General features: G+C 40.1%; 1 long non-coding RNA gene across 1 annotated transcript; it reads left to right on the top strand.

Annotated features, from left to right (window-relative positions):
- Positions 1–18,487: 18,487 nt before the first annotated feature.
- LOC138724577 (uncharacterized) lies at positions 18,488–70,764 on the top strand. Its single transcript, XR_011338079.1, has 3 exons — positions 18,488–18,693; positions 68,528–68,614; positions 70,595–70,764. It is a non-coding gene; the product is annotated as an uncharacterized lncRNA (long non-coding RNA).
- Positions 70,765–72,089: the final 1,325 nt, after the last annotated feature.

Below are 72,089 nucleotides of genomic sequence, written 5' to 3'. Positions count from 1 at the left end.
TTCACAGCAATTTTCTAATGCTACAGTTTAAACGTATTTTTTGTTTTCTACTATTCTGACTCTCAGATAAACAAGTGGAATAGAAATTAGTCTAAAACAACCACACATCAGATTAAAGCTGACAATAATGGAAACTGAAGCATATTTCCAGCTATCACCCCTCATGGATTTACAGCTTACCAAACAGTTATGTTGAACAGTAAGTTATTGTTATGGCAATCCACAGCTCGCTCACACAGGTCTTTATGGATTTTCTTTTTAAAATCACTGGTCCTTTTCTGTGTTAACTCACTCAAAAACAGTAATATTCCACCTGCAAATATACTACTAAACCAAATAGTTCCTACTGATCCAAGGAAATAGTATAGGTTTAACTATAGCTTTCTGAATATGGATTTCTGAATACTTGCCCATATATTGAGCACATTCTCTGCTGCAACATAGCACTAGAATACGTAGAGCAAGAAACACATGGAACTATGAAGAGAGGGAATATGTAGTGTTGGTGTGATCTGCAGGCAGTCAATACAACTAATTTCTTTTGAAGTTGTACATATGTCTCTGTGTTGTACAGACTTTGTTATATTCAAATGCAATTCAACAAAAGTCTGCTGATGAGGAGGAGGATTTTCCAGCAGGCAAAGGACAGGATCTATCTTATTCAAATGAGCTATCATTTCTCTACTAGGTTTTTTTTTCTAGCAGGGAGTACTGCTAGAACTCTGCACTGGAAACAGTGGGGTAAAACTGGGTCTTTGTAAAACCCCATGCTGAGCGCACCTCATTTTGATTCCTGCAGCACCAAATAGTCCAAAGATTGACATTATGTTCTTTATGTCCTGAGTTTTATTGCCCAAGTCGCTGCCTGAGCAATGTCAGTGTTAATTTATGGGTAAACATTTTCCAATGTAATATCTGTCAGAAACAGCATCTGGAAACTCATGATCTGAACAGGCTGGACCGCTGGGCAGAGTCCAATGGCATGAGGTTTAACAAGGCCAAATGCCGGGTCCTGCACTTGGGGCACAACAACCCCATGCAGTGCTACAGACTGGGAGAAGTCTGTCTAGAAAGCTGCCTGGAGGAGAGGGACCTGGGGGTGTTGGTTGACAGCTGACTGAATATGAGCCAGCAGTGTGCCCAGGTGGCCAAGAAGGCCAATGGCATCTTGGCTTGTATCAGAAACGGCGTGACCAGCAGGTCCAGGGAGGTTATCCTCCCTCTGTACTCGGCACTGGTGAGACTGCTCCTCAAATACTGTGTTCAGTTCTGGGCCCCTCACCACAAGAAGGATGTTGAGGCTCTGGAGAGAGTCCAGAGAAGAGCAACAAAGCTGGTGAGAGGGCTGGAGAACAGGCCTTATGAGGAGCGGCTGAGAGAGCTGGGGTTGTTTAGCCTTGAGAGGAGGAGGCTGAGGGGTGACCTCATTGCTCTCTACAACTACCTGAAAGGACGTTGTAGAGAGGAGGGTGCTGGCCTCTTCTCCCAGGTGACAGGGGACAGGACAAGAGGGAATGGCCTCAAGCTCCGCCAGGGGAGGTTTAGGCTGGATGTTAGGAAAAAATTCTTCACAGAAAGGGTCATTGGTCACTGGAACAGGCTGCCCAGGGAGGTGGTTGAGTCACCTTCCCTGGAGGTGTTTAAGGCACGGGTGGACGAGGTGCTGAGGGATATGGTTTAGTGTTTGGTAGGAACGGTTGGACTCGGTGATCCGGTGGGTCTCTTCCAACCTGGTTATTCTGTGATTCTGTGATTCTGTGACTTTATGCAAACACACAGTGTGTCAGGGCCTAAGTTGGGCCAATACATTAATTATTTGAATTTAAGAATTATTTTTACCCCCCAAGCACCTAGATGCTGTAACAAGGGCTCTTATAGATATGTATAAAGAGAGACAACATATCTTTAGACTGTGAAGGAAACATTCTAGTGAAAGGAAATATCTGTTCCTATACAACTCACAAAGACCACAAAGAAAAATCAATATATGAAAAACCAAGAAAACATTATCAGATGTAAATGCTGTTCACTATCCCCTTACTCTTCTATGAAAGAAAAATAAGATCCTTCATGCTAAGTTCAACTCTAACAAGATAGGAAGTGTGTATAGGCAATAATCAGCATTTCTGTTCCCTGTAGTTTCTTATTGCTTAGGACCAAGTACTTTAGTTTTGGCTTCCACTGTTCAGGAACGATTTCTGTTTTAGCAGCCTAGAGGCCTCCAGCAATGTGTTTTGCAGAGTTGGAAACAAAACAGAGACACTAGAGAGGGTTAAGGATTTTGACTAGTTTGACTGAGAAAGACAATATAGACAGTATTGAAACAAGGGAAGGATCGTGTTATTTGAAAGGTGTTGCTTGCCTGGGAGTTTGGCTAATACAGCAACTGCAGACCTAGAGTGCAACTAAGGAAATATCTGATCTGTTGTATGATTGAATTTCTAGCACTACTTTCTCATTCACAGCAATTGGGCTGCTTAATTATGTATATGTATTTTCCTCGGGTTTGCAGTATCTCATTGTCTGACTTTCGTTTGCTTTACTTATTAAGAAGTGGCTTTGAAATGGAATGCCCTCTTTGCAAATGTAATTTTTCATGGATAAGGGCTAAACTACTTCTATTTACCCCCACAAGAGGAACTCTGCTTGCTGAGTTCTGTAATTCAGGATGAGGAAACTTTCCAAATACAAATTTGAGTTCTTGAGCAATGCTCATTGAACTTCCCAGCTATAACCCTTGCATCACATAAACGTGCAAGAAGGAAAAGTGGGCAAAATTAAACAGAGTAGAAGTGAAACATTTCACTAAATGCTTTTTTATTATTATTATCAGAGGTTTTTACTTATGTTTTTTTGATAGTGGATAAAAAGCATGCCCAAATAACAACAGGATGTAAAAAATTGTGAAGTCTAAATTCTTTGTTAATTGTTTTATATTTGTGTAGAGGTCAACTGTAGAGGTCTTTATTCAAATCAGCAGTAGTAGATTTCATGTTTATGTAAGCAGAAATAAGCATTTCTTAACACAAATAAATAAATTTTCCTCATAACATACACAGTATCATTGACTTGTTCCAAAACTCAGTGATGATAAGATTGTGACAGTTTCAGACAGGACTTCAGTGAACCTACATAATTCACAGTAGGGAGAGTTTTGACAAGTCCAAGAGTAAATTCCTTTGATTTAGAAAAACATGTTTTGTTCAGATTTTAAGAAGTAAAGAAAATTGAGTCTCTTTGATTATCAACCATGTAAAAATTGTTCCTCAGATTCTGAGTTTCTTATCAAGGGACTGAAATAAGTGAAGCCTTGTAAAGCAAAGCAAAGACATGGTTCATGTGTTCCAGCTTTCTAGGGTCAGGGTTCTGCTGTTAAATGGAATGATTCTTCTAAAACAAACCTTTTCTCACTGAGATCAGGTAAAAATTACTGTAAGACTTGCATGAGAAACTTTTTGCACCATGCCACAAACAGATTAAATATTTCAGATTGTAGCCAAACCCCAAGATTCATGGCAGAGGTCCAGACAGCCCACTAAATCTATCCTAAAATAAACAAACAAACAAACAAACAAATAAATGAATAACTAAAATGCACCTTGTCTGTTTGTACATTACAAAGGGCCTTTTGAAAACACTTTAACTAAGTATAATGACAATATTCTTAGTGACAGTTCATTAAAATCAATTTTGTCTGGTGACATAAAATACTATGAAACCATTAATGCAGGTATCATTGGCAAATTTACAGGGAAGTCAGATAAAATATAAATCCCACCTATACTGAGAAATAATCTTTCAGAACCCTTATTCCCAGATATTGTTACATTTGCAGCTTAAATTAATTTCTGTTGCTACAGAAACACATTTTTGTGCTGCACTGCATGAATCATAAAGCTTTGTGTCTTACACATGTATTAAGCTGTCGGTCTTGTTGACATTGACTTAACTCAAATATTGCCACAAGAGAAAATAGTACAAGTCCTGAGAGTTTCCTTATACATAATGCAATCTGCTTAATATATGCAGATTAAGGCCTGATTCATCCAGGGATTTACATGCAAGAAAAGACTCATTTGGAGCCAGAAGGACTACCTAAATTTTTAAAATAAAGCAAAGCACTTAACATCTGAAATTGAAACTTAAAGTAGAATCTGGAAATAGTTCTGTAACTGCAGTCCTTTAAACCTGTCTTCTATACCATTAAAATTTGCCTTAATTAGGAATTAATGTTGTCACACAAGGCTGAGTTGCTTTTTCCTTTTTTTTTCTGGTAGCTGGTACAGTTTTTGCTATGCATATTTTAAAATGCAAATCAAAATCCCATTTTAGGTAGAGGAAATAACAGCCTAGCACTTGTCTCCTAGAGGCAACAGCAGAGCCCAGGGGAAAGGGTTCAGCGAAGTCCCACTGGCCATGGAGAGGAATCTGAGCTGCAGAACACATGTTCGCTGTTTATACTCCTTTTCTACAAAGTTGTAGATTACTTAAACTGGGTAAATGATACCAATATTACTAAACTTGTCCTTCAGAGTCACTGGAATGCATAAGCTATCAAATCAAAAAGAATAACTCTTGAAAATAAATGGCACAACTGTAGAAAGAGATACCACAACAGTAGAATAGATTTAGAGCATTTAATTTATTGGGTTTAATCAGAAAAATAACAAAAATACCCCTTTCCCCTGCTGCCCTATAAATCTGATTGAAACACTGCTGTGAAGTCAGACTTATTTTAAGTTTTCCTTTTTTCATAGCCTCATTTGCAGTGTATCTACCCTGAGAAATCAGTGGAGAACCATAGGATGAATCTCCAGTGTTTACACACTGCAGTTTAACTCTTAGATACAGAAAAACCCACATGGACACTAGGGCCCCTATGTGAAAAACAAATGAAACTGCTCACAAAATCCATGCAGAATAGCTGATATATTCTTCTTATTCAATTCACATTTTTATTTACATTAATTATCCTTTAACCCAGTGTTTGTCCAGACACATCGACAGTTACCATGATGGTACAGTGGAAAGAATAATTCCCACTTGTTTGAATTGTTGATTTCTTAAAAATAAAGGATAAAATAATTATACTTTCCAACACATTATGAGAAAGTCTGGCAGAATTTAACATAGTATTTAATGCAGTGGTACCCTTGCTTCCATACTGAATGTATGCAGGTCTCAAAACTCCTCAAAACCCAGAAGTGTGCTGCTCTATTCTGGAGGAACATTTTCTGTGACTGGGAAGTCTCAGCATGTGATAAGTACCTTCAGCCTGGTCTTCCCTGAGCAAGTTCCCATGTTGTGTCATTTCCTTCCATTTCAAAACTGTTTCAGACCCACAAGTCTCATGTGAGGACATGATCTCAGTGGATAAGGCGATGATGTTATAATCATTTTTAGAGCCCCTCTAAAGGTGCAGCCATCATGCTACATTGATACTCATTTTTTGAGTATTTAAAGCTTTATTACCACTGATACAGCACCAGGGCAACTGCCAAACTGACTTAGTTACTGAGTCCTTTATGAGTAAAGCCATGTAAAGGCTTTCAGCATCTCTTCTACATCCTTGCAATTGCCTCTAAGGCTCTCCATTAATTTCAATACTTGCTGTATCCTGATCTACATTGGGGCATCAATACTAGAACTATCATTTTCTGCAGAAAGACAGGTGGTTGTTTCCAGGACATAAAAATCATATCTAGGAGCTTTGATCCACCTTCTGATACTATACACATCAGTTAAATCTCATGGAACTGATTTTTTTTTTTTGTTAAATACTGTGTAATTAAATAGATTGTTCAAATTTAACTAAAAAGATGATGAAGGAATCCCCAAGTGAATATTCTACTTCTGTGCAGCCCATGGATTCCTTTTAGGTATTTTTGAATATTTGTAGCTACACTGAGATTCAGTAATCTCAGATTTTATGTTTTATATAAATGCCATTTTATTCTTTAGAATTACTGATGGTTTTGAAAAAAAAAAAATCCAGAAAATGAAAATAGCAGTGACGCCAATCTGCCAACCCACTGATTAAATTTGTGTTTTGCTAAATCAAGATGTCCTTTTAATTTTGTAGTAATTTGTTATGGAAATTCAGAAACAATATTAAAGCAAATGGTAGAACATTTGGCCATCAGGCTTCCCCATATGGCTAAGCCTTGACTGTACCCTATTAGCCACTATCCAGAGCCTAGATCAGGGCTGGAGTAACTTGCCATGCTCAGCGTTTGGGATTTTGCAGCACAGGCTTCTTAATGTCATTCTGCGATTGAAGTTTCTCTGTTGTCCAAACCCTGCTGCAATTATCAGTATTCTAACAGGGAAAACTGCTGCTTAGGGTAGACAGAGCTCTACCTTGCCTAATGTGAAAAGGTTGTCAGGAAATAGAACTTTGTCTGAAGCTTATGAAAGAAACATCATTGTTTTCTAGAGATTACTTTGGGAATATATCTGACAGTTTTCTGAATAGGAGAAAGTTGAAGAAGGGGTTTAACCAGCTCAGGTTTAAAAAAACTGGAAACATAAATACAGCTGATGGTTCTGGTTAATTTGCACCTCTATTCTTGCAAAAGTTAAACATGCACAGACTTCTTTTCCCCAAAACCAAATACCCTGGAGCCAAGGGTTTTAAGGAACACCATTTAACTTCAACCCAACTATTCTATCTCTATCTGTGCGTAAATGAGAAATAGCTGTTGGGCTGTCTTTAAAAAGCAGTATATTCACTCATCTCAGATTCAGGACTCTGATCAGTCCTGGACATTGAAAGGGAGAAAAATTGGTCTCAGCTGAGGAGTACAGACTTTTTTTATTTATTTTTTTTCCACAGTTGCAATATTGCTATGTGTGCTCAGGGTACCAATTTCTTCTGGTTAAAGCACAAAATGCAGCCCACTCTGCTGTTAGTGCTACTGTAACAAGAAACACATAAAAGCTGCCATTCTCATCTTAAGTGAAAGTCCTCATTCTGTATTTCCTAAAACTTCTTCTGTTCAAGTAGAGACAGAACTGATAGAAAAATAAGTGGGAATGTTTGTTTTGTGAATGTACAACAAAACTAAACCAGGAAGGACAAGGACATCACATGAGAAGCATTCCTTGAGTTAAGGCTCTCAATGCACCTTTTGTGGGCTGGTGAAAGGAAAGCTTATTCAGCTGTTTCTTCAATTAAATACATGAAGTCTCCATGGCAACAGCCATTTTGTAAGATGCATGTATTTCGTGATGTTCCAGATACTGAGCAGCTAACCAAAGGGGAAGGGGAGGTGTTATAACCATAACATAGGACGTTTTAGAGCACTTTCTAGGGGAGAAAGCAGTACCTACTGCCACGAGTGACAATTTTCCTGACAGTAATGCTGACTTTAAAAGTTTCTTCTTTTTTTTGTTGAACACATTTCCTTCGCAGTCCTTGTTGTGCTGTGTTGCAAGATGAGATGTGATTTTTAAAAAGGAATTTTACATATAAAATTAAAATATAGTGTAATTTCATATTTTCCAAGTTGTGATGTTGCAAAGCTAGATTTACAGCAGGTTAAAGTCCTTTCTTAAGCACTGAAGTCACTGCACAGATATTAGGTTATAAGGGCTGAGAACCTGCAGTTAATCTGTTATCAGCAATCGGTAAATGCAATTGGAGAATATTGTTTCTGCAGCATGGCTTTTTGTCATAGCTCAGTAAGTGTTGTGCAAGAAAAAGAATGCAACAGCAACCCAGAAAAGATTTTAAAACTTATTTTGATAATTTTGTGTTGTCATCATATAAGGACTAAGTGCTACGCCTGCTCTGCATGGTGCCCATACATAACTGGCATAGCATGTTGCAGTAAGAGTAAGGAGTTGATCCAAGCCCCACCAATACAGAGAGAAGGGGGTTGACCTCAAGTTTGATGTTACATTTCTATCTATGATTTAAACCCCGTCCAATATTTTCTCATAAAATCACTGCATGGTTTGTGTTGGAAGGTACCTTTAAAGATTGTCTACTCCTTTGTGAGAGCCTGGCCCTGTAAATCTAGTGACAATAGAAATCTGCAGCAGCGTAGAGAGGGACACTAGGCATGGATTTTGGTGAGCATTTCTGAAGGCAGTTTTCTCTGACAGCCTTTTCTCCAACAGCCTTTTCCCCAGATGCTGTATAGCATCAGACTAATGTATGCTGCAATATGCAATTGATTTTCCAGATTCCTCCAAATGGCTTTGTTTCAGTTTTAAATATCTCTGAACAAGGCATGGGGAAGGACACCCCGCAATAGGGAATTATTAGTGCTGCTCTTCAAGGCCATTTTGAAATACTGATGCTCAGCTCAACACTTTCCTTCACCTGTTTCAGTTTGTACCCGTGTTAGAGAGAGATGGGTATAAACTGAAACAGATGAAGAAAAGTGTTTCTGAGATGACCCTGAAAGGGAGAGCTGATTTGACAGGAAGATCTTGATAAGCTTAGCTTTGCAGCCTGCCAAAACAGAGGCTAAGGGAGGACAGGCTTATTTCCTATAGAGATATGTGATGGGCTGGGACAGTGGTTTATTAAGCAGGAGGGTAATGCTGAGCAGAGAACCATGTTTTTAAAAGGTGAATGTAAGTGCATTTTGAATGAAAATTGGAATTAGAATTCAAGTTTACTATAAATGTGAGACTCTGGGGCTGCTTTCTAGCAAGAATATCAGATTAAAATTAAAATCTGATCAGCTTTAAGGTGCAGCTGGCTAAGCAGATGACAGGTGCCAGAAGGTAAAAGAGCAAAAAAAATTTGTTGTTAGAGAGATAATGTAAACTCTGTTCCCTGTTACCTTTTAGTGTCTGCAAAAGCAGCCCTGTTCCTTTGCTCCTGGTGATCAAGTTGCCTTTGCAAATTTACCCTTACAGCCAGAGGGAGGCTAATGCTGTTCTAGCAGTATTTTTTATGTGTGTGAAATTGCCTTAGAAGTGAATAGAATTGGTGCCTGCACTCTTGGAGTACAAAGCAGTGCTCAGCCACTACTGGATGCACGCCTCAACATGTCTACAAACAGAGACTTTCCTTTGAGCTGAATCTTTACTGCTTTTTCATTCTCACAGAACAAGCCATGAGATCCTATAAAATTTTCCCCCTGCTCATAGTATTAGTTTTTCTGATAGACAGCCCATGTAGCAGCCTCAATTTTTCAATTGGATTAGCTAATATATCAGTGTATTTCTCTGTGGTACATTGTGTTCTCCATCACTGCATTAGGTCCCTTTTCTTCTCCTGTATGACCAACAGGCCAGCTTCTGTCCTATTTTGACTACAATGTCAACAACAAAGTTGAACCAGGGAGAGATCTGTTCATTATCTGTAAGATAATTCAAGCATGACTTTCTTCAAAAATTCAATGTTTAAGATGTGTATTCCCTAGGGAAGCTCTGTTATTTTATTTTTTCTTGAGCTAATTTGAGGTTTGCATCTCTTTGTCTCAGCACGACAGTGTGGGAGCTAATGCTATCGCCTAGGTCCCATAAACTCCAGCAAGAACATACCTGAACACACCTGAAAATACCAAGTGCTGTGTGCAGTTTTCTCTTGGAGAAAAGATAATTCATGCTTAGCGAAACTAACTAGAGGGTTCAAAGAGAGGTTTAAGATGTCCTGTCTGCCAGGAGCTGCACTTGTATTAACTGGATTATTAATTTCTGTAAAGTGCTTAACAGCTAAATAGGTTTTTCTATATTTTCAGATTTAGTGTTCTCAAAGGTGCTTGTGTCACATTGCCAAGGGAACATAAAATATCAACAAAGCCTTATTGCTCTCCACAATTACCTGAAAGGAGGTTGTGGAGAGGAGGGAGCTGGGATCTTCTCCCGAGTGATAGGGGACAGAACAAGAGGGAATGGCCTCAAGCTCCGCCAGGGGAGGTTCAGGCTGGACATCAGGAAATTTTTTTCACAGAAAGAGTCATTGGGCACTGGCAGAGGCTACCCAGGCTGGTGCTTGAGTCACCTTCCCTAGAGGTGTTTAAGGCACAGGTGGATGAGGTGCTGAGGGGCATGGTTTAGTGATTAATGGGAATGGTTGGACTCGATGATCCAGTAGGTCTTTTCCAGCCTAGTGATTCTCTGATTAAGGGGAAAATGGGACCCCTGGGGTGTTAATCCAGCTCTTCAAGAGGCTGAAAATCTCAGCAGACAAGCAGAGCATGAGCCACTTCCAAACTTCTGGAAATTCTTTTTTTTTCCCATACCTCACTGCATGTTGAGGCTGGGAGTGAGGGGCAGTCTGATCTCAGGCACCTCAGGGTGAGGTCATGGATCTCATGCCTGTTCCTGGTTAGAGAAAGAACTCTCTTAAATTTCTTCACACCTGAGAAAGCAAGCAACCCTGAGCTGGATGGCAGGAAGTACTCAGTTTACATCTAGCCCTGAGAGCTTTTGGCTTACTGAAATTCTCATATGTGCTCATATTTTATAGAGACAGGGTTCTTTGACAATTTCTCTAATATTTTATGAATCCTTCTTTTCTTCAGAGACCCTGCACTTTCTGATATTCTTGAGGGAGTTTTCCTGAAATAATATTTTCTGGTTTGGGTAACACATTTAATCCTAAATTGTGACCAGTCTTTTTTACTAACTGGTTCCTTCACTGCTTGTAAAAATAAAATGTCCTTCAATGACTCCTCACAGTTTAGGACATTTGGACACAACACTAATTTCTGCTTTTTTGCACTTCTGGTCTGTGTTTACATCTTTCTTTCTAAGAATGTGTCTGTTCATTACTTAGGCAAATGTGCCAGTGCACAAGAGTGGACATTTCTTGAACTTCACTTGAGAAGAATCATCATCATCCTAATTCAGTACTATACAGTAAGATTAATTTAGTTAAGGTTTCATTAAGCATAGCAGGTCATAGAGCAAGCTACTGGTCAGAAGTGTCAGGCTAATTTAAACATCTAGGAGCCACTGTCATTTTCTCTAGAGAAAACTAAATTAGGCAACCCTCTTCCTGAATCAGTTGTGATGCTAGAATTCTTTAACTGTAACCATGGTAATCTTTGTGGACATACAGGATACTGTTCTTGGGAGAAATCTATTGTAGTGTTCTGTAAAAAGGATGAATGTGGACATACAGGATACTGTTCTTGGGAGAAATCTATTGTAGTGTTCTGTAAAAAGGATGAAATTTAATGTGTTTGTATCACATTAATTTCATGGTTACAGAGACTACATAAAAAGACACTTTTAAAGCATACAATTATGTAACTGTAATTGGTAATGTGACCAACTGCTCCAAGCCTGTCCCAGTGTACTATCAATCCATGTACTCTGGGAATAACAGTTAATAGTTTCATAAAAGGATGACAGATCTTAGTATATGTAGTTCCAAGAATGGGTGCACCCCCTTTTTCTAGGCTCATGGCACAATGCATTCCATGCCACATTTCATTGAAAAATGCACTATTAGCAAAAAAGTTTTGTTTGCTTTTTTTCCTAGTGTTACTGCCCTTCAGTCTGGTTTTTTATGACGACTGATTCAAAAGTGGAGTCTCATTAGCAAGTGTTAACAGATGGGCCCTGTTTCATTTTCTTGACTTCTCCTGAGTAATCCAAGTGAAGCCAAATGCATACTCCCTGTATACAGACACTGTGTCTTTATTGTTAGCTTGATCTTTACATGAGTTGCACCCCAATCTACTGTGCAAAAGTCTTTAAGGGAAACAACTGTTCTTACTTGATTAACATTTCAGTAGAGCTATATTCCATAGTCTGTGCTACAAGTGAGAGATAATAAATCAAAGTTGTGGGTTTAAAGATAACTCAGTTTAGACTAGTCAGGACTTTGCCAGATCTGGAATAGACCCTTCTTAAGGCACAGTTCATGGACATATTAAAAATAATAGTGTTTTTCAGTTTAAACACTCTAAGATTGGGTGACTGTAAGATTTTGCTCGTAAAAACCACAAATGAAACAGATGAGTGGTTGGCTGGTTACCATAAATTTGGATTGTACACAGAATTATCTGCATTATGTTTGCATTGATTTGGGGGTGGGAGTACATGTCCATTTTGCTAATCTAGCAACTGATGACATGAACGTTACTTTAGTGGTCGTCTCCAACTCAACATAATGACCATGGACTATATTTGGATTAGCCTTTACTATTTATGAACGGGTTACACAGCCCTCACCTTTTAAAGTTATTTATGTTTTCAAACAAATACTTTCAGTGATGCTTGTGCTACCTTTAGATATTAGACAGCTACAGCTTTAATTATAATATAAAAGCAGCGGCACTAGCTGGTGAATTCACATCTAGATAACTGCAACTTTTTAAGAAGAATTCCTACAATGTTCAGCATCATGAAGCACCCTTCAGACTGGGGCTGCTTGACCTACCTTTGCAATGCTTCCTCAGCTGGGTTTTCTTTATGGAATATGATTACTCACCAGTTTATTGTAAGACCTGAATAGCTAACCATGGAAGCTGTCTTATTTATAGAATTGTTCCTTCATCAGATTGTCAGAGGAGATGTTACAATGACAAATATCCCTATTTCATAACTATTAATATTTAGGTTAAAATAAGTAGCCTGCAAAACTACCTGTACATAAGGTGTTGGTGCAATCTGATGCCAAGGTCAGCAACGAGTTGTCTACAGGTTGTTGTCAGACTTAACATTTAGTGATTTAAAAAGATGTACACAGTGCGGTCAGCATTTTGGCAGGATTTCCAGCTATCCAGCAGCATCTATCTGATAATCTCAGAGAGTGTCTCTGAAAGCAGAAGAGCAATTTGTTGCTCCTGAAAGCCACTCACAGGAGTAGAATCACTTGTGCAGGAGATCAAAGCTCCCAATGTCAGGATAACATTTGTAAATGAAACACAATGAACTTTCCTTATTTTTACTTGATCAGGAATGATTTTTGAGCGAACACGTGATCCTAAATCTCTGTGCTTTTGTTCTGCTCGGACACTATGGGAAACAAGAAGGGAATATTATCAAACTTTGCTTCTGGAGGTCTTACCTGCCTGATGAGGAGCAGTCTGTCACCAAAGCCATTAAGGTTTGCTTAAGTGTATAACTGATATTCTAAAAAGGAAAAAAAAAATGAAAATGGAAAGAAAGTGCAGCAGCTTCAAAGGGTACATCATGGAAGGTAACAGAGAGTATGAATGGACATGGAACAGCTTAGAGTCAGATAAGTGCAAAGGCTCTCAATAAACAAGAGCTGAGGACAAGAAATGGAGGAGAATTAGTGAGAGAAAACAAAGTATTCTTAAAAAGAAAAAAGGTACAGTACCATGAGAAAAAGGAAACAATAAGCAAATTAATGCTTTTAGAAGAAGTTCTGGTGCTTTTGAAATATGTAGCATAGATCCCATATGACAGCAATACCTTCTGGAACTTCATTAATATCATCTTAGATTATGTACTTCTTCAGTAGTGTTATTAGAAATAACAGTTAAAGCAATAACATGTAGCCTCAGGGTCAGTGCAGGCTTCAGACATTTAAATATATATTTGCTTGTGGCATTTTTAATTACTGTCATAGCATTCACGCTCCTTTCAGCTAACCAAAGTCATGAGAATATTGTTTTTTCCCTTTTTGGCTATGCTTTGGTCGCCTTCTGTCAGATTCAACTTCTTATAGACTTGATCACTCCACCTCCTGCAAATTCTCTGGGCTAAAACTCCAGGCATTGAACACATCATGGAAAAGGCATGCCTCTGCCTATGTGTTACCTCTCTGCAGATATTTTTCAGTTTCCTTGATTTCAGGTTATCAGCTAGAACTCCAATTTGTCACTAGAAGTGCACTCAGTAAGCTGAATCCCAGTGATTAAGGCTAGATCTAGGCAAATCCTATAGGAGGATGGTAATCCAGCAATTTGAGACTACGAACCTCCAGGTCTCTCACACAATTAAGGAAAATAAAATAAAAGGTTATATATTGTTGCCGCATATTGAATCTATATAAGACAAACATCCCAAAGAGCTGCTAGTATCAAGCTCAGGTTCAGCTCTCAGTCTCACTCAAGCAACCTCTCAGAGAGCCGTGTGGTCAGGAGCACAAAAACTAGGAAAACAAAAGGAAACAGCTCAGGCTACTGCATTTGTCCTTAACATTCTGTGACTTCAAATCTATGTTTTGTCATTTTATTTTGTTATTGCAGGAATATTTCTTTTGTGCACCTAGGTCTTACAACACAGGGATCTTTTCAAATAGCTACAAAAGATGTCATGCATGTTTGTAGGTGAAACAACAGCTGAATGAGAAGTACAGAAAACACTAACCAGAGTTCTAAATAATAGGGAGATTATTTTTCATGTAGTAAGTGACAGTCACAGCCAAGAGACGGCTCTGTTAAAGGAAGAGCAGCAATGCTTTACAGCAAGTGCATTTCTGTAAAATCAACTCCAGCCACTCTTTTTTGTCAACAAGTCCTATTTCCTCTTCTCAGGGTGTCTGGGGACAGAAGCTGAAGGACGCATGAGCTAGAAGATACATGGTTTAAACCATGGTTGTCTTTCTTTTGCTCTGACACTGATTTTTATAAGTTTCTTGCCTGGGTCAATATGTGTCCTCAGTTTTATGGTTGGGCCTCAATGCTTTCTCTTCTGCGCTAAGGAACAGTTTGACCTGTTCGCTTCCCCTTTCAATAGATGTTTAAGTGAAAACTTCAAAACATAAGCTGTACAGCAATCTGAGATAAAATATCCCCTCCACGAAAAAGACATATTCTAATTATACCTGTTAAGGTTCAATCAGTTCCAGTCGCAGCAACATTAACTTTGGTATGCACTCTGTTCTCTGTAAAGCCACTGCCTTATTTAGATCTTGTTATCTGACTGCAGACCGACCAAATTTTGTTTTTAAAGTAGAAAGAAGGAAAATGGAATAAAGTGATTGTTCTAGTGATAATTTGCAACCCTTGCCTGATTAGCCAGTCATTTGGAGTTGTTGCTCTTGTTGCATATACGGGAGAACGTTGTAGGTAATGCAGCAGGGTTTTCACTCCTGTTGCTTTTTGTTCATTTGATGCAAGTTGAATGTTGGCCCCTTCAGAACTTCAGTCTACCTGTCTTAGTGGGAAGCAGTGACAGTGCAAAGATCTGTTTTTAATGTATTCTTCTTGTAACTCATTAAAATCGAGAAATGGCGACTCTATGAATTAAATCATTCTGATGCTGAATGCTCTCCAGTAGTTTATAAACCTATCCCCTAGAGATTGAATCTTAGCCAAAACAGAGCAAGCATTTTTTTTATGTTGATTTTGTAGATTTACAGGGAAAAAAACCCACAATAAATATATTCTTTCTTTATGTGTTACAGTATTTCAAGGAAGAAAATATCCATACTGTTTGTAACAATATACAGAAAATTATCTGATTGTCCATTGAGGTGGGATGATGTTTAGCAATTGCCCTTGTCTCCATGCTTCTAAGTAATTAAAATAATTTGTCTTTATTGATGGATGGTGTCAAGGCCTGAGAAAAATATCACTGTGCTACTCATGGGTTTTTTTCATAAGTAAATAACAGAAAGTGGGCTAATGACAGTGTTTCTTACAGTAATTACATCAATTAAAGTAATGAAACCCTGTGGGATCTTCATCTCTATATTTGTTCTTTTAGATTCTGAAGAAATTCATGGTATGTTTAGGGCTCTTTCCCAAATGGTTTACATAAAATTGAAACTTGGTAGGGTTTCAAAGCAGTTATGCAATAGTAATTAGGTATTTAATTACTCATTTCTGTTAGCTCCTGTTGCTAAATGCACTTTATAAGGGATGCATTCTTCGTAAATCATATACATGGTGGAATTACAACAGAACAGCAGATTTTAAAAAGAAAAATGGAAAGAGATCCCTTCACTGTTATATTTAATTTAAGATGGGGGTCTGGGGTGTTATGCAGTCCTAAAAGCAAGTTCAGCTCCAGAAGGCACGACAGCTGATCGGTTCTTACACACATCAAATCTTGATTTAGTGATAGCTAGGCACATCATTCTTTCAGACTCCCAAAGGGGCTGCATAGATGGACTATGCTACTTCTTTTAAAAAATAACTTCTGACTTCAGAAAGCCCACCCAAAACACATCACCCTTTCTTCTGCAGGATGAAATCCTAACCTTTAGCCAAGCTTTAATGTAGTTTTTTCACCTGAGGCCACTAACAACATGGCTCTCAAAAGTTAATATATTGATCTGAAACACAAACTAAATTTTTAACTGAGTATTAACTGGAATATGGAAAGCTATGTTTAGCAAATGAGGTTTATATTGAATAAAATGGCTGACATGGAAATAACATTAATTTCTGAGTTTTCTTTAAATATGCCTTAGGATCTCAGTCACATATATTACAGTACATTGATGATTTAACTTTTATACTCCGCTCTTAATGGCCTCATAATTCACTGTTGCTTTTAGTTACCATTCATGTCTCCAATAACGAAAAAATAGGCTCAAAGAAAAAAAAAATCAAACACCAGAAAATAGAGATGTTGCTCCTAGTTATGTTGTTTGAATTATACACTAAATTATTTCATCTTGGTTCTGTGGTGCTATTTTGAATTGGTTTTTCTCAACCATTGATTTTCCTTTACCTGTGCAAGCTGAAATTCCACTTTTAATATTTGAAGATATTAGGTCAGCTGCATAATTCATGAATTCATCAAAGCAAAGCACCATATTCTACAAAAAGCATCTGGTGTTGTATTGGCTGTCCACTGACTAGCAAGTGCCACCGGGCTGGTGAATCAGAACATTTCCGAAGGTGTTGCAGAAACCTAAGATTCAGAAAAGCAAATGTAAACGCAAGTGTGCTATGGGTAACAGTCCACCAGAAGGCATGTCAAAGGCCAGGTGGCATCCTGAGAAAAACATGCATGCGGCTAATGATTTCATTTCAGTTTATACAAAGTAGTAAACTCAAAAATGCTTTGTCAGGCATTCTTTTTTTTCTAATCTAAACTGCAGTTGATGTATCTTACATTGCTATAGAATCTGGAATGCATTGGAAAAATGCCAGATCTGCTGCAGTGTGATAGCCAAGACAATGTGTTCCCTGTACAGGCACAATTTGATTTAAACTTTACCAGTTTTTGAGTGATACACCTGTTTCCAGCTCGCCCTTTCACATTTTACAAGTAACAAGAGGCAAGGAGGACTCTCCTTTGCATTTGCTGTCACAACCAGTTTTCCCTTCAGCCTGCCTCCCCGCTCTCCTGTGCTGGAGCTGGCTAAAAAACAGCACGGAGTGTGGCTGGGGAAGGAAGACCACCCCACCCTCCCATGTGAGTCCCCATCTCCACACCATCTGAATCTGTCCTCCTATGCAACATTGACTGGGGTCATCTCTGGATCAGACACCCTGCAGAGACTAAACACAATTGTTTCAATGTCAGTAGTTAATCATGATGGATTAAGTAACTAGAAATCAAACTGCTGTCATCACTCTGTTTTCCTTCCCATCAGGATGAATTCTTTATTCATTTGCAAGAGTTCTGCCTAAGCACAGAAGAGCAGAATGCAGACATGTAGCTTGCATGACTACAGAGAGAAGAAAGTGAGCGTATCTACGTATATATACAAAGACATATGTTTTTAGGTATAGGTGTATATTTATACACACTGAAAATTTTTCACTATAAATAAATACTCTAGGGAAATCAAATGTTTGCACATAAATTTTAAATCATAAGCTTTTGCTGTCCAGAAACCCAAACATTATCTTTTCTTTCCATTTAGAGAAAAAAAAATGGAGAAAAATGTGGATTTATCGCCATCTGGAGGGTGTGCTCTTTCCTTGCTCGTAGTCGTCATTGTGGGCTCCACAGTACAGGATGTGCGTGGTATCCTGAGAAGGGTTTAGTCCTAGACACATGAAGACGTTTCTGGCATTGATGTTATCATTCAGGGTAATTTGAACCAATTAATTGTGTAGTTATGCTTTTTATCAATCTTTGGACCACAATAAACAAATCCAAATCCTGGGTTCTTGTTTGTTTAGTACTATGCTCTACAGAAGATGTATCTGTGCCTTCAAAAGAAACTCTTGTATGTCTTCTCTTGCTTAAGAGGGAGGCAGGAGGGGTGGCATTGGCAGTGGAAGTGGTCAGAATTCAACCTGACTTTTCAGCTTTTTTTCCTTTAAACTTGGCTTGCAGTTTTAGGACTCTTCTAGGACTCAGAGTTATAGAGATGGGATTGAAGTTCAATTTCAAAAACAAAAATTAATTCTAAAATGGGATCTGTTTCATTCACCCCAAGGAGACATAAAAGCATGAAATAAAATCCAGTCAAAGCTATTAAGTATCCTCAATCAGGCTGACTGCCCTTCCAACTTCTCCTTGCTGCCAGGGAACAGCCAAGGGAAGAAATGGTTCCTGCAGTAGAAATGATCCAAGTATGAGATGTAACATTCCTTGGAGTAGAGCAAGCACTGTTATCCCAGCATGGGCTGCACAAAATGGACTCATCTGCCTCTTAGATGCTTATAGGGCCTCATGAGGCCTGCCCTGCAAGTGTGCCAGGCTGCTGCAGTCAAAGAACTACTGCAGTCTAGAGAATGTCTGGAAGGGACACAGCCCTCATCACACTGAACTCCCCACCCAAATAAACCAGTTTTTTCCATTCATCTGACACATGACAAAGATCTGCCCTGAGGATGGTTTCACTGAGCACTAAAGATCACCAGTGAGGACCTGCAGACATCCTCTCCTTACCAAGTCTGAAATGGGTTTTTGAAGTCCAGGAGCCTGATTAATAGAGGCAATACCAGAAAAGCTTGTAAATTCACACACTGTGCACTCTGAGCTTTTCATAGTCAAGGAAAGAAATTACTGCTATTTCCCAGAGTAGGTATTAGGCTTTGTGGGCCTGCCAAAACTGCCACTAATGCAGCAAGACATGGGTTAGCAGAAGCATTCAGTCATGCAAGTCAGACAGGGACAACCGTGTGAGCAGTTGCTGTCTTGCCAGGGGCTCGATGTACCAGCAGCCAGGGACAGACAGTTCATACAGGAGCTGTAGAGGGGCATTTCATAAATAATGCTGCCTATCAGCTACCTGTAGAGGAAGAGAAAGAAAGAGAGAGATGAGGGGCAGCAGCTTTGACAGCCAGGCATCCCTCTGCTGCCCCAGTGGAATGGCACATAGAGGCAAGTCTGCAGGAAACAGGTTGCTGGCATGGGTCTGGGCCTTTGGGTCCCTCAGACCAGAGTGAACATCAGCCATCCTGGGGCATTGTGGCAACAGGGATCAGTCCAAGCACTGAAGTACGTGGGAATCCATTTGTCAGTCTCATAACCCTTGTACCTGAGGAAAGTTCTGCCTCAAAATCACCAAATGCATAGCACAGTTCTGCAGTGATTCTGGTCTCCTGTGCCCCTGCATGGCCACATGAAGAAATACAGGTCTGAAGAGTGTCTTTTATGCTCTTCCTCTATGATAATCACCAGGAAAAATCAATAAAACAAAGCAGGCTGTAACAGTGACAGCAAAATAATTTGCAGGCACAACTTAAAATTAATAGTAAAAATTTCTAAACAGACACATGTGCTCAGGTATATGAGCAAGTCCTCCTGTTAGAATGTTTGTACCATAATATGCTTTTGCTTGGGGAATATTTTTTTAATAATCTGACCTTTTAATAACCTAAATGTCTTCCTTAAGGAGTAGTAACATTTTTTTCTGATCATTCCTAAATATGTCTTTACAGTGCAAAAAAATAATACTTAAAAAATAACATTAGCTGAAGATAATGCTAGGTAAAACAATGCTACACATTGTTGCATTTTAACTCCCCAGAAATGAGAAGCCAGCAGCTGCAGCACAGTATCTGAAGCACTGTGTTTCTCCTAGACATTGCAAGGGGGCAGTCAGCCACACAAGGTGTAATTATTGTATTTACCTCTTTTCCTTTCCCCAGTACAAAACACAACTGATAATAGCCCTATCATTACAAAAACTGGGACTATGAAGAGCTCACTAGGAAAAAGACCTGCAAAAGCTGAGCTGCATGCTGCAGGCAACAAGGCAATGTCTATAACAATGGCACAAATGACCTTCCAATGTAGCTGAAAATGATGTCAATGAAAACAATCTACACTACTCTATACAGAAAATTTGCACTGGGGTGAAAAAGTGAGAGAAAAGTGAGAGGAAGATTACATCTTCTTTACATCACGCCTTCCTGTTCCTATTCTTCCATTTGTTTTATCTTCTCTCTTTTTTCCAACTCTTAACTGGTCACAATTCCACAGCGTAAGTTATCGCACCAAATTCAGACTCTTGTAGCACCTGCTTGCCAAGATAAGGCCATTAGTCCTGCCTTTAAGCTATGTCCTTGTTTGGCTTTTTCATCTCACAGGTTTCTGCCATTGACTGCTCTTCCAACAGTTCTCAGTTAACTAAGCAAGCATATTTTAAATCAGTAGTGTATTTATATTGGAGTCTTGAGACAATTATCTATGCAGTGGTATTCCACTGGGGGAGAATTGAACCTACTGTTGTCCATCTCACGTTGGTTGCCCTTGGCTTTCACTAGATAGCTCCTTGAAACTATTTGTCTTGCCACGGTGGCAGGTACACCTGCTCCAAGAGGGAGGAAGCCTGAGTTACGGTGCGGGGGATCTATGATGGGTTACAGACTCCACCCTGGGGCTGCCTCAGAGACCACTCCAGCCAGTAGGTGCCACCATGACTATATATGACCACAAGCCCAAAATCCAACTTGAGCATAAAAAAAGCCCTCTCAGGGGCTGTTTTGAGTTCTCCTGAAGCAGTGGAACTGAGATGTGAGGGCCTCCCCATGGCAGGGATACCTAGAATGGTCTTCTCCTCAGGGCTGTGTCCACACTTCACCAGGTGAGTGTATGCACACTACAGGACCCTCCCCTTGAACCCTAAGAGTTTCTGGTTACTCTTGTAGTAGCATCATCCCCACTCAGTTATTCTTACTAGCTTGCAGCTGAGTGCAGATCAGCTCCTGTGACGTAATCACTATGGAACTGTACAGATACCATGGTTTGAAATAAGCTGGTATCTGTTGTTGTTCCATCCTCAACAGCCAGTGAGTTTTCTATGTTCTGTGACAGCCACAAAGGAAGCAAAGGTTTTTTTTGGGGCACAGAGGTTGCTTTTTTTCTTCTTCTTTTCTAACCAGAGAAACCATGAGAAAGGAAAAAGCTTTTGCTCTCTTCGCACGGGTAGTGCCTGCCCACATGTCTTCAGATGATGCAAATAACTAATTTTCTATAAACAGGTCCAGATCTTAGATCAAGGTGTCCCACCAGTGAATACAGAGGATAGCACAAGATTCTTCCTTTTTCTTCTTGCCCACTCCCTTCTCTGTCTGGATACTACTAGGTCAATATCTGACCAAGAAGTTCAGTTTAACCTCTTGAGCTCAGTGGCTGCTCAGCAGACATCATACTATAAATAAGAACATTAATTCCCACTCTCCTAGAATGAAGCATGTACCGAGGATAAAATCTAGCTCAAATGTACTTGTGTTCAATCAAACCTGTTGTCTCACCCTTATTGTAATACTGAAATTTTCAAATATACAGACATATAGAAACAATTTAACTGGAAAAGGCCATAGCTGGAAATAAGTGCCCACGTAGGATGTACTCACAGATATCTTCCCAGTTACAGTGAGTATCTGGAATAAGTATGGCTTGAGTTTTCCTGCCCTTTCCTTTTGGTGTGAATGAAGGTAGCAAAAGCACCATCCAGCATAGGGGCAAATAACAGCATTGTGGGCAAAGCAGCTGCTGACATAATGGTCAATTTGTGGATGGTTTGAAAGTATATAGCTGAGATAAATTCATCAGGTCAATTAGGCAAAGTAATTAACACATCAGAGAACGATAAAAGAGTTTGTAAGGAACCAGAGGGTTTCACTGCACAGGGTTGTCACTTGTAGCTATTTGCCTTTGAGGAACCACAAGAGTCTCAACAAGGGTCTCCCACAGAGGAAAAAAAATCTTCCTTTTGTAATAGACCTCAGAATAATACAACCTGTCTGCCAGTAATTAAAGCCATTACATTAGCAACAGGTGGTGAAGCTAATTTTTTTCACATCATTTTCATGGGTCAGTGTGCATTCATAGCAAGAGCTTCATAAACCACAGAACAGAGAGAGCTGGGCTGATGGCTTTTATCCAGACAGCCACTGTGCTCCCTCCTGTAGTTATATGAGAAGCAGAGCAGAGGGGATGTGAGAACATGTGTTAGGAAGGAAGAGGTTGGATCCCAAACGACAAGAAGGCAGGGATTTAAAAGAAAATTAAGAGATTAAGGTTCTTCTTAGATTGAAAAAGGAATGGAAGAATAAAAAAGAAAAACAAAGCTTGAGTTGTTTAGTGTTGCCTTCATATCTCTTCTAGTTTCCTAGACTTTCTGTGTGGCCTGGACCACGCTTCTTGGTCACTCCAGTTAAGTAAATTGAAAAAGTGTTACATGTGGCTCAGTGATTCACTGACTACTGGGCAGACCACTGTTTAGAACTGATTTGTCTGAACCCTTTTCAAATCCTTCCTTTTATTAACATTTCAGCAGGTTTCTTTTCTTTGTATATTTGTGGTAGTATGTGTTAGTCAGGATGATTGTATGATGTTATTGCTCTCTACAACTACCTGAAAGGAGGTTGTAGAGAGGAGGGTGCTGGCCTCTTCTCCCAAGTGACAGAGGACAGGGCAAGAGGGAATGGCCTCAAGCTCCACCAGGGGAGGTTCAGGCTGGACATTAGGAAAAAATTTTTCACGGAAAGGGTCATTGGGCACTGGAACAGGCTGCCCAGGGAGGTGGTTGATTCACCTTCCCTGGAGGTGTTTAAGGCACGGGTGGAGGAAGTGCTGAGGGACATGGTTTAGTATTTGATAGGAATAGTTGGACTCAATGACCTGATGGGTCTTTTCCAACCTGGTGATTCTATGATTCTATGTTTCTATGAAAAATGGTTTCAAACACAATGATTACATATTGAGCAGGTGAGCTACCCCTGGTTTATGTCACAGCCCATTTTCTTGTTTTAAATAGGCCTTCTGCATCATGCCTTTTCATCTTCATTGGGTAGGCAGTAAAGAATACTACTTGCATCCATCATTCCGTTTGACCTTTCCAGAGTGTTATTTCACATGCATACTCCAAAAATTGCATTTACTTCTGCAAATATAATTTAAATCTTATTCTATTTTGGCAGCAGTTGCCATTGCATACAAAGCTGTTCCTTCTTTATCTCACTAAGTTTAGCATGGAGGCAGAGGTATGACATGTCAGCTGGAGATGCTGCCATCTGAGGTAAGCTCAGGGCACTCCCCGCAAGGCTGGATCCCACAGAGATATGAATTGCTGTGACAGTGGGAAATACACAGGTCTTGGTCCTCGGTTTAGCACTGAAGAACATGAATGCTTAAATTTGGACTGGGATTGGACTTAAAGTTAAAATTGAGTTTGATCTAAACACCCTTTATCAGGCTACAGCTCACTTTGAGTACTTAAAATGAAAATATTCTTTCTACAGGTTTTATATTACAAACCCTCTTGCTTACACTAGTGTGGGTGAATACTTTGCACTATGATGAACCAACCACAAGATGTCAATACAGTGTAGCATATTCTCAGTAAGGTTTTGCTACTACAGCATCATTTGACTATTGATACAATTAAAGCCAGACTTCTAGTGTGTTATTTGAAAAGCTAATTACAAAAATTAGGTCAGATCACATCTTTTCTAGCTGATATATTTAATCAATGAAGTCTCCTCAGGATGGAGGAGGATTAGTATAAATGACTGAAGTAAAAAAATATAAGAAGCTGCAAACTAGAGGCTACGAATACTGTAGAATTGTGTTTTAGAAGGAAAGGGTGACAAAATGGGGCATTGGATTGGTGGAGGTGAATTAACTTTTTGCCAAAATATTAGAAGTGACCATAAGCAAGTGGCTCAACATGGGAATTAATTAATTCTTCGCAGTGAGGAGTCAAAATTGCTAGATAAACTGGTGCCTGTGGTCATTTATAAGAGGCATAATGACTGGGGAGACAAGATGAAAATGGAAAGGTAATAGTAAAGAGTTTCACTTTGCCCCTTTTAGACACAGATCTTTATGTGTCATTAAATATAAAAACAAATGCCTCAAAAAAGTCAGAGCTAAAGCTAAGGTCTGAATTACAAAGGACGTGGAAGTAATTTGGGTTTGTACCCCAACAGGGGGTTTGGATCTAAGGAACAAGGGCCTGTTAGAAATAAGAATGAAAGGCTGTTAGGAAAATGACTCCTAGAATTGTGAATATTATCTCTTTGAAGTATGCATTAATGGGTTTTGGCTAAGAATTTTCGAAGTGGTTAAGGACTTAGCTCCCATTGAGTGTCAGTTCTTTTTGGACACTTCACTGCCATAGTCTGCTTCGAAAATTCCAGCTTAGAATATTAATTTGGATATATCTTTTCTACTGCAGTAGAAGGGAGCAGATCCATGACAGAGATGAACAGAGAAGCTACAAAATAAAATAGGTTTCTTTGTATAATAGTCTTTCTTTATAAATTATTGTACTTTACCTAATCTACTCAGTCAAGTACAAAAGTGTATAAAATAGGAAACTGAGCAGAGGATATTACATTACATGCTTTCCTTCAATAGTGTTAATAACTCTATATTGTGGTTTGTACAAAGTGGAGGGCACTGGCTAGTAGATAATACTATAAAAAAAATATCATTTGTGACATTTCTTGAAAGGACAAATGGAAAATGGAGTCTGTTTACACAAAGAGCTGGTTTTCTCAGGTTCCAAACCAGTTGCAGTGCCATGCCATCCTTTGAGAGATATTGTATTGGTCAACAAAGCAGTGTTGGAGGTCAAAAGAGCAACAGCAAGAGATGCATCTTGTTCCCTGGAGCTCCCTGGAGGCAGATTGCAACAATAGTCAGAAAAACTGCAAAGTCTGTGGGAATATAACCCTTGCCGTTCTAGTGTTTCTCTCTTTTGCATTTCGTTCCTCCCATACAGCTTAATGAGAGGAAAGACCCATGCACAATACTTGTGTGATGGTGAATGAAATACTATAGGACAGCTTTAAGATTTTCAGAATGAAAATATGTTGAAAAGGTGGTTTTACATAACAATGATGGCAACAGAAAGTGATGTGAAAGTCAGAAGAGAAACACCACTGGTAGTCTTGTGCCCTGTGTCAGATCTCACCAGCAGAGATTTGGCCTTCCAGTGGAGATGGGAGAATATCCTTTAGAGGTCTAGTGACACTGTGGTGTTTAAACGTTCTTTTTATTTTATCTCTCCTCAAAAGAAAATTAGCCTGAGCCTTTTCTTTCTTGGAATAAACTGGGCAAAACCTAAAACATTACTAGTGATGTGATGGTATTGAGTTTATTATACAGTGTTTGGGTATTCTTTTTTTTTTATTTTTATTGCTGTTATGCTGAAGACAAGAGAAATAGGTGTGCTGTAAGGAGGATTTACATAAATCCTAAGTGAGGTTGACTGGCAGTTCATTTTAGAAATGGGAGTATGAACACAGAAAAAACAAAAAAAACCCCACACCAGAGCTGGGATGTAAGAGAGTCCCAGTGAATATACAATTACCAACAAAAGTTGGTAATTTTCTAGATTTTCACCATCACTATCAGTGTAAACAGCAAAAGGATTTTTAGAATAAAAAACTCTCAGGCCCACGATGACCCATAATAATTGGTTACTACAACTGAAACTCTTCTTCCTGGATAAGAGCTCCATTCGAAGGCTTAGATCTGTGTAAATTCAACAAGATGGTCTGTACAAAACCCATAAATTCCTTTCCTGACAAATGCACAGGTTTCACTGTGTGCATCCTAGTCAGCCTGGCATCAACCATATCTGTTCTGTCTGCCTCTGACAAACAAACACCACTTCACAGCAGAGAAGGCACTGAGCCCATAGCACCGCTTGCTTGGGGTTTAACTATTTTTATCCAGCTTGGACTAAGGAAGCCGTTCTGTGAGATGACGAGGCTGAATATCCTTCTTTTACACTAAGACCACAACACTCCCAAGACACAGAAACTCTGTTCCTGAGCATTAATAAAGGGTTTATAACACAGCAGAAGTGAATGAGAATGGTTCTCAATAAAACACCTAAGCTAGAGGTGTATCTTAATTACTTGTTGTTTCTATCCTGGTCTGCTTGCTGCCAGCTTGACACATAGATAAAATTTGCTCATGTTTACCTACAAGCATCTCCTTCAGGATTGGTCAGTCTCCTACAGATCATCTGGGGCTGCTCAGTGTATTCTTAATGTTACTACATGAGCATTAGTAGTTTTATTACTACCCTGCCTTGGAACCATTTCTGGACCATGATTTTATTTTCTTGGCTGTGAACAGAAAGTGGGAATTGCTGCCATGCTGCATTTACAGTCTCAGAGATAACACGTGTCCATGCAGCTAGGGGATCACATAGAAATCATGAGCCGATATTTGATCAGTATGGATAGCAACAGCCCTAGTGCATTGGCTAGCTTAACCACATCAAAACTCTGGAAGGGAAAGCAGAATGTTAGGAGGGAAGGGTTGGAAGGAAGATGTTACTATGGCTTTGTCAATTTGTTGAGATACACCAGCCGTCTGGAAGCAAAGCACAGGATACTTGTGAGAATACCTAACAGATAAGTAATCAGAAAATACAGTGGGTCTACCATCCATGAGGCACGTTAGTATTTTGCTGGCTCAGGACCTAGGTCACTTGCATCATGAAAAATAGAACTTCTATTGAAACAATAGTTTACGAAGAAAAGAATTTCCCAGCCTGCGTGTCCTCTTCCACTACAGATCCTAGCTTTGTGCCTTTTAGTATTTAACAAGAGTCAGCAATGAGGAAATTAATTTTACCTCTGATATAACCAGCCACTCAAGACTTGCAGTCATGTTCGGCTTCCCATAGCTTGGAGAGTTTATCTCTCAAAACAAGGCACTCACTTTAAATTCAATAGACTGCTTTCTTCACAGGTTTTAATGTTTTGCAGTTCAGCCAAACACATTTTAGATGTGGGTGGCACTATTCACTGTGTGAATCATATAAGGAGGTTTAGAAACATATTGTCTTTTAATTAATAATGTTATCCAAATTGTAATTTTAAGATCTCGAAGGCTTTTTTTTCAGCTAAGCCACTTGTGTAACTTGTGTATTCCGAGTACCTACAGTAAGAATTGATTATTCTGATAACCTGTTATTAATGTCCTTGCTTTAAAATGACATTTTTCTTGTTTTTTTATTTCTTCTTCCTGTTAAAAATGTCTTTGCTTTAAGAAGCTCAAATCCTCAATGCCTTGCTGCTACTGCAGTCATTGCTAGCTGCACAGCAAAGAGTTGAAGCATTATTATTTGGCCAGTCTTACAGTTCCTGCCACTCACACAACATTGTAGTGTATAGGGATATAGACTTGCCAGTCTAGCAAGGGGTGATTGATATAAGCCAAGATGGTGCTGCAAAGGGTAGCAGAGCTGTAACGGGTGCTGCCTCTCTGCCTCTGTCTACACCGAGAAGTAGAGGATGCACAGGGATAACAAGCATTTTTACTGTTATCTGCCAACTATATATACAAAATAGCATGTACATGGTATTTCAAGGGTCTCTCATTATGAAATTCTCGCTACAGTTTCAAGCAGCTAATGAAAGATAGGGAGAATGTGTTTTTGCAGGTTCTTTTGAAACATAGCACTTCCTTTACAACATGATGATTGTACTGCAATAACATAACATCATGACCTGAACACGTACCACCTTGACCTCGTGATCATAAGAAACATGATCAAAAATTGTTGTTCCTGAAGGCATCATTCAGAACGCTGCCAGACTCAGTGTCATTGACCGTGAGTCACAACTCTGATAATGCAGCTTAAGATATTGAATCATATCCTCAACTTGTGATTCATTCTGGGATATAAATGCCACAAGTGGGCTTCTGGACTCTATTCCAATGTATATATGAGTTCAGATACCCTTCCAAAACAAGTGACTAAGAGCCATAAATCCAGTTCACCCCAACCACTAATAGTGCCCAGAAAGATTATGCTTTAGCTTTTCTGGCAAGGGCAAGGTAATAAACATTCTAGTACATCCTGCCCCTCACACCCTCAAATCTCCTCCCTGCTTCACCTTGAGGATGCCAAAATGAAATTTTCAGCATCTCTGGGGGGATTCAGTTTCCGGCAAAGAGACGTAAAGTGACCTTACATCTTTCATTAACCAGTGTGGTAAGACTCCGTTTCTTGAGGCAGAACCTGTGGATAATTGTGTTTGTGGCAAAGTGTATGGGAGAATGAAAGTGATCTGCCCCATATCTGCTCCGAAGAGAACATGTAGAAGATGACCTGAAGAAAAGAGAACTTCTCCAGAGCAGATCAGACAGAGCATGCTGTGTACATGGTCAAAGTAATGCCTTCATCTCTTGAGAGTAAAACACTATCTGCTGGAAAGCAACCTTTGCCTGTCTGGTACAATGTCTCTTTTGTAGTAATATTTCTAAGTTTTCTTTATCAGTTCACACCAGCACGCTCTGTCTCCCATTAGGAAAAGTAATTTATGGTTTGGAGTTGGTAGAACTAACGTTTTGAATGGGTGATTGCTTATTGGAGTTCAACAACTTTTGAGTCCATGTCCAACATGAGACAAATTAAAAATAATAGTTTATCGGGTCTGCCACTGTCACTGAAAACCATCTGCTGGACAAACTGTATCTGTAACTACTCTGTGCAGTTCCTGTGAGCTGTGTTGTTTTTAAACTTATTTATTTTTCAATAGACTCTTAAAGCACTGTACGCCCTTGGGACATAGATTCCCACAACGCTATTTCCTCTTTTTAGCCATTCAGATAATTACTGAATTACTCCATCTTGTCTACCGATGCAGAATACAATCATCCCCCCTAATTTCAGCCAGTCATTTTGACAGAAGGACAATTTATCAAACAGCAAACAATCAGAAGGTCCAAATGCCAAAAGTGGACACTTGTGTCAGGAATGACATTGCCTGTACATACCAATAAGTCACAATGAACAGTCGTAAGCGTGGGAGATATTATTTGAGTTCAGAAACTCACACTTCGTAATATATAATACTCCAAATACAATAGTTGCGGAGTAGTTTAAGTGCCTTCAGCACTGCTGCATTATAGCAAATGTGGGGTTTTTTTTAGAAATGACAGTTGATTTTGACCGTATTTTAATACTGACAGTGATATTTTAGAAGAAATCTGAGCAAAATTATGTGGGATCTTGATTGTGAAGTAAAGAAGAATTATTGCTAAAAGAAGAATTGTTTTTTTAATTCTATGACTTCTATTCATAATCTGTTCTGTGCATTTGTTTACATCATTGTGTCATGTTAATTGGTTGTTAATACCTTAATTAAACACAGTAGTTGATATAAATATCCAAACCCACTAAACGCAAATGTGATTAATGGCTAAACCTCGAAGTTGCAGTTACTCCTTCTCTTACAACTGATTCCAATGCATAATTTCATTGTCTTTACAATAGTTACTCTGGAGCTACACACATGGATGTGAATGGGGAGTAAAGCACAGCAAATATTAAGCACAACTTAAACAAAACTAAATAAACCTAACAGACATTTCCAAAATCCCATATGAAGATTAATGGGGAGAGCTGCTTGAGTCAAAATGAAACTTCATTTCAGCCCAAACAGCACATTTAGTGTTATCAAACTACATATGATTTCTGGTCATTCTAAACATGGAAGTAGAGATACAGTGAGAGTTTATAGTACATATTAACAAGGAGAAAACAAATTCATAGGTGGAAGCATCAAAGCAGCTTAGAAAGAAAAACTTGAATACATTTGCTTTTGAACTACTCCAGACAGAACAATCTGTCAGTTCCTGTCAGATATTCCCTGGCTGCAGTGTGTATCATCACAGCAGGCACTGGGCTCATATCAGATATGATATTTTATGAAAAACTGCAGAGATAATGGAATTGCCAGAAGATCTGTGTAACAAGAGATTTCAGCACGAGGAGGCTGGCTAATCACTATGTCATGTGCAGGATCTAAATGGAAAGGATCTTAGTACACTTTCAAAAAGTTACCAACAGCTCCAAGAGGAACTTGAGGAATATGGGAAGAGATTGATAATGAGCTCACATCAGCTGAGTGCAGCCCAAGAAACCACACCAATCTGAAGCAAAAAATGTCATTTAAGGAGCTGATTTTTACTGGTATAAAGTAGGTGAGCCTGAGCAGGGTATCAAAGCTCACAGGAAAACTCCCTGAAAGGGAAGGGAGATAAAGGCATTTCTGTTTCTGAATAATGTTCTGAAAACACACCATGAAGACAGGAGCATCAAAGCTGATTTAATGAGAGCTGGAGATGTGTACAAAGGGTCCTAGTAGAACAGCCCTTCCCTGGAGCCAAGTGCAGCACTGCCAGATATGGCAGCCAGGTTGGAAATTTTTGCAAAGGTTAGCATGTCTGAGTAGCACATCAAAGAAATTTAGTAATTAACATCATAACTTCTCCTCACAATATGAGCAATAACTGTTTATTTGCCTTTCCAGGAGTCTTACCTGCAATTTGCTCAGTGAAATGCTGACCTCTAAATAACTGTCAGAAGGAGCTCGCTGACGACGGCTCAAAGCACTGAATGGCAGGTGAGTGGAGGCTGTTTGAGACAGTCCTGACACAGTGCTGACAGATGATATAGTCTATTTCAGAAGAAAAAAACTTAGAGTGAAATATTGAGACTCCAAGAGGCTTGAGCTAAAGTTACACACATTTATCAAGTTAGTTTTATGACATTATGAGGCACTTAAAATACAGAGCTCCTGTTCAGGATAAAAAATGTGTAAAATTATGGTCAACAAGTGAGAGAGCAAGTGAGCTGGAGGTGCAGCGTGTGGGTGGCCCTTCTCCCACTGTTCTCCCTTCATGATGTAGATGTTGTGGGTCTAACTCAATGCTGCTGATTCCATTCCATTAATGGCAACTGACACCCAGTAAGGACCCACACACCATGGGTTTCCTCTCCTACCTCCTCTTCATTAATTTCCTTTTCTAGTTCAGTTAATTAACGTTGTTTTTCTGAGAAGAGAGACTAGGGAAAATTTCTTGCATTACGTTGCACATTTTATAGAATCAAAGAATCATAGAATCACCAGGTTGGAAGAGACCCACCGGATCATTGAGTCCAACCATTCCTATCAAACATTAAACCACGTCCCTCAGCGCCTCATCCACCCGTCCCTTAAACACCTCCAGGGAAGGTGACTCAACCACGTCCCTGGGCAGCCTGTTCCAGTGCCCAATGACCCTTTCTGTGAAAAATTTTTTCCTAACGTCCAGCCTAAACCTCCCCTGGTGGAGCTTGAGGCCATTCCCTCTTGTCCTGTCCCCTGGGAGAAGAGGCCAGCACCCTCCTCTCTACAACCTCCTTTCAGGTAGTTGTAGAGAGCAATGAGGTCTCCCCTCAGCCTCCTCTTCTCCAGGCTAAACAACCCCAGCTCTCTCAGCCGCTCCTTGTTAGACTTGTTCTCCAGCCCCCTCACCAGCTTCGTTCCTCTTCTCTGGACTCACTCCAGAGCCTCAACATCCTTCTTGTGAGGGGCCCAGAACTGAACACAGTATTCGAGGAGCAGTCTCACCAGTGCCGAGTACAGAGGGAGAATAACCTCCCTGGACCTGCCGGTCACGCCGTGTCTGATACAAGCCAAGATGCCATTGGCTTTCTTGGCCACCTGGGCCACTGCTGGCTCATGTTCAGTCACTGTCAACCAACACCCCCAGGTCCCTCTCCTCCAGGCAGCTTTCTAGCCAATCTTCTCCTAGTCTGTAGCTGCATAGGGTTGTTGTGCCCCAAGTACAAGACCCGGCATTTGGCCTTGTTAAACCTCCTGCCATTGGACTCTGCCCAGCGGTCCAGCCTGTTCAGATCCCTTTCTTACATTTCATCCAAAGTTTATACCCACGTACCAGAGGAACTTCTTTTTCCCTGTGATTCTCATTTTCAGTGAGCGCAACGGGATTTCAGCCAACTTGCATTTGATCTAGACATTTTTATGTGCCTTCCCAAAAGTATTAGGAATATGGCACACACACACCCCAAATCACTATTTTCAATATTTACAATGTGTTCTGGTGTAAAATATGTCTGTGAAGGCCTCAGCTGAGCTTTGTTCTCTGGCATACACCCATTTTTAAACAGAGGATTAAGCTCAGGCTATCGAGACTGAGTTAAGCATATGTGAACTATTGGCTGAGGTGATGCCAAATCACAGACTGTGCAGGGATACAAAATATGTAAAAGGAAAAACTAAACTGCAGAATTTCATGCACAAGTCCACGCTGTTATTTCTGTGGAATTTAGAAGATGGCTAGGTGAGACAGCATTCGCACTTTTAAACATTTCACTTTGCTTACTTTTAAATTAGCTACTTCATTTCAAAGGATACATAGATGCAATTATAAATTAGATTTCTTTTGCACCTCTAATGTAGCAGAGCAATTCTCAGTTTCAGCATTGACAAGCTCTTCTGCCTAACAAAAATAATTCACTGCAAATGATTTAATATGACCTGAGATAACAGTGTAAGACAGTGAAATTGGCTTTAAAAAACACAGTGTAGCATTCTGTCTCCCCCCAAAATTACAGCAGGATGTGTTTGACAGCCTTGATTTATAAAATCATTCTGGTAACAGCTATATGTATAAGAATAGTCAAACTTAGTGTTACTAGAGGTCAATTTTCATGGTCTCACTTAATACAAGTGTAAAATATAGGTGACAAATTTCATTGAAGCCTGACAGTTTTAGGTGTGCAGTAGATGTACTATCAAAAGGATGTCATAGGCTAGAAGTGACATTTTTAACATTTCTCAGCTGAATACATATCCTTCATAATGTTTTGATCTTTTTATAACAGGACATGAAAAATACACGTCAGGAAGGTGCCTCACGCTCTAACAAGCTATTTCCTATGAGCCAAACATTATCAAGGCTGCATTCTTCGTTATTTTGAATCTCAGTGCAGTGATAGGAGCAAGCCTTAAGAGTTCTGCCAGACCTCAGGACAAAGAAAATTTCAAGAAACTGTAAAATTCCAGTTTTCTATGTTAGTGCTTCCAAACTCTCCCTTTTTTCCCTCTTGCATTATCCTCTACTATTGTAAATGTTTGTGTAGTTCCAATGTCTTATTCAGATCCTCTCAGTTGATAAGTATAGGCTCAGCTCTACCTGTATTAATCTTCATGATGTTGCTTTAATTATCCACAGAACCATGAAATCTGCTAAATTCTCAGATAAAGGTGATCTGAATAGTTGGCCTCGTTTAGTACTCAAATGCCACAACTGCAGAAGTTCCCCAAGAACTGTGAAAACACTAATGGTGAGTAGATATCTTCCCTTTGAGACTCTTGTCTGAGCCACTGGATGAGGCTAAGGGAAACTGCTACTAAAGCTGGTAACGGAGATCTCCAGATGTGGTTCAGTAACATCATCTCTATTGTATGTAAGATATACATACATACCCATATATTTTATGTATATATAATATTTGACACGATGAATTGCCTGTCCTATTCTGAGCAATTATCATTTGGACAATAATACTTTTCCTGCAGAAGTTTACTATGGGAGTGAAGCGTGTATTTCCAGGGGCAGTTAAAGAGGTTTGGTATTTTGCCTCATAGCTAGATGGAAATGATGCTGGTGCCCAAATTCCATCATCTTTTAAGAAGTTCTAAAGAGAGAGAGATGTAAAATCAATTGCACAGCACCACAGTATCCTGCTGTAGCCCATGTATTATGTTAGCCCATGTATTATGTTAGCATAATATGCTAGCAAACAGTGCAATTTTCCTTTTTGTGTATATGTACATTTTTTATCTCCTCCCTCTGTGAATATATTCCAGAAATATAAGGGAAGATTTTGATTCTATTAAAACAAGATGAAATATCTGAATTTGTCCTGAGGGCAAGTTACATCAGCAACAAAGAATTTTACTGGCTGGTCAATCAAACCTTTACAGTCCATAAGCATTTGTAATGGTTCATGACAGCCCTGAGGAAGGAGCTCTCTTTGTACCAGTGATCATTAGGAAGGATCTTAAGACACAGACTTGGCAGACATTTTTCTTACCTGCCCTGCTTATGTGGATATTGCAGTTGAGTCAATTAAAATTCAGTTGCTTTGGAGACAGAGAGGCTGAAATGTTGTTATCTACACAGGGGGACAGAAAGGACTAAGGAGCTATACTTCACATGCCTTGGGCAGTCAAACTTACTTTCCATCTGGCTAATGGAAATTAGACAAGAAAGGGCAAGGAAGGGTGTTTCTGTCTTGAAAGAAAAGGTAAATACGGTGAATACCTTCTGAAGAGACAGATGACTCAGTGAAGACTTCAATCCAGCAGCGAAAAGGGTTGCTGTAGCCTTAATGGATTCAGTTTTATCAGGAGGTTTAGGAACTGTTTCTGACCAGCAAAGGAGGAGTTGGAGGCAGACACACCTGCAAGGGTTTGTTGCACAAAGCACTGGTTATGAATAAAATAACTCTTTTGTCTAGAACATTACAGAATATCAGTAAAAAAAATCTCCCAGAATGAATTCTTTCAGTCTAGAGTCTGGGTCATCTCCCCAGAAAGTGTCACTGCCTCAAGGTTGTCTGTCTTGAGAGTGTATTAGTGACCATCGTTCTAGAGCAAGGCAGTGGCTAAGCAAAACCTTTCATGCATCTTACATTATCAAAGCAAACATTTCAAGCTAATATTTCTGACTAGCATCTTTAAAGACAAGGAAGAAGGAACAATAAGATCATACTAGTATTTCTACAGTACATGTTCACCAAAAGAATTATTTCTCTTCATGCTTCTTTAAAAAAAGACTTTAAAAATCACCACATACCTTTTTCACATTCAAAGAAAGTGAATCAAAGTTTTTTTCTTGCAGCACCTAGATGGGTTATTAATACTTACAAGACTGTTTTTCTGTTTTCTGGAAAAATATTTATGTTAATTATCAGTTTTTCCCAAAAGAAATGAAGTTCCTTGGCCATTCACAGTGAAATTATCTACTAAGGTTCAACACCGAGGAGAGCCTTTTTGCCAGCAAATCTTCTCCCACTGTAGCCACTGAAGCAGCTAAAACCCACTCCTTCTGAGCAGCCCATCTATTCATTATTTTCAGCCGAATATCTCCACGTGCACTAAACAAAAAAGTTCATTGCATTTTTCAGTGTGAACCTTTATTTTTTCTGGTTCTGTGCAGCTGCCAACCTGTCTGCTCTCCTGAACCTTATGGACTTCGACAATTTCTAATGACAACAAAGTAATTCAGTGCTGTCTGTGTTTATTCCTCCAGGAATATGCTGCTTTACTGTGACCTCTGCTCTCCTTAATAGTAAATTTTGACAAAATGAAGAGACTGGGTAGCATTTATAATGGGAGCTGCGTTAACTGCTGCATCTTCCTGATTTAGGAACTGATAAAATCTCAGGTTTATTTAAGCCGGTCTAAAATGCATTCTTTTCATAAGTTACCAAGCAAATCAGAGAAGCCCAAGGAGGCCAATTCATTCAAGAGGTGATGGTGAAAGGCAGAGCAAATTTCATTTGGAACTGCAGGTCTGACCTGTTCTCAAAGGAAAGACAAACACTACCATAAATCTGATACTTCTAGAAATATTGGCTCAGATCTGTAGGACCACCATGTCTATGCCAGGAAGGGACAAAAAAGCATTTTTAGCATTATGTTTGTCTTTCTGAACTTCTGGGGCTGAGGAGTTCCTTACTGATGTAGAGCAGTTCCAGGACAGTTCTGCCTCTCCATGGTCCCCTCAGGTTACGAGCAGCCAAGAACAACTGAACAACTCAGTATTAATCTGCATTAAGCACACAATAGAGTTGAAGATGTAGGCTAAAAAAGTCTCATACTACTGTGGTGCACATAGCAAATAACTTTTTAATAATAACCACCTGCCCCTTATTAAGACACAGTCCAGTTAAACTGATTTTTACCTGCCCAGCGTTGCCACAGTAAGACAAGAGCACGGCTGCCGCCAGGAGTGCTTAGGGCAGCTTCTCTGTTCTTCTGAGTGGAGGTTCAGCCCCATTCCCTGAAGTTTTCGGTCATCAGTCTAAAAAGTTCTCTTTATATCTTTCTATTAAACAACTAGAATGCCAGAAAAGATACATCATTTCTCATATTTCTGCACTTCTGAATTTAGTGAGCGTCTCTTTCTACTGTTCCTAATGGACCATGGGCTGAAACGACTCTCATCTGTTTATTCATTCAAGCAGCAGCATCATTCATTCTCTGAGCATGAATGCAGTCTCCTGCTCTAAAGCAATATAATAGTCTTGCTCTGCCTTGCAGAAGAGGTTCATATTTATTCAGAACCTTATTTATCTGGTTTTTATTTATTTATTTATTTTGACAAAAGACTCTTTGAATTAAACTGAGAAGATCAAATACAGATCTAGAGCCTGCAAAACACTCCCTAAGCAAAAATAGTCTCCATTTGTGGTTAAACAATGGGTTTAAATTATTTGTTAAGGATTTTTTTAAAAAAAACAGTACTATAGATAAAGAGATACAAACTGAAAAATTATATCTGAGGACATGTCTGACTTTACGGAAGGCTTAACCTAAGACCAAAGATGTTGCGGTCTCTCAGACCTTATTTCCTTGAAATACTCTGAGAACATTTCAGTACAATGTATTTACAAGTTTGGACACTTACATACAGAGTTCTGAGCTGAACTTTCTTGCATAGACTTAGCACTAATTACCATCCTGGTAGCAGGTTTTGGAACAAAACAAAGAAAATTCCCCAACAAATCCAGAAAAATCAAATGTTTTTGTGTTCAGAAGGAATTGCAGGGTTTTAGTAGTTAATACGTTTTAAAGCAGCATGGGTTAATAGCGAAAATAAAGTCTACAGCCTGGTTACTCAAGCAAGATATTTCAATTGTTGCTATTGGAAGATAAGTATCAACATACTACATCTTAAATCATCTGGAAAAATGTATTCCTTGGCTTTTTTTCCATTGAATTAAATGTTGTTTAAAATAGAGAAAACAGTTCTACTTCCTTAAATGTTTTAATGTGTCTTCAAGGCATTGCTATTTATTTTGCAAGGTCACAGTAACTGTATGCTATTAATTTCACTGAATTTTTGAAATATGGCCTAGCAACTGTCAATTCAAGTGACTGATTGACTAAAGTGCATAGTACTTCTCTCTGTTGGAGTCTACAGTCAGTAGCTGCTTTATATCAGTTCTCTACTTGGCTATTTTGCTTAATTATAGCTTTAGAGGCCATGGACTTCGAATAAATTCTAAAAAGCAAACAAAAAATAAGGGATTGAAATGTAACAGCTGAGTGAGAATGATTATAAAAATAAATAATTAAAACTACTAAAAGTTAAGTGTCACACTGTAGTCTTCTTTCATTTCCAAATAGTGTTGACTAAGTGGATTTCTCAGGTAAAACAATTCCAGGCTTTTGATACCTGAACATAGTCTTAATGCTGAACATTGAAAAGTGGATTTAGTTAGTCTTTTGGCCAGGTTGTATGTATACTGGAGAACTCCTGAGCCAACTTTTAATGAAAGAAGACTGGGAAGATAACGTAATCTTCATTTTATATTTTTATGCATTTTCTCTTGCTGTGTCTGTCATCACAGATAGATTCAGATTGCCACCCTAATATATTTGTTCATCCAAACTTGCATCCCAGTTACTATGTTCAGGTTCACTGTCTCAGAATTATGACTAACAGAGGACAAGGAGCCAGTCACGAAACTGTGAGTTGCTGGGGTATTTCTGGGAAAGCAGTCTCACCATAATTTTATGATGCACATTTGACAGATGTGGTCACTGCCTACCCTGCAGCAAGTTCCCCTTTCACAGCCTCTGATGTGGATAGTCTGAACCATTCTTTTAAGACCTCTTTCCAAGTCTCTCCCCCATCCCCACTGCCAAGAGCCTCCCCACTCTTTATAGTGTGTGACAAGATCATAAAATTATACAGAGCATGTATATGCCCAGAGATGAATGTATATAGGTGTATAGGGATGCATCACAGTCATGTGTCAGCACAGAGCCGTTCTCTGTTTTCACTAGGGTAATGGTATCCCACCTCTGCCCTACAGCCAACAGCAGATACGTTACATTGGCTCCAGACTCCTCTAAGATACTCAGCCTATATTACAACCACAAACTACTGCACTGCTAAGTCTCTGGGGCTGTATGTCCTACTTGTGCCTATAAAACTATATCATGTGTGACACCCAAACCTGCTGCTTAAGTTAGCATTGCCCTCATCAACAGATGCAGTTGGGCCACCACACAACTACAGTTTCCTTCTACACTCTACAGACACTCTATTTTGATGTGTATAACTTGTGGGAAGATGAATCAGAGTATAATTGTAGTAAAACATTTATCCAAAAAAATGTTCTTATGTTATTAGCTACACCAGACTCTACCCGATGTCTGGTAACTCCTTTTCTGCCACTGTAGCAGGAGGCAGCATGAGCAAGTGAACTGGTGAAGTGAAAATCTGTAATGATGAAGACCCACAAGCCTCTTGAATAACAACCTCACACCGGTCCTGCTTTCTCCTTAGAAATTCAGCCCAGCTAGGATGTTTGAAAAGTATATCCACTGTGAAGTTAATTTTAGAACTTCTGTGGTCTAACCTAGCTGTGCCATCATTTATACTGAACATTTAATTAAAAGCAGGTTCAGATTATTTACTCCATTAGTATGGACCATGAAGGAGGTGATGTGCCAGCACTCCAGCAGCACATCCAGTCCTCCAAGCAAGCTGATCAGCAAGGCATGAAAGGAAAAATCCTCAAATCTGTCTTCTGCAGTTTGTGAGTAGAAGCTTGAGAAAACATCTAGAATAAGTAAAGGAATAGAATTGATGGCAAGAGAGCAGGAAACATCCAGGAAGGGCCAGAAACTGCCAAGTCCATATTTTGTATGAATAATAACACACGGAAAATGAGGCATACTGATAGGAATAGAGAAATGGAAGAGAGCCAGCACAAAGTACAGAGGAGTAAATACCCTCCCAAAACCAAGACATAGTTGTTCCAAAAGATGCATAGTGTGTGTTCAACAGCAAAGATACTCAAATGCCATAAGATATGGAAAGTTTCTCTGTGTAGCTGTGGTATTAATACCTGCATCGTAACATCAAAACAGAGTTTTCAAATCTGCATCAGTTTTGTATTGAGGCTCAGAGCATCTGCCGATGCATGGTTAAAAAGGTATTCACATATTATTTTAAAATAAGAATTTTACTCTTTTGGGTAGCCTCTGCCCTGTGTGAATGTCTTATAAAGCAGTTGACATTGTGATCTGTTGGAAGAGTATTTCTTAGACATTCCTAAGGATATGTTTGTTACTTGTTTAGTTATGTTTGCTACTTGAAAAGATTTCCACTGTTGTTCTGGATTTCTAGATAGCCAAATAAAGAAATAGGAAAATAAGATTGAAAAAAAAATAGTCCAGAATAACCTGCAGACTTTAAAGTAATTCAACCTATCAATCAAAAATATAAATTTCAAGAGCATCACAAAAGAAACTTGCTAGGAATATTTGATTTTCCAGATTTGGTTCCTCAACTAGCTAAAAGATAACTAAACTTCTGCAAGTTTAAAAGCTAAATGTCTTTCATGGGACATATTATTTTCAGGGATGTGGGCATCCTTTTTATTTCCACAAAAATGATGAGCATCTACAGGTGATTTCAGTGGCAAATAGGAATACACTGTATTTCGGAAACTCAGTTTAAGCTGGCAATAATTGTATTAGCATCACTGGGGAAGTAACAGCTGTGGATAAGCAGAACAAAGCAATTAGTGTTGAGGACGTAACACCATACTTTACATATCTCAGGGGTTTTACTTAAAGTTAACTGTAGCCTGGTCCTGCAGAGTGAATGCCAATTAGCTGTTGGAATGCATCAGGTTCCCTCCTGGAGCCACTTTCTGCTTTATCTGTATTCAGAAGGACCCCAAGCCATGCACTCCAAGAGCCCTGTGCAGAGAGAACTTGTTTGAAGTTGTAAGGCTGATATTATGAAGATGAAAGAGAGTGATAAAGCAGTTATTGCTATTTAAGCCATTAGTGGGATTATGAAAAAGCCCCTCTGCCCTGAGGCAAGGGGTGTTTTGTGCCATTTTCCCTCACTGCTCCTTGTAGCATTCAGTCAAGCATGGCCCAGCCAGGCCAGAGTGCCTGCATGAAACAGTGTAAGAACAAAAACCAACCCAGACTGAGGAATTTTGTAGGTTATAGTGTAACACCAGTAGTCTAAACACGTAACAGCTGTTGTTGCCCAGGATCAATAAACCACTACCCACCTCCACATTTGTTCAACACTATGTGAGGCCATTGCTAGCCTGGATAAACAGATCCATCGGCAGTTTCCATGAAGCACATCCTCTGCTCCAGATGAGGTGAACACATATGCCAGAGCTGGAGTTCTGTCAACAGCAGAGGTGGTTCCACCAATATAGAGGAGGCTGAAGAACAATAACATGCACTTTGTTTCACTCTCGTGGCAGTGCCCCGGACTCTGATCTGCAGCAGTTATCCTTTGCAGCAAGACTCACAAAAGAGTATTTTTTTGCCCACGTAGAGTTGCAGTCCCATTTAGGGGTTTGGGTTTGTTTTTTTTTCATTGTACACAGAGGCACTCCACAAGGCAAACTACTACCACAATAGTAAAAGCACACCAATTCAGCAAGTGATATCCTAACAGTCAAGAGAAAAGCAAAGACAGTGAATGACTACAGAGCTTCTAGACACAAACAGATGGGTAAAGGAGCAGCTACCAATCTGCAATGGATCCTGGGTTTTCCTTTAGCTTATTAGAAAGAGGCTTGTGGGTACACATGCCATGCTATGGACTGGCTATATGCAGGCGTCCAAGCTATTAAAGGAAACTCTCATACATAAAAATCAACAGCTTCAAGCTGTTGGGGCTAGTCATATTTTGAGTACATAGTGCTTGACACTGTGAACAATTCAACAGCAATTTATTATCACAGGAAATTCTGACTCCACGTCTCTTTCATTAAATACCTTACTTTGTCATTATTTCTAGCTAGAAAAATAAGTGAGCATCAAATTAAATGATTTCCGAGCCAAAAATTTGCATTTACGTGTATTTTTTTTAATGTCTGGAAACCTCCAGTGAAAAATAACTGTATTTCTGGCCTGCATCTTCAGAAGACCACTCTTCTGCATATGCCAAACCGACTAACACTGCAAGGAGCTAATGAATCCTAAAAGAACAGAATGTTTCGTTCATTTACATACAGTAAACACATGTTTCATCCAAACACAATTGCGAAATAGTTTTGAAATCCTTATTTCATTGGCATTTGGAGGCTATTGGCTAACAAGAGTCCCAAAAGGTTGTTCTGTCTCTTGTTTTCATGCGAGGATCAAATTACAAAAAATGTTTTGGAAAGATAATTTGTCTTATGTTTCCTGAGCACTTTATTTCCGTTGAACTACTATTTGTAAGATTAAGCATCAGGCACCTTCAAGATCCATCCAGTATAATCTTACACTCTAAAGACATGCATAAAGTCTGGCACGCATAATAATAGTCTGTCTTTATCACTACAGTCTAGATAAAATTTAAAAGCTGGAAACACGGCTGTCTAGCAATTATAATTCTGTCTACAATTTATCTGAAACCAGTTTTCCCTGCTCTTTCTTTTGATTCATTCGGTATTTTCTTCAACAAATATTTTCTGAGATTGAGTACCTATGGTACTAATGTCTGACATGCTGAGTAATTCTCATTCTGGCCACTTGCATGAGCAGGTGTTGAGGTGGTGGGGACTAAAGTCCAAAAGACCAAACTGGTACAGACTGTAAAAACATGATAGCAACAGCAAATCAAGCTTCTGTGAAATGCTGCCTTGACGAAAATTCTGTGCACATCAGGGAGCAAGTCTCCAGCAAGTTTTCCAGGGATGGATGCTGCAGAGCAGTCCAAGTAATAAGCATACCCACCCCCTGACTCCAACAAAAAAGAAAAAATAAAAAGAGCTGAGTGGATCAGGTTAAGGTTTTACTTTGAAACCAGAGTTTAATTTTGAAATAGCTGCAAGTGTAACAAGCCTGGTGGTCTCCCCTCAGCCCCTGATGGTTAGGGGAATCCACATCATAAAACAACTGCACAGGATCTCTGACACAATTGGCAAGCATGGTGTAAGAGCAGTCCCAGCCAGAGCTGCTGCAACTGTAGCACATCTTCACTGCCACAGAACAGCAAAGAAATCTGCATACTCCGATCAAACAGCTGTGGCTAGTGGAGAACCATCTCCATTCGCAAAAAGTAAACTCTACAACTGACCCAAATTCTATTCAAGCAGTTCTCATAATCTTTGATGTTACTTTTCCTCAATTAACTCCTTCAGTGAGAGCCTGTGTAATAACTGATGGACACTGATAAATACAGCAAGTGACTTGGACACGTACAGGACCTAGTTAGACAGAGGCCAACTCTTCTGCATCTTTCAAAATGTATTACAGCATGAATAGAGTAAAACTTGAAAGGAACAAGAAAGGACAACAAACAGGAGTTGCGTCCAGGCACATCTCTTTCATCTTCAGAATAAATGCTTTATAATTTTTATAACAGGTTTCACTGATAAGCTTAAAGAGACCTGTTAATGAATTACTTAACTCACATAACATCCTTGTGGCAGAACAGTATTAATTTGATCTACAAATGAGTAACCTGAGCACCTAGGAAAAAACATGACCTGGCTAAAAGTGAACAGTCCATCAGGGAGCAACGGGGACAACCTGAAGCTGCAGCAGCACCTCCCAGCCTATGGCTCCTTCTTTGGGGATGCACACTCTGCAGGGCCACCAGGAAGTTGACAATGCAACAAGTGCTTCCCTCTTCCCTTCCACACACCTTGTCTGTTCCCTTCAGGTTAGTTTTAAACCAGAACAGGTAGGAGCTACTGCCATCAGAGTTGGTGAATGTGGCACCAAACCTCTGAGCGTGAATGGCCCGTAAGTATACATATGGTATAGGAGAAATCTAACCCAGTCTAGATCAGAGGGCATATCAGCCAGTTATTGAAATAGTGATCATTAAAAAAATCCAATAGTAGAGCACTGGCAAGGTGGAAAAAATAATTTTATGATTTGCCTTTACCAAGATAGTATGTCTTATAAAATAGGCAACAAACATCCTTTGCTTCTACTTAAATAGTACTCATGTGCTTCCTTTCCCTGAATAGAATGTCCATGAAGTATTTATGGAACAACATGCGTCAGAGGAAGCTTGCACAAGATTCATAGTGTGCAGTAAAGTACTATTGTTTTAAAGTCATCAGCTTGGGAAAGCTATCAAACTTATTAAGAATTACTTGAAAAGCCACAAAAAAAGTCAATGACTTGCCCTCTTTATCTACTAGGCACAATTGCAAGACTGGAGCTTTTTATTCTATGAGTAATCAGAAACTATAGAAATGTTGATGCTCAATTATGGTGTATGCATAGTCATTGATGGATCAGCTCTGAAAATTCTTCAAAGTCAAGTGAGACCCAAGCAAATGAAAAAGAAATAGATAGAAATTTTCAGCACTTAATCTGGATTTGCAGGTCCTGACAGAAGAAGAGCAATTTAAATAGTCTGCTACAATTTCCATCTTGAGAAATCAGCATCATAAATTTCTTCAGGAATAGAGCCTGTGTTCTGACTCCATAGCTGGTTCAAGCTGTACTTAATTAGAGTAAAGCAGTGCTGCAAATATCACATAGTTCTAATTCAGATTGAAATACTAGAGTTCAAATTTAATTTTATTTGCAGTTGATGATCACTTTGGGAGGTGCTTTCCAGAAGTCACTCCAGAAGGTCCCTAAGGGAGTACTGTGATTAAACACAGTCTGGAGAATTGTAATGGATTTCTTCTAGGCAAGATGTAGAAAGGTGAACTCGAAGAGGGTGGAGGGGTTTTTTTGTAGAAGGTTTCTCAACATAAGGCCGCACTCAGAGAAAATTGTATGACTGTGTATTCATTCCCTATCAGTTTAGATACAAGAAACTGGCCCTGTTACTAAAAAAAAAATCCAGTTTCAAGACAATGGCTGCAATTTATTTCTTCTCATAGCCAAGAAGTCATATGGCCAGAGGGACAGCTGGTCCACAGACACCCACCTACAGAATGACGGAACTGCTGTCTACGTATTTTCAAGTTATTATATTTCTACACCTATGCTAAGCATCTCCAAAATTTAAACTCTTATTGACATGACCTTTCACAGATGACTTTTTGGGCCTGAGATAGGGAAAGAATTTCAAAGGAAAATTTTTAAAACCTCTCTTGCTTTACCTTTCAGAAATTACCCATGCTAGCAATGTATATCTACTTTGGTGAAGTATGGGCTCATCAGCACTACAGCAATGATTTGGGACAGAAATAGAGCTTTATTCTACTTTCAAAGCATAATAGAAATGGCCACTCATTGTACATGCTTCAGACATTGGCTACTTTTAACTGACACCATTAATATTGTGCAGATCTAGGCATCTTCTCTACCCTATTGGGACCATTTCATATGTACCTTTGGCTGATTTCTACCACTAGTGTAGCTTAACTGTGCAGAGAATTGCAACACATAAGAAAAAAAACACTAAAAAAAAGGTAAAACTATACTGAAAACACACGACAATATGAAAGCAGACCTGGCTTGATTTACCTTCTCTGTGACGTATTAGAATATCTTAGCCTGTAGTTTTGCATGTCCAAGTCAAAGATGGGTCTCGCACCTAGCAGATACTTAAAGGAAAGAGGCATCACATTGTTTCTGCTTTCTTATGGTCACCCCACAAATATCTCTGTTCATACCTCAATTTTACCACATTTATTTTCTTACCTTATGCAAAAGAGACCATTGAATAGGGACCACTTGCAATATCTCAGCTGGGAACCAGCATCCCCATGGGTGCCAGGTGCTCACACTCATCCAATCCGGGTCCTTCCCAAGTAACCCCAGCAACAAACTTAGCTAATCCTGTTGTGTATAGGAACGTTCAGTTCCTTTGCTTTCTTTTTAATCTTGTTTTGTTTAATAGCCAGCCACCTTGTGCAGTCCTTGTAGGGACCTGACTCAAGGGGTGGCCGCACACCTCTGAGAGAGGCACATAATTGTTGGGTGGCAGGATCAAGGAGAAACCAGCCAGAGTAGATGTGTGTGATTGCTCCTTGTTTCTGCCCTGGATTGTGGGAGGCGGTCATGGAGCAGAGTCAGTAAACCAAGCTTGGCCCCAGTCTAACATCTAGCCTGCATTTGGAGTCAACCAAAGCTCTTATTTAAAGGAACAGAGAGCATGGAGAATTGTGTTTCTTAAAGTGCAATTCTTGCAGCTTGGGCTCAATACCTATGCATAATCTCTTCAGAGATTTGTAATTAGCCTGAATTCTGAAGATTTTTAGGGTTTTACTTCTTTTCCCTCTTTTCTCTTTGATATTCTGTTTTCCAGCATTCCTGTTACAGCGTTGCTGGCACTGCCCAGAAATCACAGTGTCTCACTTGGGCATTACATAATAGTTGCACCAGATACTGCTGATATTTCCCACTGTTTACACAGCAAAATTGGTCTCCTCTTAATGTTTTCCAGTATACAATTGTTGGTTTACAAATGAGCACTGACTGACTCATTTTTGCCGAGCCATCTTCTTTCCGCGTGATGTACGCTAGTCCCAAGCAACAGGGAACGCACAACAAGAACAGCAATACCAGAAAGGACAGATAATCTGCTGCTGTAGAAGGGGGAAATTATTTTGACTTGATGTAAAAAGTTATGATGGTTCTAATAATGAGTGTTCTCAGTGTTGATGCAAGGTATTATTTTTAACTGGTTGTTTTCCTTGCAATTTTCAGCATTCATTTCCAGGAGATAACCTCTGGCCACAGTAAACTAACACTGACTTCCCTAAACTAACACTGAATTATACATGCTGAGCCCCAATCCTGTGTCTGCAGCCATGTATTTTGAAGAGGTGCTAGCAGTTACTAGAGTTAAAACTGATAAAATGCTGTTTTGGTGTTGTTTGTTGTGTCCTAGCCTCCAGGTCTGACACAGCATATGCAGTGTTGTCACATGTTCATTAGCTGCGGTGTTGTGCTCCCATGACCCTTAGCTGGTCTGGGATGCACAGTGGTGATCCTGAGTGAGCCTGACTATTTTCTCTGAAGATATACCTCTCTCAATATATCCTTTGCCAGCCCTGGCGTAGCCGTTTTATATGCACATGCTTTGGAAGAGGGGCCAGGTGACATACAGGGGAAGAAATGCAGGCTATGCAGACTACTTATTCTCTTTGTGTCCTTATTTCTTAGCATATGCTATAAAGACAAGTAGATCTATTTTTCGCATATTGCAGGTCTGCCTCTGAAAGTCTAAAATAATGAACAATAATTTTCTTATGCAATGTTTTTCAAGGCTGTGGAAGAAAATTCAATCCAAAAAGCCAGTCTGCTAATTTGTTTACAGACAGCTCTCCAGTCAAAACTTGTGCATTTCTAATAGGCACAATAATGATGCAGTACTAAAAACACTACTCTGCCCTTTTGACAAGGCATGTGAATGGTCATAAATAATCACTGAATCCTTGCTAAGACAAATCTATTCCTTTGCAGTCGCAATAGTTTGTCACACCATGATCCGTCGTCGCATGTTCATACTGCGTTCAGTTCTGGGCCCCTCACCACAAGAAGGACGTTGAGGCTCTGGAGCGAGTCCAGAGAAGAGCAATGAAGCTCGTAAAGGGGCTGGAGAACAGGCCTTATGAGGAACAGCTGAGAGAGCTGGGGGTGTTTAGCCTGGAGAAGAGGAGGCTGAGGGGAGACCTCATTGCTCTCTACAACTACCTGAAAGGAGGTTGTAGAGAGGAGGGTGCTGGCCTCTTCTCCCAGGTGACAGGGGACAGGACAAGAGGGAATGGCCTCAAGCTCCACCAGGGGAGATTTAGGCTGGACATTAGGAAAAAAATTTTCACAGAAAGGGTCATTGGGCACTGGAACAGGCTGCCCAGGGAGGTGGTTGATTCACCTTCCCTGGAGGTGTTTAAGGCACGGGTGGATGAATCACAGAATCACAGAATAACCAGGTTGGAAGAGACCCACCGGATCACCGAGTCCAACCGTTCGATGAGGTGCTAAGGGGCATGGTTTAGTGTTTGATAGGAATGGTTGGACTCGATGATCCAGTGGGTCTCTTCAAACCTGCTTATTCTATGGTTCTATGATTCTATGTCATAGAAGTGAATAGATCTTTTCTCTTTTTGTTCCTGCACATTAGCAGCCATTTGCATGTTCTTCCAATGAATTTTATAATCAGGTTCAGTGACAGATTCTTTACAGAAATGGTTTCAGATTTTCCAAGGTGCAGAAGAGGGGGAAGGACATCACACAGAGGGCTTCGCTATGGTTGCGATGCCTTCTGAGTTGCAGGGAACTGAAAATGTTTTCACCCTAAAGACTCAGCTTTGCATGAGTGATTTTGCCTTCTGAGTTGCTAATGAAATAGCTACATTCATGCCAAATTGAGGCTAGTACTGTACGCTAAAAAGTGACATGCAACAGCTGCGTTTGACATTATGGCTTCCTCTTACAAAAAGCTTTACTTCTCAGTTTTTAGAGATTTGCATGGAATAAACAAAGAGAGCCCCCGGGTCCTTGTCTGTTACACATTTTTCTCACTGTTTGCTCCGAGGCATGGATTGAAAATAAAGGAGTGCTAGAGAGGAATAGATGTTTTCTTCAGTTTTCAAGAAATTGGATTATTGGATTATTATTGGATTATTTCATAGGATCTTTAAAAAAAAATCTAAATTAATAAACTAACTGCAGCTTACGGTTGCATAATGATAGCTGTGTTAATGACAAGGTTCCTTCTCCTACTCTGATAAAAGAGTGTTCAGTATCATGCTCATCAGCTTCCCAGTTGTACAGAACTACTGTACAGGGGAGAAGTAACATGCTCCCCAAGTATTTTGGCAATAAAAATCATTGCATAACAAACTCTGCATAACCAAACAGTGATTTGGGTCACTTCAGTGTTTCTTTCAGTTGACTCAGTTAACTTGCTTCAGTCTTCCTTACAAACACCATTCATTTTCTTCTCTTTTGTATCTAAGTAGAACTGTTAAATGGGACACTTTATCACAGAAATATTTCAGGAGACTGTCAATATTTCATTATGTATTTTCCCTTTACCTCACCTCAATCCTGTCCATTTTCTGCTGTTTCAAATTATCTCCCCTCACACATGCTCAGAACAACCAGTAAACTTTCGGGTTCTGAGTCGATCAGTGACGCATATGGATGAAATGCATCCACCTGACGCACTGCCCTGAACATTTCCAACCAATGAAATCAGCCATAGTCTACTGCACACAATTTCTAGAAGATGATTAAACTGCGTTGCTTAGTCTTTTCTCACAATCCATATTGCAATCTTCTTTGAGGTACAGCCCTCCCTCCAACACCAGCACCTTTACAGCAATCCCCTTTGCCATTATCCCAAAACTGCAGTGACTGCAAAGTTTGATTGTTGGATTAGGTAATCATCAGGTAATGAAAATTGTGCCTGGCTTGACCACTTTTATCTCTGTCTTAGTTATATTCCTGCACTTTTATGGCTTCATCTAACACCAGACTTCTTGTACTGAGATGTGGCTAGAGTATCTGTATGTGATCCACCAGGGCTTGAGTTTTAATTATGCCAGCCCTTCCCTGTCCTCAGCTATTTTAACCTCTGCATTTGTAGAGGTAAACTAGGAGAAAGGAGCAGCCAGGATACCAAGCTGTGTCACAAACAGCTTCTATACAGGATTAGAGGAGGCAACTGAAATTGCTTTCATGTTTCATAAACTATATTTAAGCTGTTTGCAAGACAGGAACAGTGAGCCAGCACTGGACATCAGTTCCCTAGGAATAGTCAGGAGCATGTGGATTGTGTCATGTAGGCACTTGCATGTGTTCCTTTACTAGCTTTCTTTAGATGCAATGATGGTCTGCAGAGTAGTGAGGGCCAACCCCAGATTTAGCAGAGAAGGCAGCAAATATAACCCATGGCTTCCTTAGAAAAGTCACATTTGGAGTTAAGAATCAAAGCTGAGTGTCTATTCTGCCTGTCAGGCAGAGTCCACCTCCACATTGTTTGCTGTATTGAGCCCATGTGGAGTAGTCTACGTGATGTACTAAAAAACTGGCAGCTTTTTTTTTTAATTCTGAACCTGATCTGTAAGTCTACAGTTAAGTATCTTTCTTTTACAGACAAAGGAAATTTTGTCTGAACGTTGGTGGATTCACTTCATAGAAAAGTGTTTTTCATTTACAATGTCTTTGTGTGTTGACAACCTTTTCTGACGGTTATTTTGTTGTAGTCTCCTTGATCCAATGATATCACGATACAGTGTATGTCATGACTTAATAATCCTATTTAATGAAATTCAGTGTCTTTTGACTAGCTTGCAAAGAGAGGTCCCATTCAAACAGTTCGCAGACCTTAACTTTCAACTTGTGACTAGTATCAAATCAGAGATTACTCTTAATTTCCTCATTCTTTTCACCTTGACTGAATGCTAAATTGATTAATAGATCAGTCATTGAAGTCCTGAGAATCTGCACACACACTATAATAAAGGTGAAAAAATATTAATTTCTGATAGGTACATTTAACCCACCTTATAAAGTGTCCTGCTGATTCCCTTTTCCCTTTAACTATCTAAATCCAATGATGTTGCACATTTATCTCCCCAAAACAATTACCTCATATCAAAAATCCACCATGCTTCATTTATTTAACCATAGTAAGCTGTTTCTCACGACACATAGTTTGTCCTTGATATCAGAAATGTGAAAATAATGTGAAAATAGCATGGAAAATGAGGCTTTAGATTCACAACTGAAATTTAATCTGAACCTTACAATACCAGTTGTTTGGTATCTTGCTGCCTCGCTATCATGACCTTGAGGGAGTTTCCAGACATGGGAACAGTAATGTGCCTGACATGGTCCACAAAAAAGCAAAACCCTGTGTTAGCTTCTGTCTGGAGTACCAAAGGAGGCACCTGGCTGGGATCTATATCCAGGTCAGAGAGAAACATGGTCTTCCATGCAGGGTCCACAGCTACCAAGCCACTCCTTAATATGGGAGCATGAAACAGACTCTCTCAGAGGAAGAAGTGGTGAAACTTGTTCTTCCAGTTTCTCAGCCCACTGATTAGAGCCCTCAGCTGGGAAAAGGGAAGTCCCACTCTCAATACTTATGATATAGAATTTGACACGGACATTTGGATTGATATTTCCTATTTCCCAGGTGAATTACTTCATCTTGTGCCTTTGTCAAAGAGCTCCTTACTGGTGGTTAAGCTTCTTACTACGGTTTATGCAGGACTAATCTGACTATACTGGGGAAAAAGGGAGCAGCTTCAAAACAAGAATGAGTACCACAAGATTACCTGTAAGGTGCCACTGTTCTCTTGAAGCTACTCCACTTTCCCCAATATTAAATACTCATTGAGCTACGGAGAAAAATACAACAGATAAATCATGTGTTAGGCCCTCTGCAAGGTGGGAGAGGAGAGAATCTATCTGATCAGCAGGATACTCTCAGGACAAGAAATTTAAATGCCCAGCTATCTTTTTTTGATAGGAATTAAAGCATGCCAACACGGGTTTTTTGAACATGAATTTCATACTTGCACAGTTAAGATCTGACACGGGCAAGCCTCCTAACAACTGAGGAGATCAGCCCTTTATTGTCAATAACTGTATACCGCAAGAAAGGCTACGAAGTTACTTATGTTGCAGTGCCCAAAAAGACTCTCAACTCCATTGGTAAAAAGTCTTCAAGCATTTCTGGACAGGGAAGTTCATTAACTTCTGAGGAATGATGACAGCACAACATGGATAATTTAATGCAGCCTGCCTAAAACGCCCTGGGAAGTCAAAAGAAAAGGCACTTTGCACTTTTTTTCTAAGGATTACATACAGCTGCAGTGTGTTTCCAAACAGCTGCAACATTTGTCCTGAGGAAGATGCAGTAATCTGTTTAATGTCTGCATATTTGTCTGAAAAGTGTGCTTAACAAACCATTGTGATGATCAGCACATTTTAAACGTACCTTGCTACGGGCCATTTCCTACTCCATGTCTCACCCTGCAGAGACCTCAAACATATCTAGTGTAATTTAAACCTAAATAAGCAGTGAGAATAACATACACAAACATTCATCAATACCCAAAAATACACTTACCACCGTGGTAAAGGAATAAAGCTTCTGTTAGGGTTCAATGCACAAAGTTCACAACAAAACATTTTTGAAAATTGTCTTTCCCAAAGCCTATAAATACCTAAAATTGTTATCCAACTGGTCTTGCACAGCTTATGGGGGCTTATAACAGCCTTATTTGTATTCATATGGAGAATTTCAGGGACAAAATTCATGTCTGCCTGTTGTCTCAGAGCTGAGACAGAACAGAGGTCAGCTGGTCTTTGTAGCCAGTGTTCATCACTGATGACTCCCTGCCAAAGCTGAAACATTATCCACTGCTCCTGGCTTCAGTGATGCCAAGCAGGCAACCCCATTACCCTTTCCCACTGAGTTGGTGTTCCAGTATCCCAGCAGAGAGGAAGGCAGCCTAGTCACCCAGACCTCTTTCCACACTTTGGTGTGACATCCTGACATCTGGATAATATCAGACACCTCAGGCCAGTGCCCTGACTGGCTCAGAGATTTTATACCAAGCTTTACCTCCAGGAATTTTAACTCACCTGTCTCATCTGTCCTCTGTCAGATGATGGGCTCTGAAATATGCCTCAGCCCTTCTCCTGTGACGTCTCCCTTGGTGGGAACAAGGCATGGCACCCATTTTGGTACCTCCATCAGCTGGTTTGCAGGGTCCAGGATGTATTTAGTGCTGGAATCAGGATTCCTGCCACAGAAAGTCAGGGACAGACTACTTATACAAGCACAGAGGGAAAGCCAAGTGACAGCACAGGTTCACTAGATGGCTGGGAGCAGGGTCCTTCTCCCAAGAACAGCATGACCCAGTTCAATACTTTGACTTGAATGACACACTTGAGTGACCTGATTCTGCAAAATACTTGAGTATGAGGGGGCTACACAATGATGACATAGCAGGCATTATGATAAACACAGTTTGTTAGATTCCTGGGCTTACTTGGTTTTTTCTTGAATGCCCAGACGAGAAGCAATAGTCTGTGCAAGCACTTGATAAAAGGTATCTGCAATGGCTGAACTACAGCCTGTGGTAATTAACTGTAGGGGTAAGAACAGGAAATAAAATATCAGCGGAGTTAAACATCCTTTTAAATGTTAAATAAATCTAAATGTGAATGAATTAGTATTTAAATGAAGGATTCAAACAAGTTGGTGTTTTTTGCCCTTTGGGTTATGTAAATATCATCTGTATTTTACAATTTGAATAAACTTTACAATATTGTGACAGTGCATAAGTGCAGCACATGTTGAAGTGAATGAAATAATAGGCCATGGACATATGCAAATCACAGAATCATAGTTTAGTCTGGGTTGGAAAGGACCTTAAAGATCATCTAGTTCTAACCCCCCTGCCATGGGCAGGGACATGCCACCCCAGATCAAGCTGCCCAAGGCCCTATCGAACCTGGCCTTGAACACCTCCAGGAATGGGGTAGCCACAGCTTCCCTGGGCGACCTGGGCCAGTGCCCCACCACCCTCATCATGAAGAAACTCCTCCTTGAGTCTAGTCTAGATTTGGCCCTCTCCAGCTTATAGCCCTAGAACAGCTAAAGCAGTTAATGAAGATATTAAAGGCAGACAAAACAACATTAAAAACAAACCAAGAAATAAGGTTATTTATAGGTACATGTTCTGAGCCACGTAGTTGGAAATCCACTCTGTAACTGTTATACAGATTTACTTCAGCATCACCAGAAAATCAATTACTCTTGCCTGATATGATCCTACAACTCTTCTTGGGAAGGTCTGCATATTACTGAATCTAGCAGAGTAGTCTGATATTATTTCTTCAGTTGTTTATTTAGCAAAGGCAGTTTTATCCACTGGCACAATGAATTTGTATTTAAAAGATTGCTGTAGTGTGATTATATATATCTCCATAGTTCTCAAGCTGTTATTGTTCAACACCTCCAAAAGCAAGCAAACAAAAGAAATTAAACCCTATTAAACCCCAAATTTGCTGTCTTCTGCAGCAAATGGCAGAAAGTAACCTCTTATGAAGTTTTGCCTTTGGTTTGCACTGTGATTGATGTGAATGTCATTGTGCTATGAAGAGAAAGGAAGAATGTTTAAAAGCAATTGTGTATTTTCTTCTACAAATAAGTGGGCATTAGCACATCTTTGAACACATAATCTCAACCTTAAGGCAGAGTTGCAGTAATTAAATAAACAGAATTTCAATATGGAATCTGCTGTGGAGTCATGTTTCCACCCTAGACCTAAAGAAAATCAATGGGGGTTTTCTAATGGATTCACAGAGGATCTTGTTGCTGCAAGGCAGCTTATTAGTTTTGTTATTGAGCAAAGTAGTCTAACATAACTAAAGGCTCCTTTAGGCCTATTTCCTTACCAAAACATACATCCTCACCAGCTGGCTTGGAAGCTGTAGGCAGCAGTCACGGTTGGACACTGGGAGCAAAGCTGGTTACTATCACAGGTACTCACAGCCTTTGCTCCTTCCAGAGCTCCCCGGAGACAGCCCACGGTGATATCAATTTCAATATTAGTGACTTACAGTTGTTAATGGCCTGGGGAGGAAGAGATGAGCCAAATCCACTCACCCCTTTCAGCACAGTCCTAAAACAGTGCTAAAGAGCTAAGGTGCAGCAGCCGTACATGGGATTTCATGCCACAGTCCTTGGACACCGTATAAGGGTGTACTGAGGGCTCATAGCTGGGCTGGAGGCAGGGAAAAGCCAGCAGTATTTGTCCAGACCAGCAAAGTCTGTTCCTTGAACTGCTCTAATTGAAGTCATGTCCATAGGCAGAAGAAAGTATCTCAACTATCCCATCTGGAAAACTTTTGGGTTTTTTTCCTTTTTAGGAAAAAAACTGAAATGCCATTAATTAAAGAATATTTAAAATATCATTCAGCATTTGTTTGGGTTGATTGTTATAACAGCATTGTGCGGCTGATGGATCCCTGGAGTAAATAAACCATTTGCTGCTGCAGAAAGGTATTTCTGCCCTGCCATTCTCATCCTACTCTCTTGACTGTACTGACAGATCTAATCAGATGCTTGTGTTCTTTCAGAAGTGAACAGGAAAGATACGCAATGACAAGTGAAGACATTTCCAAAGGAAAACACTTACTTTCTCCTGAAAAAAAGGATTAGATCTCTTTGGAACTGTGTTATTGAAAATGAATGGCTGCAAATGTGGATTGCAGATGATTGACTCCATATACTGGGATTTTGGGGATAAGTCATATTGCTGTACCAGACAATGTCTGGACATATAAAATTCTGCTTCCCTGAGGAGAAAGAAATATATAGTGGGGGAAAAAAAAAGAAAAGAGTTCTTCAGGACAGTGATAACAAACACATATTCAAAAGAATTGTAGGCCCGTATTTGTTCATAGCATTAAAGACAAAATGCTTTCTTGTCTAGGTTTTTCCTACTTGCTTATGTAGCAACTAGCTAGTATATACACAGTATGTTTGCATTCTATATATATGTATTAAAAATACTACTAAAGCATTGTCTGGCACGTCCTCAAGCCCTGCATCACTTCTGGACAGAAAGAAGGCAAACCCCACAAACATGCTTACTTTGGATCTGATTTCTGACAGTCCTTTACAGATAACAGCTAACAGTGACATTTCTGAGAGGCCTTCAGCCAAGATAAAAACCTTTATATGAACTGCCATGTTTCTGTGCTATGTCAGTGAATATAAGAGACAGGGTTTGGCTGAAAAAAATTACCCCCTTGGCATGTGCTGATATCAAAGAATATTAAGTATTTTCTACCAGGTCACAGATTTAAGGCAGGCTAGTATAGTTGTCCACAGACAGGTAATAGGTAGTACAGGCAGGTTCTGGAAGAAGTCTGGGAGATAGCCAGCCTGAGGGAAAATGCTGAGTTAAATTCACCAGAATATTATTGCTCATTTCTCTACTCATTGAAACAGATTTTAGGAAAGGAAAGTGAATTTAACTTTTACAGCGTGTGAAGTATATATTTGATAAGAAGTTGAATCAGGCAACAGCTTATTAAGAAGTACAGCACATGCTGTGTAACATTATCTATCCTAAAACAAGTCTGAGTTGTAGGAATGTCAATCCATGCAGCCACTGAAAGTAAAACCTAGAAACTTCATTTTGAAATGGGAAAAAAACCCCAAAACAAGATACATTATAAGTGTGGTCCTAAGCATGAAACAACTTGAATGCATTATCTCCCGTCTGAAAAGTGCTATGTCAGTAAAAGTAATAAAGATTTGCAGACAACTGCCAGTCAAACTTTGCTCAGGATAGAGAAAAGCAACATGGAACTATACTCTATCGCTCACCAGACTGCTTAAACTCTTTTCACTTAAATAGAAGTCCATCATAATATTACAGAACACTTTAAAAATGTTGTGTAATTAGTTTCCAGAAATAAATTAGCTAACAGTGGATGAATCACAGATCTTTTTCTGCACACCCTGGGCTGATCAACCCTTGGAGACACTTGAACCTGGAAAAATCACAATTTAGTGCAGTGTTATAGCCTTGCCAGCCCTGTACAACTTTCTCATAATCAGCTCTTGGCTTTCATTCCTTCTGCTCGCTGTCTCCAAAGACATCCACTCCCATTGGCATGATACTTGCCTTGCTCTTTCAGGAGTGATGTGGAAGTATAGAAGGGTTGTGCATGGCTGAACTCAGCTTCCAGCTCTCTTTGAAGTCAAGAGAATGGCAGACTGTGTATGTTAGAGTATTTCTCTTCTTGCATTTCCGAAAACAGTGCTGCTCGCAAGCTTGCCTATGCTGAGCCATTACTAGTTCAGCATACAGGAGAGCAGCTGCTGCTGGGCACATGACAATTCTTCTATTAAATATCAACAGCACTGGCACATGAAAGCACCAAGTACATGGCAGAACTAAAAGGAAAATACCACGGACTCATCTATACGTTTATATTCTGTGCTGCTGCTGGCAGGCTGCAATAATCACATAACCAGCCATTCAAAGTGGGGCTGATGAGAAAGCAACTCCAAATAAAATGCAGCAAGGAACAGAGGGGAATGCAGACTTCCAAGTGACTGGCCCCCTTTGGGGTTTGTCACTAGTTTTCTACTTTATTTCTCCAATAACTTTACTGTTGCTTTGAAAATCTCTGATGTTGTTAAAGCTGCTTTACTTGTTAATGTCTTGATTATTACCAACAATGGAAACACTGGCTGGTTTGTTTCTGACAAAGGTTGTAAAGAAAGCGCTCTGGGCTGGGAAGCATAGCACTTTGGGTTTTTGGAGAGCAGTGAAGATTGCTTTTTTTGATGTACAACTGCTTTTACCACAGATTTGATACAGGGCCTCCAGCACTCAACGCTGCACCTGTGTTTATGGAAATAAAGTCATAGGATGAGTGTAGAACTTCAGCAACACAGCCAAATTAATGAATTAAAGTCCTTCCACCTCTACTACTGTCCAGTGGTTACAGACCTCTGCACTTACTGTTTACTCAATGCACACAGCTGGGGCAATACATACAGAGTTAGCACATAAGACTACAAGTTTTGCAGAAATAGGGAATTTTTTCTTTCTTTCTTTCTCTTTTCTTCATACTGGTTTTAATAATGAAGCAATGAATCGTTCCTGCAATCCCTCCTCTACTTTGTCCCATCTTGCGAAGTGAAGCAAAGCAAGCGGGAGTTCTCGCGCTAGAGCACATCTCCTGCTACCTCAGACCAGCACTGTCAGTCATCGCTCTCAGCACATGGCCTGCCGCCAGTTTTTAATATAAAGAGCTCCAGTCTTTCTGTCCCAAGCCAGTCCTACATACACCATAGAAATTCAAGGAATTTTGTGGTGCTTCCTCTTCCTGTGAGCAGGCAAGGAGCCAGCGCAGAGGGTGCAGGGGCAGGGCCCAGCCTCCAAGGTAGCTCCAGTTCCTAAATGTCCGTGCAAGACCTTTCTTCCAGCAGATGTTACAAACAACAGCCAACATCTGTTTGCAGTAGCAGGGGCTCTTTCATAACACAAGAACTTGTCATAACAAACCACTTGTGGTGCTGGCACCTGAGAGCAGCCTCCTGTGCCTGACCAACACTGCCACGTACGCACCGGCCTTCGCTGGAGGAAGCAGGGGGCTGCCCAGGGTGTCCTGCAAGCTGCTAGTGTAGGAGGTTTCTGAGATGCTGTCTCTGTCCCTGGGGAACAAACCCTCCCTACTGGAGTGTTCTGAAGAATTTCCTCCTATTCATCGTAGGAATTATCCGAGACCATGGATCCTCCATTCAGATAAACACTGGGAGCAACATACGCAAACAAAGCTGTCAAAAGCCAAGCCCAAGAATTTCAGTGGCAACTCCTGTCCTGGAGCACCAGCAGTGGCTGTTGTACCAGCACAGCTGCGCTCTCAGAGATCAGGCATTTCAGATTTAGGTCCTAAACAAAGAACTTAAATGCTTGAAGATGACTTGAAGTGGGAGAGGATCCAAAAGAGATTTCGGAAGGCATTTATGTGCTCAAAGTTAAAGATGGGAAAATGCTGCTCATCTGAGACATGCAGTTCTTGGAAAAATCCAGGCTTGGTTATCTTAATTCTACCAAGTCTGCAGATGTTATTCTGACTACTATTTCTTTTTTTCTTAGAAATAGGAACACATCTTCTATAAGAATTTAAATTATCTATGTGCCAAATTTATATTGTTTATCTGTGTTATGCTATGAAAGAATGGATTATACATTCAAAACTCACCCGAGGGGCTGCAGAGTTTAATGAAGGCACAACTGATACACCATTGCAAATGCCAGCTGGTTTCCACAATAAAAGATGAGCTGAGATGAAAAAAAAATAGTTTTCCTGAGGTTGCGCCTATTTTGAAATGTTTATTAAAAGGCAACTCCGAAACTCTGCTAAGGAAGTGGACAGATGAGTACCAAAGACATTTTCCTGTCCTTATGTATGCCTGTTAATAAAGAACAATTTTTAAAAGTTAAATATATTATCACCTAAACAATATTTTCACACAGAAAAATTATTTCAAACTTACAGACTGCTGCTGGGGTGAGGTAGGCTTTGTATGAGAATGCCATGACAGTACAAAAAAAATGTTGAATAGTGGGTGACTCTTCAGTAGGTCATTCACTGACTATCGAACAGGGTTAAAAATTGAAATGGAGTCAGAGAAGACTGACTGGGGCAGGAGAGGGCAGCAGTCCAACAGGAGTAAACCTTTGACACACGATGTACCACTGGCAGCAACAGACAGAGCGGTCACCTCCTCACCTGGGGGCTCAACGGTCTGTGTCTATTAAGGAGAACACAAGTTGTATAAGTGAGATGTGGGTCTGTTAATAATTGAAACGAAGCTTAAAGAGAGCAGAGAACCACTAAAATTTTGCGAAGAAACTGCCTTTGAAAAGGTGGGGTACAAGGGTGGGCAGTGTGTTGCGTGTGTGAGCCCCCTGCCTTCATCCTCCTCCTGCGGATGCTCCTGTCCCCGTCTGGTGGGCGAGTTGGTGCCAGTGTCCCCAGCCACAGCCTCAGGGTGCAAGAACACAGCCACTGGACCTGCTGACATGCTCACTTCTTTCCCGGTGGCAGAGCAAGAGCCTTCACGGAGCTACTAATCAGGGATAGAAAAGGAAAATGTGAAATTGCATCCTGTCCTCCAGCATGTTCCATCCTGCTTTTGGTCATTTCAGCCACAAATGTTAAACTAATTTAGAGAAAACAAGACCTGATTTGAATCCCCAGGCTGAGACTGCAGCTCAACAACTTCTATTGTCAGTAATTTGTGTTTTCTTTTATTTTTGTTAGTTCTTCTATCTCGCTTGAGCTGTCTGCAAGAGGGAAAACAAGCTCACTCTCAGGATATTTCTGTGTTATTACCTTTAATGGGCCAGTATTTTAATGTTTATCTACATAGAAAAGCACCTGATCTTGTTAAAAAAAGTCTAATATATGCTGTAAGTGTAATCCTAACTAAGCCTCTTAACCCTTTTTTCTCTACTGTGGTGCAGAATCTGGTGTGTAGTGCCTGAGGTATGCTGCCAATGACAGATTCAGGTTGTAAATTCTGCAGGAGAGGAAACCGAGTCTTCTTCCATATGCAAACTACTGACGATGTCAACAGTCATCAGTGAACAACAAATAATTGTACTAATATGTTCATCATCAGTTTCTTGTCTGTACCACAATCCATTCTTAGTAAAGAGTTGTGACTGCATGTAACAGTGGGTTTTTAGGTTTTGAGTTGGCTTTTTTCATGTTTATGTAGAAATATCATCTTGCTGGCTTTAATCCAATTAAATATGGGGTTTTTTTCTCTTGCAGACACATGCAAAGAATAAGATGTCCTACTCAGGGATGTACGAACACTACAAGGAATGCATATTTGCATGATTTTGCTCTTATTTTATTTAATAAAAAATATTATTCCATTTCAGTAGAAACTTTAGGCAGCAATCTAACGTACACATCTAACTGAACTCCAGAAAAACTGGTCGTGTGGCTAGATACACAGCTTGACAGATTCTTATCTCACAATATTCCACCTGCTCACTAGCTGTGAGTGCTTAAATTCCTGTCTGTCAGAGACACTCCTGAGCTTTTGTCACTGACCTGTTGTAACACAAAGGCTCACTGTCCCTCTGCATGGTCCATCAAAATTGAAGGTACCTTGCTGATACTAGCAGAAAAATATACCCCACACTGATCCAGCCCATTTACAGGAGTATTTTTCCTATATAGCGTGTTGGGACTTCCAGCTCACCGTAAATGACATTTGCTGCTTTACTTATGCAAAATTTTACTATGCTTAGAACAAGGAATGCTTTTGCTGTACAAGACGAAAGCCAGTTGCTGAGAAACAGTTCAGAAAGAATAATATTAAACTACAAATCAAACAACATCTTGCTTTCCTGTGTTTAATGAGGGCTTCATTTTTCTTACCTTGCCAAGCTGGGTTGCTTTCAAAATTAAATGTCATTTCTGAGTCTTCAAGAGTTTCAGGTTGGGTGAGAGCCAGACCTAAGTGAATCAGAAATTAAAATATTTTTTAAATTGTAGGACTAGAAGTAGATATGGATAAATGTTTCAAAAAAATATCAAAAGTCTTTCCAAAGAGAACATCACACTGTAGCAACCAGATGCAGACTGTGAACAGCGCATACTTAAACAAAACGCAGGTAAAGCCATAGAGGGAAAATCAAAGCATTCTTTGACGAAGTTCTCATATGAGTAAATGCACTGCATGGTGTTTTTTGCTTTATATTATTATGATGTTCAGCTCTGTGGGGGTTAAATATTAATGCAAGCTTTTCACTGCTGCGTATTTATTGGAGTTTTTTACACCTTTGAGAAGTCTTTTCAGGGAGACTACAAAGTGTCCCCAAACGCAAATGATTTCGGCTGTGGCAGAAAGCACCAGTCAGGATCAAGCCCTGTGACATGTACATGGGGGCTGAGTGTGCACCTTCCTAAATCAGTGAATTGTGAGTCAGAATAATCCTCTGTGGTGAAGGAGAATAAATAGCAGCAGGAAAGAAAATATGAAGGAGGTCAGCAGCGGCTGAGAAAACTCATCTTTTCTCACTGCATCAGGAACAAAAACCCAGATCCATGAGAAAGTAGAGCTCACCAATGAAATGCAAAAATGTCAATTGTTTCTGAAGGTAAACCCTTTTTTAAAAGCAGCTGGAGCCCTGCAGAGGCTGTTGCATGCACTGGCATGTGTGTGGTGGCTCTGCGGGAACCGCTGCCAGATGAGGGCTGGGACCTGCTGAGCTCCTCTGTCTGGGCTCCTGGAAGTTCATTGACAGTATGGGTACAAGGTTTGGAAGCCTCTGTATAACCCTTCACCACAAATCAGGCTACAGACTTCCTCCAATCCAGTAAACCCATATATTATTTCCATTAATATTAAGGGTAGGTAGATGGAAGCACTGACTCTGCTTTTTGTTACACAGACTGCTCGGTGTGCTGGTACCACATAGCCCCTTGACGCAGCCCTACGTGGCAACACAAAGTCATGTCTTATGCTTAGAATTCATTAATCCAAAGAGAAAATATATATTATTGAGCACCACAGGAGTACAGTAATATTATTTCTCTGTTCTTACACCCTGTAATTCTAAGGGTGTCCTAGTTCTGTGGCAACACTTGAGGAAGAGCAGCCTATGGCAGTCATGAAACTTCAGCAGGTACAGGAGCTGCCAGTGTTCATTACTTTTTCTGTTTTATGGCAGCGTGTTGAGCTGTGTGGTGAGAAAGTGGGACATTCATCCAGCTGCCTTTGCAGAAGAATGAAGACAGTTCTCAGGCAAACTCTTTAACGCCCAAATATTAAAAACAACCATACAACCAAATCTCAGGCATGTGTCTCCAAAATATTATTTTGATATTAGTTTTTTAAAAGAAAATCCAATGGTCTTTCTGTCACAGAAACATTTTTCAAAAGTGCATGCAGCAAGAAGAAGCATACTCTAATGCAGAGGAAGCCTCCCTGGTATTTCTAGGCAGGGCTGGAGGATGCTCAGGCTCTGCCAATTTATACGTAACACGGTCACTGCCATTAAATTCATCTGTCAAACTAGCGCCCCAAAGGTCCCAGTAAGACCAAAATCCAGTGCACCAGACATAATGCAAATCAAGAAGTAATTCTTACCCTGAAATCTGGCAGATTAGGTAGTGGTGGAGGCAAGAGATGTGAGTCAAAGTATCACTGTCCTTGACCAACAGCTGAGGAACCAAGACAGAGAGAAGGTGATGGCAAACTCTTCTTTCCTACATGGAAAACTGAAGCAATGTCAGTTACTGAGGCTTAAAGGGGAGAAATCTGTGACAGCTCAAAAATCTCTGAAATCTCAGTACTAAGACTGAAGTGGTCAACCTTAAGGTCTGGCTTTCCCAAGCAAGCATGAGAGAAACCAGAACCCAGCACTCAGAGCTGCTGATGGGTTTGACACACCACTTCCTTTCTTTTCAAAAACTGAAATTGCTATCAAGAAGAAATTAGTCATTGATTAAAGGGAAAGGATAATGTGCCCTCCAACACTTTCTGGAACCTGAGGAACACTTTCTTTTTTCTTTGTTTTTTTTTTTTAATTTTCTATTTTTTTTCTTTTAATTACCCTGTCATTCTTGCTTCCTGAAGACTTGTTGCTAAATGTTCATTAATTTCAATGGTCAAGACTTGATCCTTAGACCAGACTCAAAAGCACCTCTTATTTATGCAAGCCCTTGAATAACGTTAGCCAAATTCCCTTTTTCTGATCTAATTCAGCTGACTTAGAGTTAGTCACACTTTATAGGAACCTAAATGAGGGAAGATTCAGGTTCAATGCTTCATTTTCCATCCACATCAGAAGTTAACTAACAGCTTTATTCCCTGATCCTGCTGAAAGAGCTGATGACAGTGGTACACAAACAAAGGCGCCTTCAGATGCAAAGAGTTGTGTACCCTGTTGTTGTTAAACAAACATGCCCATGTTAACTTCAGCCTCATAAAAAATACAAGAAAAACATTCATCCTGGGATCCCAGACAGGCAGTTGGTACAAAAGGATGTGTTCTAAGTATTAGAAAAACACACAAAACACTCCAAAATAAACACAAAAAACCCCTCACTGTAAAGCCAGGGTAGGTAAATACACCAAATTATAAACCTTAAAAAAGAAAACGTTTGCTATGCCCTGCCTAGTATGACTTGAATCATGGATAAAAGGATTTAACATTCTTTTTGCTCTATCCACTTTTAATAGAAAAATCCAGGTGCAAATGTCGGCTTGATTCCAGTACCAAGCTGCCTGCTCTGTTTAATAAAGAGTTTAATGCAATTTAATCCAAAGCAGCAAAGAGTCCTAAGACATGAGCACTAGAGATTCAGAATCCTAATTAATTTTCTGTTGGTCACAGTTGTCACAGAGATTCCCTGGCTTCTGTTAATATGGTTGAAAAAAAAAAAATCCAATAAACTGTTTGAACTTGGTTGCATCTCCTCCTAGGTAAATGATTATTATTTATATAAGAAAGCACAATTATACCATCCTCCTTTCCCTTGCTTCATCCTTGCCCGTGAGGTTGTTTTGTCATTAATGAAGGGAGAAGCATAAATACAGGGCAGTACTGCTGGCAGAGCCTGTCTCATTGTCCATTGGAAGCAGAATCAGATGTTTCACCTCCGTCCAAAAACCTGCAGGGAGCCATGGCACAAGAACCTCTCCACCACACGAGAAGAACTGATTTCAGGCTTGTGAAAATGAGCAGGTTATTTGAATTTTGTAGGCTAGTGATACCATTTTGCAGGAATCAAGTGCATGCCATACTTTCCTTGACCTGGAAGAAGTCATTGGCCGAGAAAACATGAATGATCGCACATGCAGTAGCCACTGCTCTGCTGCCATGCAAGATACAGCCAGGGTCATGTGCCCGGGCCACTCACACTCTCCAAACCTAAATGAGTTTAGAAGATAAGCAGCAGCAAAATGGTATTGGTGGGACATGCAATGATGACATCAAGAAATTCAGCAACCCAACAGCCATGATGGGGAAAGGTAAATCAGCATGTTAACCAGTGCAGATGACTGTACGGCTAGTTTTGTACAGGCAAATGCTAACCATAAGGAAAAAACAGTCTTTTCCTGGGAGGCTGGGCAAGGGACTTTCCCAAAGTGACAGGCATGCCTGTAATTCCTGCAGGCCATGTCTCTGGGCCATTTAGAAATGGGCAGCCGCTGCCTGCATTTACAACACGCGCTGTTCCCAGGCGCAGGTGTGGGGCTGGCCACAACACACCCAGAGCAGCTTCCATGTCCATTACTCTTGCAGAGATGCATACAGATTTTAAGAAGTTATTTGTTTCTAGGAACACAGAGCACATACTGGCTGCATTTGGTTCTGGACTACAGCGAAATTCTGATGGAGAAAAATGCTAACAGGGACTCCAATAATGTATCACAAATTCAATATATTCAGTACAAATGAATGAACACCAGAACATCTGACCCGTAGCCATAATATCATTTTTGTCATACAATGACACCATATTGAATTATTTTATGTCTTCCAGATTCAAAGCCAAATTCTATTTGCCAAACGTCAGTTCAGTTTGTCTGAGTTTAATAAAATATCCTTCCGCAAAAAAAAAGTGTAAGCATTTTCTTCTGAAAGAAAATAATAAACATTTGACAATTTAAACAAAATGAACTCTGCTGAAACCCTCTGAGGCTCAAATATTTGCTTTTATTTTTTTCCCCCAAATCATAGATATTAACAGATGACAGTAGTATACTATGTTATATCAGGATTAAGAAGACTGGGAAAACTGGGGAAAAAACCAAATAACTAGTGTCTGCCTGTTCACTGAGAATGGTTTCATTGCACTCATTGATCTCACCTTTATAATTTTCACTCCTATGTAAAGATGTTGGAAACAAAATGAATTCCAATGAGGACACAAGCACAGATAAAGTACCGCTGCCCCTGTTCAGTGATTATGGAGCGCACAGTACCCCGCACCACGCACAAAGCTAGAGTAACAGCTTGTACATGAGGGATGCTTTCAGAGCTAGAGGAAACAGCTGAGGTGGTTACAGTCCCACTGCCAATGATTACTGCGTCTCTTTGCCACAGGAGTCTGGATCTTCATTTGATCCTCATTTGAAAAGTTTCAGCTCTCGATTTTGCCCCATCTTCTATTCCCTGCCTTCCCTAGAAGGCTGAACAGAAAGTTACTGCAAAGATGAAGGGATTTTTAATAGTGCCTCCTGTCCTAAGAAATTTGGTCATAAAATTAAGGCTATTACAACCTGTTTTTAAAAGAAGCTTTTCATAACCCTTCCCCATGTGAATACAGAGCTTCTAATCAAGGACAAAGCAATCACTGTACAAACTGCTTTCTACTACTGAAGCAAAAGAGACAATCAAAGATTTCTCTTTCTTTGCCATCTCCTCTTTATTTATGTACAGTGAAATAGACAGTAAAAAATAATTTAAAAAAATAATGAGAAAGCCTACTGCATAATTCATTTCAGGAATTATGCTGGGTTGTTGTTGATTTTTTTTTAATAATGCATACGATGACCAATTTTTGGAGAGCTACAGATCTAGTCATATACAGAAAACTTAATTATTCTTTAAATTATTTAAACGGCAGTGGCATTCTTCACCAGATAACATGCTGGTACACTATCTCCTTGGAGACTTGAGTTCTTTAAGGCTGGAGTTCAATAACAATATGGAAACCTTTGGGGCTGATCTGTATGTCAAGTATGAAGTTGCTACACGGGGCAAGGAGTGATGATGAAGCAGTGAGCAAGGCTAGACCTCTTCCATCACATCTGACATTACCAAAATCATCACCTGATGTCAGAGCTGGGAGGTCAGACTCTTTCTTCACAACTTTTTGCTTCCTCTTTGCAGCTGGTAGAGCTGCAATACTTGTACTACCATGTAGTGTTGCTTACACTAGCAGAAAACAGTGAAATCAAGGCAATACACAGGGTTTGCTGATAGAGACCTGGTGAAGGTAACCTGCCACTGCTTCCTTTTAGTGTCCGTCACAACAGGATGCTGGTGGGGAAAATTTTTGGGTACATTACAACAGTAGTTAATATGCTACGAGAATATCTGAGCCTATATTTTGCTGTAAAGCCCCAAACCCTGCAGAAGAGCATCAAAACAAGCAAACCACAGCATTTCACAGCAGATGAGTTTTAACAAAGCTACACGTAAATGCCAAGCTGGTTTTTAATGATCACCTGGAAGCAGTGGTGGGGTGGCCCCTGGGTGAGCCGAGTGCAGTTGGGCTGCCCAGAAGTTACTCAGCATCTAGAAAGTTTACACAAACCACTTTCAAAGGCATTTTTCTGAGTTTCTTTTCATAAAAAGAATGGTACCTCTATGGACTACAAGCATCAATTCTCTCCCCATTAAAAGGAAAGGATATTGGCAAGAGCAATGGTGAAAGAAACTACTGAGAGGGTTATACTCAAGAAGGAAATAATTCAGTTTGAGGTTTTACTTAAGAGGCAAAACCCACTAGGGCCGGGCCTTGTCACTTGTCACTGATATCTACAGCCCTTTGCAAATGCTTTCATTGTCACAGGATTGTGCCTCTCTTACTCATTAGGAAAGTCTCATTCTGTGATGATTACAAACGAAAAGGCTCAATAATACATGCTGCTGAGAAAGTCTCATGACTGGGGAAAATCCCTTACACCTCCTCCCGTGGCTTTCACCATCATCATTCAGGCTATTTGCTCTTGCAGGGCAGGTCGGTACCATAGTGGGCAGCTTATATCCTCCCAGCACCTGGTCCAGCACCTCATCTGGAAAGAGATGAACAGGTTAAGATGAATTTAGCAGAATGGAGAACTAAAGGCAGTAAGAAACGAACCCTTGCAGTGATGAAGTTATCCCAGCCTGGCTATTTCCAAGTGTAATTTACCTGTAGACATGCTAGAACAGTGGGGAAAATCAACTTACATGCGTTTCAATTAAAACTACCCTCCTGCTCTTTATGCCTTTCAGGATGAAAAAATAAATCTCAGTGTATCTGTATCTGAATCTGAGAATGGACTTTCCTTTTAATTTCCCAGTGACAAGTGGGGTTCCCCAGGGCTCAGTGCTGGGTCCAGCCCTGTTCAATGTCTTCATCAATGATCTGGATGAAGGCATTGAGTGCACCCTTAGCAAGTTTGCGGACGACACTAAGCTGGGTGGAAGTGTCAATCTGCTGGAGGGTCGGGAGGCTCTGCAAAGGGATCTGAACAGGCTGGACCGCTGGGCAGAGTCCAATGGCATGAGGTTTAACAAGGCCAAATGCCGGGTCCTGCACTTGGGGCACAACAACCCTATGCAGTGCTACAGACTGGGAGAAGTCTGTCTAGAAAGCTGCCTGGAGGAGAGGGACCTGGGTGTGTTGGTTGACAGCCGACTGAATATGAGCCAGCAGTGGCCCAGGTGGCCAAGAAGGCCAATGGCATCTTGGCTTGGATCAGAAACGGTGTGACCAGCAGGTCCAGGGAGGTTATCCTCCCTCTGTACTCACCACTGGTGAGACCGCTCCTCGAATCCTGTGTTCAGTTCTGGGCCCCTCACCACAAGAAGGATGTTGAGGCTCTGGAGAGAGTCCAGAGAAGAGCAACAAAGCTGGTGAAAGGGCTGGAGAACAGGCCTTATGAGGAGCGGCTGAGAGAGCTGGGGTTGTTTAGCCTGGAGAAGAGGAGGCTGAGGGGTGACCTCATTGCTCTCTACAACTACCTGAAAGGACGTTGTAGAGAGGAGGGTGCTGGCCTCTTCTCCCAAGTGACAGGGGACAGGACAAGAGGGAATGGCCTCAAGCTCCGCCAGGGGAGGTTTAGGCTAGACATTAGGAAAAAATTCTTTACAGAAAGGGTCATTGGGCACTGGAACAGGCTGCCCAGGGAGATGGTTGAGTCACCTTCCCTGGAGGTGTTTAAGGCACGGGTGGACGAGGTGCTGAGGGATATGGTTTAGTGTTTGGTAGGAACGGTTGGACTCGGTGATCCGGTGGGTCTCTTCCAACCTGGTTATTCTGTGATTCTGTGATTCTGTGATTCACGAGACCTCCATAGCTGCAATTAACTGTTGAGACCATCTGCCTTTTTTAGTCCCAGCTAAGTATTCTACAGCATTTAATATCAATGCACATTAACCACCTCACTGTATTCCCTTTCAGTTCAGTGACAGCATCTCCTAGATGTTGGTGGGAACTGGAAGAGGCTCTGGAAGGAGTTGTGAATCTCTGTCAAGCTAATTTCCTTCTCTACAGAGCTATCAAATGATGACTGGTTTAATCATATGGTATGTCATCAGGAATTCTTTGTAGTAATTTAGTGCACTAAAACAACACCAAATAAAAAGCACTGAAGTGCCAGAGCCAGCCCACTAAGTTGCTTTAAGAGTTAACAGGGAAGGAAAGTGCCTGTGAAAACAAAGATGAGTGAGTGATGTGACTGGCTATCAGAGGTCTGGGGCAAAACCACCAGCAATAAGGAGCTGGGGAATACACAAGAGTACTGAAAATTCAGCTATCTAAACGTGTCTTCTTTCATTTTGATGCTATTTTTCTGGGCAACCGGTGTTCATATGTTTAGGAACAGAAGTGAGAGGAAAGTATTAAACTACTGACTTTTCTTAGCAGGAAACAGAAGTCATTCTCTATATTCTTATTATAGTGAAAAAGTGACTTTTGACAATATTGTACTCATCAAACAAAAGTCACATCAATAGTTAATAGCTTCTTGAAACATTAGGTCTTGACATGTAAGGTTTTTCTTTTAGTTAATGGAAACAGGACATCACAAGAGAACTTGGCTGTACCCTCCTGGTCTAATCCACCTCAGAAACTGCTGAAAGAGTGTAACTGGGGTGAGTAGGAATTGGGTAGGGCTGTCTGGAGCCAGACCTGATCCCTACATTTTTGCAGGACAGAAGATTATGCATTATTGCAAATTTATTTGTAGCGTTTTGCTTGTTCCTCATAAACTTACTTTTGCTCATTCATCTTCATCCCCTTATAGCCTAAGTCATCCCTCATCTAAAAATTTACCATTAAGACCCATGCAAAGGTTGGCTGCATGAAATTATAGAGATCTAAAACACAAAAAAAAATAACATGGAAAAGGGGAAAAAATCTATTCCTTCCCATTGCTACAGATGCTCTATGCTAATGCTTCCTACCAAGAGCCACTTTCAGGTTTATCAAAATGGGATAAAGGTGGTTTCATCACTGTGCTACTGCTTTCCTTAGCCACGCTCTGACCTTGGGCAGGTAATTTATCTGGTCTGCACATCAGTTTTCCCTCCTACAGAAAAAGGGAATTGAATTTTACCTTATAGGGGCATGTTGTGAAACAGCAGAGTGTAAAGGCTGACAGCAACAGACTAATAAAGGCAGAAGGTACAAGTCCCTGAGCCAGATGCAGCTCTTAGGTGCATTTCCCAGGGCTTTGCCCCTGCGGTGCATTTTACAATCAAAACAAGTAGGCTAAAATAAAATAAAGAAATAAAATAAATAAAGTATTACTAAAAATTAAGCATGAGATTAACTCTCTCATACTCATAAAATTAAATTTAAAAGTTTTAAATGGTGAGAGCTTTCAGATCAAAATGCTACCCAAGTAGCTCAAACAAAATAGAAATAATAACGTATTTATAGCCAACAGTCCTCCTGACCACTCCTTCTTTGCAGACTGAGCTCACCTCTCACTTAACAGTTGCAGTGAATGAGATGCTTTTTGAAGTTGCACCAAACTCTGCTAAGGAACTCCCCACCACCTGAGACAGTGCCTGTGGTATCGCTCCCACACTGTGGCCGTGCCGCTGTCTGTGTGATCCCCTTTGCTCCGGCGTCCAGGTGGCTCACATCCTGCAGGAATCACAACTGACAATTGTTAGTGCATAATAACCAACTGCATCCCCCTTGCCAGGTTGGGCTGCTTATTGATGGACAAGGGCAAGTCAATGCACTCCAAATAGGAAAGGAGAGACAAGAAATATTAACCAGATTTGACTCTGAGAGACCTTCCTCGCCTGCAGATGCTGATTCATGCTCTAACCTCCATCACAAGCACGTGCACACATCCACAGCAACAAAACATCTCTGGGGCATCTGCCAAATCTCTGCCCTCCTCACTGTTTCTCTGGAGGAATTTTTTGGTGTGGTTTGGAGGGGGCGGGGGCTTTTTTTCTTTTTTTTTTATGATAAAAGTAGAAATCAGCTAAATGTCTCCTTTATTTTTGCTCTAAAGACCAGTTCTCAAAATCTGCAGTTTAAAAGACATGAGAATGTTGAGATGGGTCCTACAGGAGTGAGGCACATTGCCTGGCAAGGGGAAAGGTCAGCAAAGGGTAGCTGCATGCCACCAAATCACACAGGGCTAGGATACTAAGCAGTTACTGAGATTATACAGCTTTCTTGCTGAGGCTAATGCAGTGAAGGCTTCCTGGAGGACCTAATGAAAGCGGCTGTTTTGACGTGCAGAATCATAAATCCATGCTGGTTTCCATCCTTGTCATCCCACTCCTCTTGGCTCTCTGGGTGACCAAGTGGTCCCTCTGAAACGTCTTGTCCCAGAACATTCATTTATGGCAGTTTCTCAAGCAGTATTGCTTGCCAGATATTATTTCTGTTAATTAGGCCTTTGGGCTGCTTGATATGCTGGAAAATACACATTTTTGTACTCTCTTTCTCCTGCTTTTGAGTTGTTGTATTTATCTAAGATGAAAGCCAGATGTTATATTAATAAGTGAACTGCCTTTCTTAAAGGGAAACATACATCAGTACAGAGGCAGACATAGTTTTGCTGTGAATTACTTAAATTCCTCCTTTTTTTTTCTTCTGAACAGGAAATCCAAGAAGATGTATTTGAAAGCAACAGTACTGTGACTGCAGAACAAAAGCCATTTACCCTAATCCATTTAAAAGCTAGTAATAGGGATTTAAATGTACTGAAGCACAAAAGTGTTTAAATTTGAAGGAGAGGCAAATATAAATTAAAAATATTTGGGAAAAAAAGAACATTTGGACATTTCACATACCAAATACATTTCAAATACCACACAGATTATTATTCTCAAACTAGCTGGATTTTTTTATACCCAGTGGCTGTTGACTTTCCTATGGAGCCTCTTCTCCCAAAGCTGGGATCTTAGCCTAAATGATCCTGAAGGTCATTTTACTTTATATGGAAATGAAAACATTCTACAAAACATCTCTTTTGCCGGACAGGTATAGTGTGATTCTTTTGATAGAGAGGGTGGGACGGATGACTTGGGAACAAGTCATGCAAAGATAAACTTCACTGTGGTACATCCCAGGCAGGTGCTCAGGTGGTCAGGGTGGTGTGTACGACACCTGGGTTTGGATCTTGTTGTGGAGCTGCTCTGGGTGAAACTTGGTCTGGCACTGGTGGTGCAGTTCAATCAGCAGGATTCTTTTTTCCCCTATGCTCCTCTTATTTCTTTTCACAGTGGCAATAATAGCTATGAGAAGGACAATACAGAAGTAAAGGGCAGTGTGTTTCTCAGTATGCAAATTTAACAGCAAATAGAAAATACTTTTCATGGAAAAAATACTTTGCAATGGACTGAAGGCCATGGTATTTCCCTGTGGGTAGGGGCAAAAGCAGCCTCATGGATCACTCTTCCTCTTGCCCCTGCTGTCTTGGGCACACTGCTCACTCCCACATGTGGTCTGCACCCTTTCTAGGGCCAACTGTGGCTCAGAAATTTGGCTTTAGGAGTGCATCTTTTGAAGCAAAGACCCAAACTTCTCACATCTCCAAATTAACACTTTGAAAATATCCCTATCATGTATGCAACATAACCTTTAAATAAATACTATATATTCAGAAATTTCTAATACCATGGGTTCATAAAGCCAGTCACAGTCCAGATAGTTCACTCAGCAGGTATTGGAAAACTTGTAAAAGAGCTAATGCAACTATCTGTTTGTATAGAAATTTATATCCTTATTATTAAATATTTCCATTATGTCATTGCTGGAATATTTTTAGAATTTATATAATCTGTTGTAATACAAAGAATACCAGCATAGCTATTTTACAAAATATGTTCCGGTTGAACAAGTTAATTAGCTTTTAATAATGAGCCCCAGCCAATGGATTTACAAAGCAAGCTACAGGAGCTTAATGATTTCAAAAGCTATCACATTTACAAGTTAATGTAGCGTAAATTATTCATAAGGCTCTTATAAATAACTGTAATAAGTTATTTCCAGGGCGAGCGTTGCCTTAAAATGAGGTTCTTCTAAAAAGGTGCCTTTAGAAACAGAGCTTTGTGTGATCCCATATGTACTGTCCTTTTTTGCTATTTTCACATG

Source organism: Phaenicophaeus curvirostris, chromosome 10, assembly GCF_032191515.1.
Source record: "Phaenicophaeus curvirostris isolate KB17595 chromosome 10, BPBGC_Pcur_1.0, whole genome shotgun sequence".
NCBI lineage: Eukaryota > Metazoa > Chordata > Aves > Cuculiformes > Cuculidae > Phaenicophaeus > Phaenicophaeus curvirostris.
Note: the sequence above shows the minus strand (reverse complement) of the source record. Positions and strands in the feature narration are given on the sequence as shown.